The sequence below is a fragment of the Protobothrops mucrosquamatus genome, unplaced genomic scaffold (genome assembly GCF_001527695.2).
Source record: "Protobothrops mucrosquamatus isolate PMUCROS unplaced genomic scaffold, P.Mucros_1.0 scaffold640, whole genome shotgun sequence".
NCBI lineage: Eukaryota > Metazoa > Chordata > Lepidosauria > Squamata > Viperidae > Protobothrops > Protobothrops mucrosquamatus.
The window spans coordinates 214,447-278,518 of NW_015386932.1; the positions used below are offsets into that span (position 1 = coordinate 214,447).

General features: G+C 46.7%; 3 protein-coding genes across 4 annotated transcripts; 1 reads left to right on the forward strand and 2 right to left on the reverse strand.

Moving 5' to 3' along the window:
* Window positions 1–8,601: 8,601 nt before the first annotated feature.
* MED9 (mediator complex subunit 9) lies at window positions 8,602–10,991 on the forward strand. Its single transcript, XM_015817829.1, has 2 exons — window positions 8,602–8,750; window positions 10,341–10,991. The coding sequence occupies exons 1-2, from the start codon at window positions 8,602–8,604 to the stop codon at window positions 10,555–10,557; spliced, it is 366 nt and encodes a 121-aa protein (XP_015673315.1). The 3' UTR covers window positions 10,558–10,991.
* A 3,496-nt stretch (window positions 10,992–14,487) lies between these two features.
* RASD1 (ras related dexamethasone induced 1) lies at window positions 14,488–16,606 on the reverse strand. 2 transcript variants are annotated; one of them, XM_015817840.1, is made up of 2 exons: window positions 16,321–16,606; window positions 14,488–15,038 (listed from the first exon to the last, which is right to left on the reverse strand). In XM_015817840.1, exons 1-2 carry the CDS (start codon window positions 16,604–16,606, stop codon window positions 14,488–14,490), a joined length of 837 nt encoding a protein of 278 aa, XP_015673326.1. The 2 variants fall into 2 exon arrangements, with proteins under 2 accessions (XP_015673326.1, XP_015673327.1); XM_015817841.1 differs by having other exon boundaries at window positions 14,915–14,964.
* Window positions 16,607–33,786: 17,180 nt separating this feature from the next.
* Window positions 33,787–56,705, reverse strand: PEMT (phosphatidylethanolamine N-methyltransferase). Its single transcript, XM_015817843.1, has 7 exons — window positions 56,654–56,705; window positions 55,424–55,531; window positions 48,633–48,748; window positions 46,402–46,547; window positions 41,444–41,555; window positions 35,196–35,270; window positions 33,787–33,990 (listed from the first exon to the last, which is right to left on the reverse strand). Exons 2-7 carry the CDS (start codon window positions 55,514–55,516, stop codon window positions 33,942–33,944), a joined length of 591 nt encoding a protein of 196 aa, XP_015673329.1. The 5' UTR covers window positions 55,517–55,531; window positions 56,654–56,705; the 3' UTR covers window positions 33,787–33,941.
* Window positions 56,706–64,072: the final 7,367 nt, after the last annotated feature.

Below are 64,072 nucleotides of genomic sequence, written 5' to 3' on the forward strand. Positions count from 1 at the left end.
CTCCTCCTCCTCCTCCTCCTCCTCCTCCTCCTCCTCCACACCCCTCACTAGGAAGCTTAGATTGATGGTTGACCTTGGATGGGCTGATCTCATTCTGAGCTCTCAGGGCTGATTGCGCCTCCCCTCTCAGGATACCAATGGCCCTCACTATAACACTGTGTGCCTCTCCACACAATCCCTACAAAACCATCTGCAAACGCAGATGAGCTTTGAACTCATCCCACCGTGTCCTCCAAGGCCTTCTGTAGCCACCTGATCTCTCCATGAAGTGAATCCTGTTCTATCTCCTTTGCCTCTTTTTCCTGTTGGCCCTGTACTGGCTGTTCTTTTCCAGTGACTACGTGGTCCTCTCCCTCTGCTTTAGGCAGCTATATCTTCCTTCGTGATCGCCGCTTGGAATCCTTCAGACCCCGAGGTCTTTGCCAGCAAGGCTTTTCTATTCCCACCAGCAGGAGCTTTTGACCTTTAGAAAGATCAGGCATGTTTCTTCTTGATGCCAAGCTCCGATAACCCGGGGGTGGAGAGGATGGCACAAGCCAGGCTTTCTTGCAAACTCAGCCAACTCTTTGGAGAGGTTGAAAAACAAAGAGTCGTGTCCTGCAGAGAGAGGAATGAAAATGCATCATGGTCTCTGGTGGACCCCAAAAGCAAACCCGGGTAATTTGATTCACCAAAGTTAGCATGACAATACAGTGGAGAGCACCAGAAGTTGTGGGGTTTTTTTCCCTTGAAATGACCAACATGGGTTCCCGTTCTTTTGGAAAACATGTTCAAATCACCACACTTTTATAAAGGAGAGGGTGGAATGTGTGAGGTCCACTCCAAACAGTGTGAACATTGGCCATGTTGTTGTAAGAGAAATAAGACACTGTAGTCATCTAGAAAGCATCCGTTGCTTAATATTCCTTCTTGCATTTTTTTTTTAAAAAAAACAGAAAGCAATTTGATGCCACATTCAGCCAAATATGTATCTGTGTCCAGAGACATTTCAATGAAAAATTGTTGGAACTGTTAATGTTGGGTATGTGCAGTGGCAGCTATTGTGATGTAGTGAAGGAATTGTCTCCCATGCATTGGATGGATGGATGGATGGATGGATGGATGGATGGATGGATGGATGAATGAATGGATGGATGGATGAAAAGGAGATGTTTCTCAGGTTCTGTAAAGTGTTCTCATGTGGATGAGTTCTTGGGCCAGTGTGGGATCTGTCAGATTCCAAATTGGAATCCATCCTCTCTTGCATTCAGTCAGATCTAGGTCCTCAGAACATCCAATGCAACAGTCCAAATTCCAAGTATTTCCTTCTCCTCAGAGCTGACCAAAAAAAGAAAACCGCGAACCCAGAGGGAAGAATGCTTAGCGTGACTTAAAACAGTGGCAGTGTGGATCCAGCCCTCCTGTCCTGCCCCTCGCTTCTTCAACCAAGTTCTCCAGAAGCTGAGCAATTGCCCTCAGGCTCTCTCCCATCCAAGAAGCAGCTGAGCTGGCATCAAGAGCCGAAAGGCAAATCCCCAACAGATTTGAATCACAAAGAGAACATGGACTAATTGCTTTTCAGTAGAGCTGAACAAGTCATCCCCCCCTCCCCTTTCTATGCACAAGGAGCCGTGCATGAGAGCGCACCAAAAAGCATGATATCTTTGCCATGGGATTCAGAATGTTCTCAGCAGAGCCCGGTAGGACTCTTCGTGTCCTCCCAGCATGTCAAAATCCACTCTGTAGATTTCGTGTTCGAGATCTCTCTGCACTGATTAAAGATGATGCCCACAAGCTGAGGATGGCGTGATAATGCCCGCCTCGCCTCCTTTCCTGAGTCAGGATGGGAGCCAGGAGGGCTTCAGAAGGGCCAAAGTCATCATGTTCTCAGAATCGGGAAGTCTTCTCTGTTTCAAAGTGGACTGACATTCTGCCCTCTCCTTCCCAAAGACTCCTCATGCTCTGTAAACTGGAGAGGGCCAAAATGCCAAAGATAGCAATAGCAAAAGCATTTAGGCTTATATACCACCCCATAGTCCTCTGCAGCATTCTCTGGGTGGTTTGCAACATCAGTCTCTTGCCCCCAACAATCTAGGCCCTCATTTTACAACCTTGGAAGGATGGAAGGCTGAGACAACCTCAAGCCCCATCAAGATTGAACTCTAGGCTGTGGGCAGAGCTTGCCTGCAATACTGCACGTTAATCACTGCGCCACCAGGGCTCCTCAAATGGGGAAAGGGGTCACCAGGAAAGGCAGAACGGGCCCCCATCTCCATCCCAATTCAGCCCCGATGCTTGGTGAGCCAAGACCAGCCTTGAACTGGCACACAGTCAGGCTTAAACAACCAGATCCACATGTGCAGAGTTCAAGCTAACTACTTTATTATTTTCTGCCTATAATACAAGAATCTCCCCAGTCTGGGGGCCAACTCCCGGGAGTAATTAAATAAAGCTCCAAGGAACTTATGAGGGGTCTCTCCTAGCCCTTTTGCAATTCTGCAGTGACTCCAGTCTAACTTTGCATCAAGCTCTCCTCCTTCCTGGGTGCTTCCCAACAGAATCGTTGAGCATTGGGGCTGAATTGGGATCGGTGCCTGTTCTGCCTTTCCTGATGGCCTCCTCTCCCCACCCTTGGCTGTTTCTGCTCCTTCTAGCTTATAGATGACAATGGTCTTTTTTTGGAAAAGCACCGTCCACCTTGAAACGTAGTTCTCGAATCGAAGAACACGGGGAATGAAGTCCTCCTGGTTGAAAGTTAGGCAGGTGGGCTCTCATCCTATGACGCTCATCGAAAGATTGGGGCTTGCTTGCTTGGCATGGCTGCTGCCCCCTCCCCAAAGGAAAGTGCCCTGCCTCTTTTCTCTTCACTGCAACCTGAACGGGATTAGGGCCGAAGGGAACACTCCTTCCGTTTAAGGCCCCTTCTGTTCTCAAACAGGCGGGCCTCAAATCTCCTCTTGTTTTCCAAGTATCAAATCTGCTCCCACTCTCCCGTCAGAAGCCGAGAGAGACAAAGATCACCCTGTTCCCCGCTTCCTAGGCCACGTCGCACTCATCCTGTGCTTTTTTTTTTTTTTTGGCTAATCAAGTCAAATCCCCGCGGCTGCCCTGGCTTCCAATTTCACGATGGGAGATCTTCAGTTACGTCCTGTCCAGCGACGTTATCTCTTTTCCCGAACGAGGCTTTCATTTTTCCACACCGGGGGCCATCGCTTGATGCAATCGATCTGCTGGCCTTGCAGGGCAGAAGAAAAGGGTTGGGGGGGTCTCTGGGTCCCTGATGGAGGAAGACCCTCCCCCTTCATCTCCAGCTGGGTTGGCAAGGAAAACCAGCCCAGGAAGTTTCTCCCTCAAGAAGTGGGGTTTTAAAGGAAAAGGCCACCGAGGTCTCCCATGTCACCTTGGAAAGTGGACATCTGTACGGTCAAGAAAGGCAAGATGGCAGCCAGAATGCAATGGAAGCTCCGCCTACTTTTTAAGGGCTTCATACCTTAAAAACAGAATGGAGTTTCAATGGCCTTAGGAGTTTTTCTAAGAACCTTCCTGTACGCTTCTGGGTCTAGTTCCTTGTTTCTCAAACTTGGCAACTTTAAGACTTGTGGATTTGCTTAATGACAGCATCATTTGACAACTAAGCCTTGCTTAGTCATGGAAATTCTGGTCCCGGTGGTGCTCGTAAGCCAAGGACTTCCCTGTACACGTATTTAAAGTGAATGACTTAAATGTAAAGGAATGTAAATTTAACACAGGTTTTGGCCACCCGGGGCTTTTCAGAAGCAGCTGGAATGTGTGCCAAAAGTAGCACATCTCAGATTTTTGGCTCTCGGTGCTGGTTGTTCAGTGCAAACCTCTAAGGCAGTGTTTCTCAACCTTGACAATTTTAAGGCATGTGGACTTCAACTCCCAGAATTCCACAGCCAGCAATGCTGGCTGTGGAATTCTGGGAGTTGAAGTCCACATGCCTTAAAATTGTCAAGGTTGAGAAACACTGCTCTAAGGTGTGGCCGGGTCACGTTGCACACTTGTTTTACAGCTGTTGTTGAGGTGATCTTTGCACACAGTTGCATGGTGCAAAACCAGTTCACTTTACACGTTGTGTAGAGCCAAGAGGAAAAGAGACTGTGGTCAGACAAATAAGGCAACTTCACATGTTCCTTTGTTTCACTGTTTTCCAGTTTCCTGTTTGCAGCATTGTGTGAAGGTCTCAACAGCCAACAATACACCCTGGAAGTTGGTTTGGCTGGTCTTAATGCCTCTTCTCTTCTCTTCTCTTCTCTTCTCTTCTCTTCTCTTCTCTTCTCTTCTCTTCTCCTCTCCTCTCCTCTCCTCTCCTATTCTATTCTATTCTATTCTATTCTATTCTATTCTATTCTATTCTATTCTACTTCTTCTATCCTCTCCTCTCTTCTTTTCTTCTTTTCTTTTCTTCTTTTCATGTCAAACAAGGCTACTTTATCCTCATGGGATAAGGGTATAATTAGATAAATCCGGCTTCTGGAAGCATGTCTCAGAATCAGTTTATTCCTTGCATACCCTTTTTTAGCTCTTGCAGCAATTGCTACCTGCATTGGGGGTTTTTTTTTTAGCTTTGCTTTTTCAGCAGGACTCCCTCCCTCCCTCCCTCCCCTCTCTCTTTCCCCTCCCCCTCCCCTTTGATCTCATGTCCTTGCATTTCATTGCCTTCCCTTGTCGGCCGGTTGGCTTTATAACAAAGTGTTCTCGCCCCCCTGAAGAACAGTTTGTGACAGGGCAACTAATAAATTGAACGCTCAAGCAAACACACACACACACACACACACCTCTCCCTGGGTCGGTTGTCATGCCACTTTCTCCAGAGGCTCCTGGCAAGAACGAAAAGGTGGCCAAGTCGGAGAGGAACCGTGGTCGGCCGCGGTTTCTGAGCTTCCAAAGCAGGCTGGGAAATACGTCATCTCAGCTCGGAAGGCCAGGGAGGCTGACCTGATGGACGGAGGAGCCACATTCCTCGCCCCCGGGAGGCTCAAGACGCGGAGGGCAGAGTTAAACAGAGCCACAGGCGTTCTCCAGAAGTGCCTTTCCTGGCTGATTCATTCCCCAGAGCTGACATAAAGGGACATTTGTCCTCAGTTTTCCCACAGAGACCAGGAGGCAGAGAAAAATGTAGAGGAAATGGTGAATTCTGGCGCAGTCTGGAGACGATTGAGTCTCCTGTGCCAGATCTAAAGGCCAGCACGGAGGAGGACCTTCCCCAAAGGTCCAGCAGACCTACCACTTTCCTTATACAGGCAGTCCTCGACTTACAACCACAACGGAGCCCAAATGTTATGTTGCTAAGTGAGACATTTGTTAAGTGAATATTGCACCATTTTACGGCCTCTCTAAGTGCATCCTTGCCGTTGTTATTAACACGGCTATTAAGTGAGCCTGGATTTTGCTTGTCAGAAGGCGGCCGAATGGCGACGCTGCGACCGTCATAAATACAAGCCAGTTTGCCAAGTGTGCAAATTTTGATCCCGTGATACGAGGATGCTGCCAATGGTCGTAAGTGTGAAATACATCGTAAGTCACCTTTTTCATTGCCATTGTAACTTCAAACAGTCACTAAACGAATGGTTGTTAAGTGCAGGACTAGCTGTATACATAAACATAAGACCAGAACTACGTTTCGAGGCCATTTGTGGGAACAATCAACCAGTGGAACAGCTTGCCACCAGAAGTTGTGGGAACAATCAACCAGTGGAACAGCTTGCCACCAGAAACCTCACTGGAGGTTTTTGAAAAAAGACTGGACAGCCACTTGTCTCAAATGACACAGGGTCTCCTGCTTGAGAAAGAGACTAGAAGACCCCCAAGGTCCCTTCCAGCTCTATTCTGTTCAAACTCTCCATGTGTCAGATAATCCCAAAGGACAATTCAGAAAATGCTTTCCCCCCCCCCCACGGTTTCTGTCTTAAACAAAAAGAGTTAAACAGAAAACCACACACGGAGCCTGCAAGGAGGCGGAAGACATCCAAATAATCAACTCTGTTCCTATTAATTCTGATGGTTTTCATTTGGGAAGCCATAAATAGATGCTTTTATGACATGGAAAATCTTTCCAAGTGTCTTGGCTTCAGAGGAAAGATTCTGCAAATACCCTGTTTGTGGTTTTTTTTGACGACGTGCCAACTTGGGTCACCCAGGAACCTAAAAGAGCAATTTTAGCACGTCCACCAGTGCTGGTTCTGAGCAAGCTGCAGGTTCTTCACCCAGAAGGAACCGTAAGATTTCACCCTTGGCTAATCCAGCTGAGCCCAGATCAGCATATTTTCTCTGTTTTGCTTGAGCAATTTCCCTCCTCAAGAGGCGGCCTTAGGCCAGCACAATCTTCTCCCCCAGGGAGGGCCAAGTGGACGGGTGGCAGAGCAGAGACAAAACCTTTTNTTTCCAAGGGGCCAGTGAGTTTATGGCCCAAGTCCAAACCCTCCTGTTTAAGTGAAGCGCACATGTCAACAGTGAGGCAGTGAAAACACGTTGCTAGGAACTCAACGAAAAATCAAAACACAACCACATTTTCCCAGGCTGACCGATGAAAGGGAGGTGAAGGGCAATTAACCCGCTACATTAATTTATTTCTGAAGAAATGCTATTTGAAAAGATGTGGGAAGCCAGGCAATCGGTCCAGTTCAATGGAAGGGCTGCACATTAGTCCGACGTGACTCGTTGTTTAGATGAAACTGAAGAATGGAAGGAACTTCTTGGATGAGAAGCGAAACATTTTCAAGGGAAAAAAACAAACAGACAAGAAAGTCCAGTTGCCTTTTGGAAGAGCATCTTTGAGACAACCATGACCTGGATGACGGAGAATCTCCATTTAGGTGAAAATGCAGTGATCCAACTTTCAAGGTTTAAAGCCACAAATGGTTTTATGTTTCTCATCGCTATTGACCTCCTATGGTTTATTGAGTGTTTTTTTAAAATATATATATATACTGCCAATCTATTTTTGCAAAAATCACCTTTGCAGAGGAGAGGATGCTTTATGAACCAAGTGGCTGGTTTTTACTTTTGATGCACGAGTATTTTAGCAGGAGGCAAGTCCACCTGTCTTTCTTTGCCAACTTTGAAAAACACCTCTCCAACTTATCTAGCTATTCAACAAACCAACAATAAATGCTGAGAGTTGCCAGTTATCGGATTCATTGGTGATGAAGAAGCAATTCAGGGAAGAGACATTAAAAAAAACACCCGGCCCCTCGCTTATTTTACTGCAGCTGGGAAATATAATTACTTAAAAGATGGATCCTGATTTTTACTCTTCCACAGTCTGAACGAGAAAGGCTTCTCTGTTAATTTAATGCATTAGATCACTTTTGTTCCAGCATCTGGAAGGACATATGGTAAAAAAGCAGTCACACTTTTTAAAGATGCATCACTGCTCTGTCGCCAGCCTGCTACTAACGCAAAGAAAAACACCTCTGGGCCTGAAGTAGGGGGAAAGAAAGATCTTTGAATGCTACCTAAGTGTACCAATTAACAGTTTTTATTTCTAATACGGCTGAATAAACCTTTAAGTGTTCATGCCCTTCCTCCCCTCCTCCATGTCCAACTCAAAAGCTGTTGTTGCCTAAACACCTGTTGTTGGCTAAACACACAAGCACAAAAGAAGTCCAGCCTCGGGCAAACTAAAACTAAAATAATTGTTTGATACTAGGCTAAAACCTCCTGATGTGTGTTTGTGTTTGGCCCAGCACGATGACCGTTGCCAATTTGGGTTTTTCCAATAAGCTTACAGATAAGTCCCTGACTTACGACTGTTTGTTTCATGACTGTTTGAAGTTACAGCAGACTGGGGGTCTTGTTTGTGTAAGTAGCGAGCTTGCCAGAGTCGAGAAAAACAGGATTCTTTTGCGCTCCCCTGTCCACTCTCTGGCCTTATTAACCTACGGATCTGCAGGGTCTCTCCATTGCTCCCCCTTCCCGTGTCTTCACCTCTTCCACCAAAGGCTGTTCAAATTTGCAGAGGGATCCCAAGGCAGGCTCAGCAGAGCAAAGTTTAACTGGAGTCAAGGCTGCGTCTCCAGATTCTGCAGTTGGGAAATCAGCCTTGGGAGCCTCAATTCCTGAGCATGCTCAGAAGGCCCCCAATTAGCAGCCTGTTTGGAGCAGAACAGGGGTCCCCGAAGATGGCCACTTTAAGACTCTGGACTTCAACTCCCAGAAGTCATGTTGAAGTCCACTTCTCTTAAAGTTGGCAAGTTGGAGAAACGTTGCTTTAAGGGAACACAGTTTCCAATAGTCCACAAGGGTGAACCACTTCATCCTTTAGTTCCTTAGCCCGCTCTGCTCCACCCTTGTCTACTTGCATAATGGCACACATGTGGCATTTAACTATTAGGGGGAAAACCCAGCCAGAACGGACTAAGGAACTAAAGGATGAAGAAGTCCACCCTTGTGGATGATTGGGAACTATGTTCCCTTGAAGCAACGTTTGTCAAACTTTAAGACAAGGAGAGAAGGGTGGACCAGAGCGGGCTAAGGAACTAAAGGATGAAGAGGTCCACCCTTGTGGACTATTGGAAACTATGTTCCCTTAAAGCAACGTTTGTCAAACTTTAAGACAAGGAGAGAAGGGTGGACCAGAGCGGGCTAAGGAACTAAAGGATGAAGAGGTCCACCCTNCCCCAGTCTTGCGCGGCGCCCGACTCCAAGTTCCTGCCGCCCCAGGCGCAGCCCGCGCCCCCCGCCGCCCCGCCCGGCCCGGGCCTGGAGAACTATTCGTTCCTGCCCCTGGTGCACGACATTATCAAATGGTAAATGCCCCGCCGAGCCTCCGGGGACAGGGGCAGTCTACCTTGGAGGGCAGGGATGGAGGAAAGGCCGAGTTCCAGGCTAGGAGGTCTCCCGCGCATCCCCGGGTTTCAGACTGGAGATGAGGATCTCCAGCGAGATTGGTGCTTTTCCCCCTTAGATTTCTACCCCTTCAGGATTTGAATCCGATGCTCCCCAAATTTGGTATCTCTGGCCCAGCTGATGGGGAGCATCCTGGTGCACAGCTGGCGGGGGCCCACCTCTTGCCACATCTGGGCAACTAGAGGGAGGAAGGGGGTCCAGAGCTAAACTTAGCCCTGTTCTGAGCTTGCAAAAGCTTGCCCTCGCCATCTTTTCTTGTTTTCATTATTACATTTATAATAATGTTTTTATATGCCATCTATGCACACACGATCCATGCTGGCTGGGGAATTCTGGGAGTCGAAGTCTGCCCATCTTCAAAGGGCTGAGGTTGAGCAACTCAGCTGTGGTCCACAGTCTGAGCCAACCGAGGTCGAACATCTCAGTAACCGAAAACATCCCAAACTGTAAATCAGGACATCAGAATGAGGCTAACGCAAGGCTGAAATAATGAGATGGACAGGGGGGGGGCGGGGGGGGCACTGAATAGCTCCAGGGCCCAAAGCTAGGATGATTTTGAGGTTGTTCCTAAATGCTGGTGGGAGGGAGGGCCGTTGCACATCTGGATGAGGAGGGTCCCTTTGGCGAAGGCCTGTTTTGATCCTCACAGCTGCCCTCAACAAAAGGAATCTGGAGCTGTTTCCTTCCTGAGACGCAGAATATTGGGGTTTTCTGCTGCTTGCTTTGCAAAAGCCTATTTATTAGTCTATCTTTGGTTGTCAGCCAGCCACTAATGGAAAATCCCAAATAGAATGTTTTCTTCCAACTATGTGGGAGTTGCTTTCAGGGCAGGAACACAATTCTCTGTTTTCAAAACATGAGATTTATTTCTGCAATTAGCCACTCTTTCTCTCTCCCTCTCTCTCTGCCTTCCTCCCCAAGGTTCGTTTGTTTATTTATATCTCATACTTCTTAACCTCCCATCTCTCCATGATTTCTTGGGCCATCAGCACAGGGGTGGGGAGGGAGGGGTTTGAGGGGTTGAGTAGGAATAATGGGCTACCTTAATTCAGAGAACTTTTTTTGGGAAGGTGGGAACCTGCTGGAATTTCTAAACATACCCATTTGGAAAATGATTAAAATGAGGTTTTTCAATGGAAGTCATATTACAGAGAGCACCAAGGATAGCAAAGTCTGCCTTGCAGCAAAATGGGCAGCAAACCAATTTAATCAATGAATAATCAATAATTAAGTCCTGTTCGAAGTGACTTGCAAGGAATAAAAGGGAAATCAAAGCGAACGAGAATTAAAATCCAGGATGCTATTTATTTTTTAAAAATATAAGCGTGCAGACAAGAGCTCACTTCTTAAAAAAAAAAATCAGAAAAGACATTTTAAAAACCATTAAAAATTATTTTCCAAAGATCGGAGCGCTTCCTTGCTTATATATAAATAACGGCTGTTAACAGAAGGAATTTATTTTTATTCTCTTTCCCGTTACTTTGTTTTAGCATGGATAAAGACAGCCAGGATGTCCACCAGCTGCTGAACGAGCTGAGAACTAAATTTGGGGAGACCCACAAACTGATCAAAAGCATGCAGGGCATCAGCCGGAGCCCCGAACAGCAGCACCAGCAGCTGCAGCACCTCCGAGAACAAGTGAAAACCAAGAACAAACTCCTGCAGAAATATAAAACTCTGTGCATGTTTGAAGTCCCCAAGGAGTAAAGGAGATACCGCTCCGCAGACAGGACACTTCCTCTGAAGCTAATTGTGCTAATGTAAATGGACCTGGTGTGCGATTTGTGAGCCCAATAGGGTGTGATTGTGCAAAACTCATTTGGGGTGTGTGGGGGGGGGTGATGTCCGTGGGCCGTTTTCTGTGCACCTGGGTGGTAAAGCTATGCGAGAGTGTACCACTTCATCAGAAGGGTGGGTGGATTCATCTTGCCTATTCCTGGAATTAAAAGTGAGAAAAATTAAAATCCTAGATGTTGCAAAGCCTGGGATGAATTTTCAGGTTAGCTTTCTACTTGCTAATAGGTTAATTAATTGTGGATTTATTTCCTTGTCTTCCTGGCTGGGCTTTTCACCCCTTCAGCCCCCCCTCCTGTGGGATGAAGTGGTACACTCCAGGTGGAATTGTGCCACACGGTCCTCATGTATGGTTGATCTCAGAATTTTTAAAGGGGAAGGGACCACTTTGTTGAGTGGTAGGGACTATCTTTGAATCCCGTTTTTCAGCCCCCAGGAAATAATTTTTCTTATGCAGCGAAGCAGCAAGGGAGAAAATGGAAGCAGCATTTAAAATCTTCAGCAAATTAAAAAAAAATAGCTTCATGACTTATGTCTGAATTTTATTACATTTATGTGACGTCTGTCATCAGTTTCCATGGAAGATGTCATTCATAGAGAAAGTCTCCATTTATCCATGTGTGGATGTTGTTTCGATTATTTTTAGCTTGCTTGTTGGGAGCAAATACTCCTCACTTCCTTAATAGCTTTGCTAAAAAAATAATTTGGGAGGGGGGAGAGATGGTGGTGGATTATATTAATATTCTGGGGTTGCCTGTGCATCCCCCTCCCCCACTGACGTGGCCTGTAATGCTTAACACTCTTGATTTATTTTACTTACGTCGTTCTTTGTCAGATTTGCCAGCTGTGTATCCTTTTCGCTTCAAAAATAGCCCTCTTTAAACCTGCAGCATGGATATGTGTGTGGTTTTTTTTTTCACAAAATCACTGCATCATCACTGCTTCATCTCAACTTTGATAGGATGAAAAGATAAAAATCTGATCTCTCTTCTGTTTAAGGCTGATCTGGGATTATCTTAATCTTCTTGCTCACCATCCTTTCAATCCTGATCCTTAACCATGTCATTTTTTGTTTTTTTCTTCTTGTTTTTTTAAATCATGTTAAAAAAAATTCTTTGTTTTTCTTCTTCCTTTATTTTGTGTAAGAATGTTGATTCTCTCCCTCCTGGTACATTAGGACAGTTACTATTAATTAAAGCGACACTGAGTGACGTTATTGCTTCTGTAATTAAAGTTATTTCTGGTCTGTGAAAGTCAATAATAAAATAACTTGCAATTTCAAAGAATTGAACACAGTTTGGGCATTATGTGTTTTTGAAACTTGGCGACTTTAAGATGGGCAAACTTCAATTCTGGGAATTTAAGTCCATTCAACTTAAATTTCCCCCACATGCTGGCCAGGGAATATCCTTCCTTCCTTCCTTCCTTCTTTCCTTCCTTCTTTCTTTTCTTTTCTTTTCTTTTCTTTTCTTTTCTTTTCTTTTCTTTTCTTCCTTCCTTCCTTCCTTCCTTCCCAGTTCTTTCTTTCTTCCTTCCTTCCTTTCTCTCTCTTTTTTTCTTTCTTTCTTTTTTTCTTTCTTTCTTTTCTTTCCCGCCCATCTCTCTCTATCCAAAGACACTCTTTGGAGGGGAATCTTTGCAACTGCCCTCAAAAAGCAATTCTTGAGAGAGGCCAAAGGTGGCGTCTCTGGAGCTGCTGCTTTTCCAGCTTCAGGTGTGTGAATCAGCATCTTGGCCTCATTCCAGCATCCCGTGAGATGAAAGTTTATTGTTTTTTTTCTACTCCAAACCACGAGTGCGATAAAGGCAATTATGGGGAGGGTTGGGCTGAGCACATCCAAGGGGTCAACAAGGTCTGGATTTCTGCCATTCATCCTCGGTATAGTTAATGCTCCCTGGCACAGTAGGGCAGCCTTGTTGACTCTGCAATGCCTGGAAAATTTCCACTGGGCACATCAATGCCCTTGGTATTTTCCGCCGTGTGGAAGACTGATGCCAGAGGAGACGCATGGAAACTGGGAAGGGGATAATTATCTCACCCCCTTTTCATTTAACTTCATGCCATTTTTCCATTCTTCCAATGACTTCATCTCCTTTCTCTGTCTTCATCAGTTATTTTAAGAGGCCACCAACCTCTACCTTATTATTATTAATAGTTGTAGTAATAGTTATAGTTACTGCAAATCATCTCCAATGCCCCTATTAGAAATACAGAGGTTTGTTTATCCCATCAGCATTCACAGCTTGGGAAGCTGAGGTCAGGCACCCGGAGGGCAGTTATAATGTCTGGGTTTATAGGGCATCTTTTCTCAAGAGCTCAACTGGTCCCTCTGCTATTTTCTCCCATCGCAAGAGTCTGGGGAGGAAGGCAAGTCTTAAGATAGAAGGGGGATTTGAACCCTGGTCTCCTGGAAGCTACTTTTGCAGGGAGTCTTAGTTCTTGAGAAGCAGGATCTGAAAGTGATTTGGATGGGGACCAGGATGGGAAAAGAGGACACTGTCCATCAAACCCGGCAGGGATATTGAAAACTCAAATGGAATCAGTCAAGTTTCTCAAGTCTTTTGAGAAGGAAGAACTGTGATCTGCTTGGAAAGTGGGTCATTTGTTGAGAAGACTACTCCTGTGTGGAGAAACACGGAGAAATCTTTTCATGTGATTCATGCTGGCTGGAAATTCTGTGAGTTGAAGTCCACACCACGTCAGGTTGTCAAATTTGGATGTCTTTCAAGAGGTCTTCCTTGGCTTCTGTGAGGACTTCCTTTTACCTCAACTACAACTTAGTAAGGTTGGCCAGGCTGAATAAAAGGCTGGCCCATAGTCCGCCAGGGGTCTCCAAGGCTAAGGGTGGCTTTGGACAGGGGTCTCCACAATCCTAGTTCAGCACTCCTTCTTAACATCTCCAGCTTCAATCAGGCATCTTCAAGACACCAGGCACAGTTGCTGGTGGGACCTCAGGAAACCTGCTGCGTAGACCTGTCACCCAACCCCAAAAACTCAACACTGTCCAACAGATACTTGTGCCAATATGCTCCCCCCCCCCGTTTCCCTCACCCCATCAAAGAAGTCAATACCAAAGTTGTTGTATTTTTCAAAAGTTTTATTTCATAGAAAAAACCTCACCCAAATATAACAAAGAACCAGTGTCAAACATCGTAAAAACAAGTTGCCAATCTTGACAATCAACCCGATAATTCTACATATGTATATAAAGTGCCTGTTGGCTTTAATGCAATGCGGTTGTAGGTTGTAGGTTGGTTTGCTCGTTTGTCAACAAACGTCCATGAAAAAGGAGGAGGGCTGTAAACAGGATCACTTTTCCAACAGCTTCCCCACCAGTCTCCCCTCCTTCTGTGCTCCCACACAATGGGGGTGAAGGGGGAGAAGGGGACAAGCCATGGACAATTGTCAGCAGCAGTAGCAGCAAATTAAAACTTTTCAACATGCTCAGAGGCAACACACCGAAAGCATCACAGACACAGCCATGAGAAAGTCGTGGAGTTCAGCTAGCGGCTGCCTCCCAGGCAACCAAATCCCCCCTCCCGTTTCCCCCCCAGTCTTTTGACCACAAACGTAGTCAGAGGGTCTTCACAGAAGGCCTCCTTCCCACCACTGAGTCTTCAATGTCTTTTCTCAAGTTCCGGGTCCTAGCTGGACGGTCCAGCCTCGCCTCCAACCCCTGCTAAAAGGAAAACAGTCAAGGGTTCCCCGTGAAGAGTGAGGAGGCCCCATGTTCCACAGCCCGAGGCTTGCGTGCCTCCCAGACGGGCTGGCAGAGTTTGGCTACCAAAGAGCTTCTTGGTCCCCCTTGGTCAGGGAAGTCCGAAGACCAGAGAGAAGAGCCTTTAGCTGATCACGCAGCGTTCTTTGTCCTTAGCCTGTCCGCCTCGGATGGCCTTCTCCCGGATGTACATGAGGTCGCTGTGGACGCTGGGCCTGCGAGCGAAGGGGGCCACGATGCCGTAGGCATCCCCGGCCCCTTCCCCAGAGCTGTCCTTCAGGAGCTTTTTGCCCTTGAGGGTCTTCTTGTGCAACAGGTCACAGTACTGCACAGAGACTTTGCGATGCAAATCTGGGCTCATTTCGTTGGGCAGTTTGGCCATGGTGAAGAGCGCCTGGAACATCTCATCCAAACTGCTGTTCTTCTTGGCAGAGATCTCAAAATAAGGACACTTTTTGGAGTCCTGGCCCAACAGTTGCTCAATTTCTCGGGGTTCCACCTCCCGGTAGAAGTCCCGGTCGCCTTTGTTCCCGCAAATAACCAGAGGAACCTCAATGTTCTCCTTGGTCTTGTTTTTCAGGCAAGACTTGGTTTCCAGAATCTGCTGCTTCAGACGCTGGACTTCCTCGAAGGAGTCCCGGTTGTCCAGACTGAAGACGAGGATGAAAACGTCTCCTGCAGGAGAAGGAGCAGAGAGGAAGAAGGTTAGGAACTAAGGTTCAAAATTTCACTACTGGATGCATGCAGTGCTAGACAAAGAACAGCAATAAACGAGAGGAATACAATACATATTCCAGAACTATATATATATATTCTGCCTATATAAATATATATTAAAAATTAAATCCTAACCTCAATTAGCCAAAAAAGTTCACTACAGGTCATAAATGCAGCACCCTGTCTATATTGCTGCAGTTGCCATAAAAATGCATGTTGTAGCATCCCAGAGGCCTTATTTAGAAGAGACGGGATGGGCATCCATAAAGAGGCCACTCCTTTTCTTATCAGCTTCGGCTTTCTGCAAAAAGTGTCCTTTGTTTTCCTTTTCTTTTCAACTCCAGAATTATCAGATTGCCAAAGGCGCTTCAATGAAGCTCCTTATCAATAGGCTGTAAAGCCGAGACTGAAAGCTCAGATTTATAAAGTCTCAACTTGCAAGGACTGTGGGAGCGGCGATCTCGACTTTTCTCTCCCCCATTAAACTTGCCAGGGGGTGTGGGGGTTCCAGCTGCAGCCGTTTCAAAGAGAGACGGAGCACAGAACAGAACCGGGGAAATATCGAGTGAATTAATCGACGTTGGGGGAATAATCTTTTCTTTTTATCTGCAGGGTATAGATTTTCCTTTCTCTACTTCCCCTCTTCCCGTCCCTGGCTCCAACCAGGCGGGTTCCGAAGCCAGGCAGAACTTGCGAACCGCGCAAAGTGGCAGAGAGGGGCACGGGGGCGCCCGCTTGCAAATGACGAAGAGTTGAGGAGCTACCAGGGGCGGGAAGGGGGGACTCCGGGAGGGATACTCCAGACAAACAATTCCTCCTACAAGTTTTGTAAGAAGTGCGCGTGGCCAAACACCACAATTCTGAGAATTGAAGTCCACCTATCTTAAAGTTGAGAAACGTTGATCTCTTTTCTCTCTTTCCATCTCTTTCCATCTCTTTCTCTTTTTCTCTCCATCTCTTTCTCTCTCTCTCTCTCCATTTCTCTCTCTTTCTCTTTTCATCTTTCTCTCTTTCCATCTCTTTCTATCTCTCTTTCCATCTCTCTCTCTCTTTCTATCTCTTTCTCTCTCCTCTCTGTATTTCTCTCTCTCTTTCTCTCTCTCGCAGTCCCATTCAGACTGCTTGGGGGGGGAGCAGAGCCCAAAGGACAGCGCCTTCCCCGGACTGCCTCCGAGCCCTATCCCGGGCTCCGGGCCCTTGATCCCCGCGCAGACACAGAGCCGCGCGCCCGCCGTCTCACCTGTGAGGATGGAGAGGCGCCGCATGGCCGGGAAGGGGTGGTTGCCGGACGTGTCCAGGATGTCCAGCTGGTAGACCTCCCCGCGGATGCTGTAGACCTTGCGGTGGAAGTCCTCGATGGTGGGCGTGTACTGGTCCTCGAAGCGGCCGCTGAGGAAGCGCGAGACGATGGCCGTCTTGCCCACCTTGGACGAGCCCAGCACCACCATCCGGTAGCAGTTCTTGGCCGGGATGTTGAACTCCACCTCGCCGGGGCCCATCTTCTTGATCATCTCCGCCAGGCGCATTGGAAGGATCGGCGCAACAGCGGAGGCGTAAAGGCGCGCTAAGAGCTGGCTGGGAGGAGGCTGCGGAGGAGATGCGCGCAAGCTAGATGGGTCGGCTCGACTCTGCCCGTCCGAGGCGCCGCGCCCGCCTTTATAGCGGCCGCAGAGCCGCCGCCCCCTCGGAGGCGGCGCAAAACAGCCAGCGGGGGCCGGCTTGCGCCGCTTGCCTGCCTGCCCAGTTCGGAGCGCAGAGCTGGCCGGCCAGACGCTCCTTGTGCGCTCGCCGGCGTTGAGGTCTCCGGGTACGGGCAGGGGCGCAGGCGGCCGCGGGTGCCGACCCAGCCCGATCCGTTGGGACACTTTGTGGGGAGCTGGGCCGGCTGCGAGCGCCTCAAAAGTGTGCCATTTTTGGGCGACTTGGTTTGCGCGGTGCCCCAGAGCGCGCGATCTTTTGGCCCTGCGGAGGGGCGGCGAAGGGAGCCGCTCAATAAGGCAGCCTCCTCTGCCTCACTCGCCCACCCTCCATGGCCCACAGGCGGCGAATGGGAGTTGTAGTCCCGCTGTTGGGAGGGCGCCAAGTTGGGGGAAAAGCTGCTTGGAGAGAAACGGAGTGAGCCTCCGCGGTCTGAATGGAGCGCAGGAGGGGGCTTGGGCAGGGGGGAGGCGAGTGGCTCTCCTCTTCCGAAGAAGCGCCTTTTGGCCCTCACTCACTCATCCGAATTCTTGGTCGAGGTGAGAAGGACTCGATCCACCGCGCGCTTTCCAGCCAGGAGAGGCATGGAAACAACAAGAAAGACCACGGAAGAAAGGGGACTATAGGAGGGTCTTCACTCCGAACTGGGTGGGGGGTCTTCCATTTAAAGGTGGGGGTGCAGAATAGAGAAAATGAGACAGTGAGGCAAGCAAATCTTGTTCTGAAAGTCGGGTGATTTGCAGGAAACCCCTCTAAGGTCACTTTCTCCCGAAGAAATTCTCCAAGTTCCAAGCCATTTGGGTTCCTTGGAGGTGGGAGGACGACTCTCCAGAAGGAAAAAAATAGAGGGGGGGGGGTCTTATCAGGAGAAACTTCTGTCCCTGCAGGAGAAATGTGGTTTTTCTCTCTCTGCAGGAGCCGCAACAGATCCAAGGTTTTATTACCAAGGAATGTTGGCTTCCATCTCCGCAGGATAATAGCTTTGGGGACTCTTGGCATCTAGAAAGTTCTATTGGGATTTCTTTCCTGGGTTTGGGGGGAGAGGGGGAAGGCTGGTCTTGCCACACTCAGAAGAAAAGCAAAGGGTCTCCAGGGCATGCCTGGAGTGTATTGCTCCCACTCTCTGAGAGTTTCTGATTTTGAATCCCCAGGAATAGATCTGAGGTGGGTGGACATTTTTAGGGTTCAAATTGCTCCCCCGTCTTGGATGATCTTGGGCAAACCATTGTCTCAGGGAAAGTAAGTCCCAATCTGTAAAATGGGTACAGAGGATGATCAGTAGACTGTTTATTATAAACTGTCTGCATCATTGCGCAGATAAAATGAAAGCCAGTTTGGTTTAGTGGTCAAGGCACAGGCAGGAGATTAGGAGTTCTAGTTCTGCAATGAAAGCCGGCTGGGTGACTTTGGGCCAGTCCCTCTCTCTCAGCCGAACCCACCTCACAGGGATGTTGTGGAGAAAATAGGAAGGGGAAGGAGCATTAGGTATGTTAGCCACTTTGAGTTACTTACAAAAATAATAAATTATTTTTTAAAAAATCTTCTAAAAAAATACGTGATTGAATCCTGGTCTTTGTCATTTACAGTTAAAGGCACTATTTACAAATGTGTTCACTGAATTCTTAGCAAATCTGTCATGCAAATGTCTTTACTCTTATTCCCTGCCAGCTGTTGCTCAATTATCTTATTTTTGCAAGATAAAGACACCCACATAGTGCTCCCTGCAAAGGCATCACGTGGTCCATTCATTTCCAAATGCACACACTGACACAACCTTCTGGGGTTCCCTTCCTCGTCTCCCCATTGTTTGTGAGCAAGAACTGGCACCCAAAAACAGCTCAGACTCTCATGTCTTGGCAAGTTCCAAAAAGCCAGGGTGCCTTGGCACAGTCCTCCTCCTTGCCATAGCAATAAACGGAGTTTCTTGCCCTGTTTCTTGCCTTTGAAGAAGGGAAACAGTGAGCCAAACCTCTGAATTGGCAGCAGTGGAGAATAAAGTTAATTTTTAAGCCGTGATGGAGAGGATCTCTTCCATGCCGCCCTATGAAATGGGATTGCATCAGGAGAGAGCTGGCAGGAGAGAGATACAGAAACGGGGGGTTTCTTTAAAGCAGGAGTGTCCAGCCTTGGTAACTTTAAGCCCTAACCCTAACCTCCAAAGACCCTCCCAATTCGGTTATTCTGTTCTGCTGCATACTTGTCTGTCTATGTGACTCAAGATTCAAAACTTAAAAATCATTTTTATACTCATGCAAACAAAAGGCTTGAGAAGCAGTGGTCCAGTATTTGAGGGGCTGCCACAAAGAAGAGGGGGGGGGGGTCAACCTATTTTCTGAAGCGCCTAAAGGCAGGACAAGAAGCAACGGATCAAAGAGAGAATCAATCTAGAACTAAGGAGGAATTTCCTGACAGTGAGAACAATTAATCCGTGGAACTGCTTCCCTTCAGAAGTCGTGGGTGGAGGTCTTCAAGAAGAGGTTGGACATACATTTTTCCAGAATGGTATAGAGTCTCCTGCTTAAGTAGGGGGTTGGACTAGAAGACCTCCAAGGTCCCTTCCCACTCTGTTATTCTGCTAAACCAGATGGCATCACGGCAGTGACTCCTCCAGCCATTTCCCTCTCCTGCCACTACGGGGCGCCAGAACGCCCTGCAGGCTTTCTCCAGAAGCTTTGTAAACTTTTTTTGCAAGTTTTTGGGAGCAAGGAAGTTTTCTGCAGCCCTTTCAGGACCCTTCCCCAGCGGGAGGTGATTTTACGCATCCCTTGTTGGCCCCAAAGTCTTGTGTTTGCATGCATCTGGGAGAGAAAGAGGACTGAAAACAGCAACACCCTTATCCGGAGAGAAAGAGAGGTGTTGACACGCACCCCGTCCAGCAAATAAGACACACACGGCAGTGTGGGAAATAGGCAGCTGTCTTTGGAACAGCAAAGGCCGGAATGGAGGAACACAGCAAGGCGCAGAAATAACAGGGGCCCTTTGACCTCGGGTGAGAACTGATGGAAAATTAATTCTCTCCAGCCAGAATTTTAGACTCAGGAGCTTTGTTTTCTTCAGGCAATTCAAACAGGGAAGGTGGTTTAAGAGCTAATTGTAAAAGCCACCCAGAGGATACCCCCCCTGCCCAATCCATAAACATCTTGTGAGTAGCAATAGTTAGCAACCACAACCACAGAGAACTGTTATTCCTTTGGGCACAAATTAAGCCATTGATTACTATCCTATCCTTAAATGACCTGGACTGTTGATATATCGCTGTGTTGGTGTGCATGTCTGTGTTTTCGTGCATTTGTGTGTGTTAAAAATAACCAGCTCCTCTGAGCATAGCTGGCATCTGGCAACATTTGTTCTCGTCCGTGAGATTGCTCCATCAATAGACGGAGAAGATTGGGGGGGGGCTCTGACAAGCTTTGGGGTGCTGAATAAGCAGAAGGGAAGCAGGAGCCACAGAAGGTTCTGGAAGAATCCAGAACAAGCCTTCAAAGAACCTCATGCCCGTAATTATCCATTAAATTCACCCTGGGGACCCTGCAGGGGGTTGTGTTTGGCACGCTCAAGGTCAGGAGTCCCCAAGAAAAGAAGCTCAAGCAGTGGAGATGGAGATGGATCGGGTCCATGGGTCTTCCGAGGCCCATCCTTGAGGGCTACCTTCTGTGTCGTCTCCCCTGGACTGATGGGTTAACTTTGCCCCTTGATTACTTGACATGAATCCCAGACCCTCTGAAGATGCAGTCTCCGATTGACTTTCCATAACTCAAACCAATTGTTTTTCAAAATTTGACTCTCAGGTGGCCAGATGGAGTCTTAGAAAACCATCTATAGCAATGGTTCTCAACCTTTTTAATGCCGCGACCCCAACCGGTCGTAAGTCGAGGACTAAACCGGTCGTAAGTCGAGGACTAAACCGGTCATAAGTCGAGGACTAAACCGGTCATAAGTCAAGGACTACCCAACCGGTCGTAAGTCGAGGACTTTCCCTGCCCGGGAGCGCTGCGCATGCGTGGTTCCGCCCCCTGTGCCGGCCGAGGCATAGCTGGCAAGCGGCAGAGACGGAGCAGGCCGACCACCAGCTGGCCCAGCCGAAGGGAGGTAAGGCACCTGCCGGAAAAGGGGGAAAAATGGCGGACAAAAAAATGGCGGACAGCCTTGCTTGGCGACCCCCGTGAAATGGTCGATCGACCCCAAATGAGGTCCCGACCCACAGGTTGAGAACCACTGATCTATAGGCTTTCTTAAAAAAAAACTTGACAGCTGCCATAGGGTCACGTTGTGCTGTCCATGGTCCTGAAGTCCATCCACTTCTCTCCCTCTAGATCAGAGTTTTCCAAGTCTGGCAACTTTAAGACTTGTGGACTTCAATTCCCAGAATTTTGCTAACTGGGGAATTCTGGGAGTTGAAGTCCACAGGTCTTAAAGCCTGGACACCTTTGCTCTAGTCTAGATGACCCTGTGCACTTCTAAAATTCAGTTTCCCAGGCACCCCCTCCCTCCGGAAGGCAGCGTGTTTTCAAATATTGACTTTTTCTAACTACCTGGGAAAGTCATCCTTTTTTCTCAACAGGAGAGAAAGCAATACTTTTCTCATATAGGCCAGAGACTATTACTTCTGAAGACAATTATCACTTTTCTTGGCTCTGGGGTTTTTAGGAGATTATTCTTTATTGGGTCTCTTCCCACCCAGATCTCCCCCCCCGCCCCCCCTTGCCCGACTTTCTTGTTTCTCCACACCTGCCATGGGAGCCTCTGATTCATTCAGTCCACAATATTTCCATTTCCATTTCCATTTAGCATGTTCAGAATTATGAGAACCTTAGATAGATTGGCACAGAGAATAAAAAGCCTTTCCAGTCAGCTGAGCCCTGGGGGGTCTGCTTTTGTACAAATCAACAATGTATCCTATACTATTTTCTGATGCTCCTGGTGGCGCTTTGTCCTTTCGGCACCATCAAGGATTTGCCACAACAAGAAAACAAGCATTTTCTGGCAGTTCAGAAGACATCTTTCTCAGAAATTATCTGGCCGGTTTTCCTGTCTAACTGAAAGATGTTTGTCATTTCTTCCTTTTAAGAAGAGCCCGAAGCGCAGAAATCCAACAGGTCATGTTCTCCCTGGCAATTTCATTTCCAATCCAGTCTGGAATAAAAAGGTATAAATCGGATATAATCTGGTCCCTTGGCTAAACAAAGAAGAGAGATTCTAAGAATTGATAAAACAGGTGTTGTTATTTGGCGTGTTTCGTTCGGAAAATGTGCTTCTCAGAAAGTTAAAAAAATAAAATATATATATTAAAAAAAGAAAACGTGTTTCTCTGTCTTTTACAGGTTGTGTTCACGCAACACAATTAACCAGGTTGGTGAAAGACCTAACAGCTAGACTTGCAAAATAAACTAAGGTGGGAAATCACTACTAATCTTGCTTTTGATTTCTTTTTTTTTTTTCTAGCCTAGCATGTTGTGGCAATCCAGCTCACTGGTTAGGCTGTGACTCGGCATTGTACAAACCGAGAGAGTGATTAAATCCACATCGAAAGTGTTGAATGAACAAAGTCCACACCTTAGAATTATGTTTTCCCCTGCTGAATTAAATATGTGGTAGCAATCAAAGAAGAGAATGGGATTTCTTTTTGCAGCATCAAGTTAAATTAAGGAATTTGGTGCCATCCTGGCCAGCAGTTTTGAAGGAAACTGGACAAAATCAGTGATGCTGTTCCTGATGGTTTTTGGAGTCCATATCTGGGGAGAATGTTGGTTTATGATGCTCCACATCCATGGCATTGAGAATGTCAATGGGTTTCAATCTTGTTGGGAAGTCTGTGTTGTCTCTTATGTAGCTGGGAGTGCTGAGGATACAAGATCTGTAGGTTATTCGTCCCTCTTAAAGTCTATATGAATGAACATTTCTCAATGAGATTGAATTTACTCAGGTATTTAGCAGACCCATTGAAGATTAATCTTCAATGGCCATTGAAGATTACGAGGATGTTGAGCATTGAAGCTTGTATCTTCTCATTCCTCCCAGGGATATGACTTTCCAGACTGTTTTCTTTTTGATAAGAATATCTAGAAAAGAATGACCCTCTTCCATCTCATTGTCCACAAATGGGGCCAGCCCACCTATCAAAGCATCTTGACTTTGGCCTCAAGGGGACTTCAGATCAAATGACCGGTGGTAGCAAATGAATACAGTACAAAGTCAACACAACCACTTTGCTAACGCTTCAGATCTAATTCTGGATCAATTGTACAGCCTGCGAATTCCTGAACTTCAATAGCATTCCTTTCTTTCTTTCTTTCTTTCTTTCTTTCTTTCTTTCTTTCTTTCTTTCTTTCTTTCTTTCTTTCTTTTTCTTTCTTTCTTTTTTTCTTTTCTTTCTCTCTCTTCTTTCTTTCTTTCTCTCTCTCTCTCTCTTTCTTTCTCTCTCTTTCTTTCTTTCTCTTTCTTTCTTTCTTTCTTTTTTCTCTTTCTTTCTTTCTTTTCTCTCTCTCTCTCTTTCTCTCTCTCTTTCTTTCTTTCTTTCTTTCTCTCTCTCTCTTTCTCTCTCTTTCTTTTTCTTTCTTTCCTCTTTCTTTCTCTTTCTTTCTTTCTTTCCTCTTTCTTTCTTTCTTTCTTTCTCTCTCTTTTTTTCTTTCTTTCTTTCCTCTTTCTTTCTCTCCTCCTCTTGATGAAGTACCATTGTAGCCTCCTGCCGCTGAAGCCAAGGAGGACTGAGAACAGAGAGGAAACTTGACTTGTAAATATTTCTCCTTCACAAGACACACACAAAGGCAGCCTTGTCAAATGCTTGCTGACGTTTGCACGGAGCCAGTTGCTATGAGCTAAGGAGTTCACAGCTTCTTCTGAAATATGAGTTATTCCTTTGAGGTAGTCAACAAAGTGGAGCAAAACAATGGCACCCCTGCCTTGAAGCTTCCCTTTGGCTCTTTGACACAAGCACTCTAATGCAGGGGTCTCCGAGCTTGGCAAGTTTAAGTCTCATGGACAAGTTGAAGTCCACAAGGTTTGAGACTCCTACTTTAATGGAAGGACAACCAGCTCCACGAGTCATTGTAACCCACTGGGTTGGGCAAGAAGAGCAGGGATCATGCAAAAGAGGCAGCATTAGTGTTTCATAGAATGGGCAACCAGCTGGATGAAAATGAGTTTTCTTCTCTGGGCACTTTCTATTTTATTTTTGCATTCCTCTGAACTGGCATTCAGAGGTAGATTGCCTCTAGATATGGAGGATTCATACAGCCCGAACAGTGCTAGCGGTAGGTAAATTTATTGTGCCGTTGCCCTGTTCTGCACAAAGAATTTCACACGGTTCCAGAGTCCATAGCATTCTCTCGCTTTCTCCTGGGGTTTACCCACAAGCATTCTCTTCCAACTATTTTTTTTTCTTTTACAAATATGGAGACTGGGAGAGCCCTTGGGAGCCTCTCAGAAAGGGTGGGGTTTGCATTTGGCCAAGAAAAGAGCTGAAGAGACCTTCCAAAAGGCAGACAACACCCGATGGGTTTTTTTTCGTATTTTAACTGCCCAATGAAATTAGCGTCAATTCTTTCCTCATTAGCGGAGCCACTATGATCACCTCTACGCCCGCTCAATCTGCAGAGTTTGGGCGTGTCACATGGGCAGCAATCAATAGCCTTGAGTTTTTCATTTCCTTGCCAAGAAAAGTAAACAGGATGAGGGCCCCTCATTAACACCTGCTGAGCAGGAAGACTGGCAAACAGTTCAACGTCGTCCTCTTAAACCCGTTGAGAAGGCCAAACTAGGACACGGGTGTTTCTCTAACTCGGTCCCTTGAAGATAGGTGGACTTCAACTCCCAGAATTCCCCAGCTGCCAACAGGTAGTCCTCATCTAGCAGCTGCCTCATTTAGCGACTGTTAACACTGCAACCAGTTCTCACACTTATGACCTCAGCAGGTCTGCAAAGCAAAGGAAAGCCGAAGGAAGATTGTAAGCACAACCGTGGCTTCACTTAGTGGCCGCTTTGCTTGATGGCAGAATTGCCGCTCCCAGGGGCAGTCACTAAATGAAGACTGCCTGCAAAAAAAACAACAGCCAAGAAAAAGGCAGCGTGACCAAATGGGTGCCTTTTCTCCCATCTATTCCCGTAATAAATTAATTAAAGTGCACTAATTTATCTGCTTGCTTCCAGAAGGTGCGGTTGCTCCATGACTGGAGGTTTTGAAGAAGAGATTGGACAGCCTTTTGTCTCAAATGGTATACTACTTGAGCAGGGGGTTGGACTAGAAGACCTCCAAGGTGCCTTCCAACCCTGTTATTCTGTTCATCTCCTGCTCTTTTTAATCCTTTCCCTGCAAGAAAAGTGACTTTTTTGGAGCCCTGAGAAGCAACGGTCTCTTTGCTTGCAAATGGCTTGCTGAGAGGCACCTCCTTCGCCAAAGGGGGACCCCCCACACAAACACCGTTCTCCCCCCAGGTGTGCACTGCTGGGGAGTGACTCATTGCTTTTGACCTGCCAAAAGCCTTGGGGAAAAGCCGGGGAGAGCTTCCCCGGTCAGGGCAACATGTGGGAACCACCATGTCAAAGAGCTTTGGTGTTCACTTCAGGGCAGCTGTTCGTGTCATCCCGTTTCCCCTCCTGGGTTCGGAGCATCCTGCTCAGATCAGGCCATCGCAGCAGGGCCGAGGGAAGCATCTCCTCCACCCATGTTTGCTTTCCAGGGGCGAAGGTATCCAACGTCAAAATTCAAAGCCGGTGGTGTTGATAAACATTGGCTGTTGATCTCCTAGTGGGAAAACTCCCACACCGACCTTGAAAAGCACACCGTGTTTCTAGATAAGGCGAAAGGCGCTCAGTTTCCAAGTTAGTGCGCAGAACAGGAACGGTAACAACCTGCGTTGACTATCTAAGAATCTCCCGGCTGTAAAAAATGCATATTTTGAACAAGGTGGAAAGTCTTCTGACATGGGTCATGAGAGTTGAACTCGGGCTGAGTTCACCCATCACACTTAGCCAGGCTTTGATCACTTTTGAGTGGGAGACACAACACACTAAGTCATCAATCACGATTTACAGGTGGTTCTTGACTTATGACTGCAATTGGGATCAGAATTTCCCTTTCCAAGTGGTTATTAAGTGAGTCACACTCAATTCTATGACCTTTTTTTCCCACGGAGAAGGGAAGCATGTGGTCGTTAAGCGGATCTTGGCTTTGCTTGTCGTGAGCCAGCTTGGAAAGTCGGGATTGGCGATCACATGACCCTAGGATGCTGCAGCCACCATAAATGTAGACCAGTTGCCAAATGCCCAAATTCTGACCCTACGTGGCCATGGAGGCAGTCGTAAATGCAAGCAGTGGCTGCAACTCGTTTTTTTCAGTGCTGTTGCAACTTTGAAAGATCGCTAAACGAACGGTTGTATATCGTGGCCCACCAGTACATGCCACAAAGTGCTGGTTGCATGCAGTGTGCAAGCAGACACACACAAACCATGTTATGGCCCAATTAAGGTAAAAGTGAGCGAGTCAGATGAACGAAGAGAAATATTTCATTGCATCGCAAATAATGAAGGAATGAAATGAGCTTCCTCAAGGCCTCAAATCAGCTTATCTTGGAAGGTGACAGGGACAAAATGGTTTTGCAGACGTTTTCAGATGGTAGGAAGAACAACAAGCAAGGTTTGACTTGTTAGGAGACCAAGGGATTGGGATGCAGTGTATGTGAGGTTAGCAGCTCAGTGCAAGAAAGCCCTCCAGGCTGAAAAGTGATGTGGGTCCTTGGGGTCCCAGTGGCCATGGGGCTGGATGAACCCCTTCCTCTTTTGACTGTGTTTATAGCCCCCTCCCCCCATGTCACCCTCTTGTTCATCCTCTCTTCTCTGCTTGGTTACAGGGGCAACGCACTCGATGTTCCAGGCTGATCCTCGCTTGAAATTATCACCCCCTGGTTAGCTGGCAGAGATGCCAGTTCTTCGGAACACGGTGTTTAGAAACAGGAGCCCGCTGTGTTTCAAAATCCTGGGGGGAGAAAAGCAGGGCTGGGGGGTTTTTTCTCCGGCGGTGGAGACCGAAGCGTTAGCATGCTGTGCAGCTGTACCCAGAAAGCGAGGGCCATTCTAACACCTCCGGCTAGCTTTAAAAGAGAGCAGGATTAGGAGGAAGATGTCAGCGGTAACTAGAGACAGTCTGAACTCTGCACACATTGCTGTGAAATATAGGCCATGGGGAACAGGGAGCCCAGCTGTTGAGCTCCACAACACCAAAGCAGATGTTCTTGTCTCAGCGTTGGCTTGGTCTTCTTCTTGTTGTTGTTGAGGACACCACACAAGATGTTCTTCTGCAAGACATTTTGGGTGCTCCATCACTGAATGGTTTCAGGAAGAGGTTAGACAACCATTTGTTCCGAATCATATTGGGTCTCCTGCTTGAGTCCTTCCAACCCTATCATTCTATGTTCTCTGTCCCAAACTCCTTCCCTTCCGGAAGACTCTTAGAAGGAGACACTCCCCAGAAAATTCTAATTTGTGGACATATCTGGAGAATTGTTCCTTGCAGTGTCTTCTAAGATCATATGGTGGCTTGGCTGAAAATTATCCAGCCCTTTTCACCCTTCATGGTAAACCTTAGCGTGCATAAACCACCATGGTTTATGGTGCAACCAATTTGCTGGTCACCCAAGGTACCAAGACATCAACACTGTTTACCTATCCTAAGGCCTAACAAACCATGTTATGACTGATGCATGAATCCAAGCATAAAAGATAACACCAACTGTTGAGATCCTGGGAATGTGGATAGGTTTCACACACACCCCCACAAGAGGGATTATAAACCCCAGCAGAACTCCATTTAGCAGCAAAGTTTTTATTTTGGTTTTAAACCCCAACGGGAGCTCCTTCAAATCATTCTCAGCCTAAGAGAAGGAATTCACACTTTGCAAGAAATGGCACTTTGTTTAGAAAATGAGTGAAGCCAAATTGTTTGCTACCTTTTCTAAAGAGTGGCTTCAACAATCAGATGGGTAGCACATAAATTTAATAATTTTTTTTTTTTAAAAAAGCACCAAGTTGGATTTTGTTGCAAAGGAAGATCTAACTAAACCAACCCAAAATGTCTGCAAGAAAATCACCAAGCTCAGAGAACATCAAAGACCCCACAGTCCTCCTCCTCCTCCTCCTCCTCCTCCTCCTCCTCTCTCTTCTAGCACTGATGATGTAACCTAGTTGGGTCATGAAACGTCTGCAAGAAAACCACCAAGCTCAGAGGGCACCGAGGACCCCTCATTTCAACCCTGAGCTACAGACATTCTCCTTTATTGAAACCAAATCGCAATTTAGCCTGGGGAGCGGATCCAACGTTCACCGATTCGGATCGGAACCTGTTTCCTCGTCTTTCCAGGCACTTCGCTATTTATTTATTTCTTGTGAGGTGGATCGCACCCACTCTCCCCACATGGATTCGTTTATTTGTTTTGCGTGAGGAATGTTTGCTCACCCTGAACTGAAACAGACATGCGGGGGGCGGGGGGGGGGCGGGAAGGCCTCCGAAGGGCGAGCATTTCCAGGTAACTCTTAGTTTATATGGAAAAGCAAACACGGCCCAGTTCTGAAAGGGCCAGGCAAATATTAACGCTGATTGGACCAGATGGAAAGAGGGGGGGGAAAAGAGACAAAAAGAGAGATGGGGGGACCAGAGGCATTTCTGCCAATGGCAGGAGCTGCTGTAACGTCTGCAAAACAGGAAGAAAACACTGACTAGCAAAACACTTAGCGATGTCACAGGCAGGAAGCAGCGTGGGGCGGAAAAGGGTTTTATTCTGTAAACAAATGAGGCGATCCAGTCTCTGTGAGCAATACAGACAGTCCTTGACCTACAACAGTCCTTGTTTAGTGACTACTCAAAGTTACAGTGGCACTGAAAAAGGGACTTATGACTGCTGTTCACAGTTACAACCCTTGCAGCCTCCCCCGTCATCAAAATTCGGACGCTTGGCAATCGATTCGTATTTATGACGGTCTCAGCCTCCCCCTTTGGCGACCTTCTGACAAGCCAAGTCCATGGGGGAGCCAGATCCACTTAACAACCGTGTTACTGAACAACTGCAGTGGTTCACTTAAAAAAGTGTGGCAAGGAAGGCTGTAAAATGGGGCAAAATTCACTTAACTGTCTCGCTTAGCAACAGAACTTTTGGGCTCAATTGTGGTCGTAAGTCGAGAACTACCTGTATTTACAAGGGTGTCTGGCCAATTCACAAGCCTTATCCACAATCGGTGTGGAGGGGGCCTTCCTTCCTTTTGGCCACAGGTGTGTTCTTCCAGCTCACCGCTTCACATTCTCCCCAGCCCACAATTCTCCTGAAGCAGCCATGAATCCTGGTCCAGGGCCTGCAGCTCCGAACGAATCAGGGAAAAACCAACCTCTCCATCTGCCGATTAGCCAAAGCAGGTCGGATCTGACACCTGCCTACCTGGCCCCCAATTAATCGACATCCCACCGGGCAGAAATTCAAACACAGCCATCTCTTAAATCAACAGCAAACAGGGCTCAACCCGGCTTTTGCTCCAGGGCTTTTAGCCTGCTGCTCTTCCCTCCCGCCGAGCCTTCATTCATAAATGTCATCAGGCTGCTTAATTAAGTCCCCGGAGAATTTTATGTTGTTACACACTCTCTCTCTCTCTTTTTTTTTTTAAAAAAGGGGGGGTATTTGCAAGGGACACGCTCTGGAAAAAGACATGCATTGAGGAGATCACAGAAGGGGCAACGGGGGGGGGGACCAGAAGTTGGGGGCAGAGGCAGAAACCTGTAAGATGTTTTAATGGAAAGAGGGCACCCCCTGCGTTGGGTCGAGTCAGAGCATGCATATTCGATTCAGCCAGCAAACAGGTTGCAACCGATGCTTTACAGGCCAGGGCCAAAAGTTCAGTTTCTAGCCCTGAGCATCCCAGAAAGTGTGTGGGGGGGGTTGCATTTCCAAGTTCTGGGGGCTTGCAATTGTTATCTGCCTTCCCTCTTGTTTTGGTTTGTGTGTGTGTGTAAAACAACAACAACCCACAAATACTGTACCTGCCTTAAGACTAATGGCCCTCTTTTATTGACCTACAAAAAACAGGCAGAAAAAGACACTGGCATTATATATGCTGCAAAGGCTGGCAATGCCATCTCGGGGGTCTCTGGAAGCTGTTGAAAAAAAGGGGCCTGGGGAATGCTCTGGGTCCAGCTTGCTCAACCCCCTACTTTACAAAACACAGGTAAGCCAAGAATTAATAGACTTTACAGCAGTCAATCTCAACCAAAACAATCAAGTAAACAATACCCCAATCATGAAACTGCCCAAGAAGTCAACAAAGCCCAACCAAAGAATCTCTAAGACACACACACACCCCCGACACACACACACACCCCAACACTTACAGGGCATGCCACTGGAATATAAACTGAGACAAACCCCAGTCCTCAGGGGGTTACATTTTCTGCCAAGGAGCACAAAACAATATGCTGAAGCTCTGGAGAGAAGGCTGAGCATGAGTTTACAGCAAAGAGTAGGTTTGGCCAAGAGTGATGTGGTTGAATCTAGTCTTGTCTGCTTCGGTTGGTAGAGCAATTATCAACCAATTATTTTTTTTAGCACCTAGGCAACATTAAGCAAACTTTAGACAAGATTCTAGCCTCTTCTGGCTATGCAGGTCGCTGTGAACAGCCTGAAACTGATGTTAATTAGAGACTTTATGGCTTATCTCCTCCACCTTTGTTTATCCTGCCCTCCAGAAGACCGCCTGCATTGAGTCATAGCTACTCTATGCAAAACTATTAACTGAGTAGAGCTGTTCACACATTATACTTCTCCCTGATAACCAGGTTTATTCCATTAACCCAGTGCTATGGGTTCACACAGTACAGTGAACTGAAGAAGCCAGATTTCTAGAACATTTCTGTACTAATCTACCCTAAGATAGTCTGTCCTGTGCTTTACCAAGTGCCAGTTAGCATCTGTAATTCTTAGAAACAGATTCTGGTTTGTGCCGAAGCAACGGCAGTCACAATTCCATCATGTTAATATGCCCTATTTGTTCAATTTTAGGCTTCGGCATATCCAGACTCCAAGCATTAAAACTGGCACAGCCGACAGTACAATGGGATGATATAACCAATAAAATACCCCTGCCATCCATATTTAGAGGAAAGGATTGCATTATTTGGAAACAATCCTCTTGAAAACTAATTAGGACAGCTGGTGCTATGTCTTTTTCCTAGAAAAAAGGAGAAAAACCTCTCTCCTTGGCTTCTGGCAACCTTCCTCTATTCAAAACATGCAGCCACACGATTGGTTTTGGAGAGGTGGTTTTATGTTTTCAGGTAGGAGGGGATTGGCTGGGGCAGATCAGCTGATTAGAGCTCCAGGTGACCCAAATGAAAGGTGACTCTGCTCGACTTACCTGTCTCGGGTTTATGAAATGGAGAGAGGAGGGGACGAGTCCATTTTAGCCATCACTTAGATCGGGAGTCTCCAACCTTGGCAACTTTCAACACTTCTGGACTTCAACTCCCAGAATTCCTCAGCATGTCTTATAATTGCCAAGGCTGGAGACCCCTGGTTGAGACAGACATTTGAGCTGCACCCTATTTTTGATGGAGACAAGTGGACGTGAAACTCTGCAAAAGTTCGTCCCGAATTTTACTGTATTTTATACATGAATGGAGAGGAATCGGGTCATTTTCGTTTCATTGAAATGCGCAGGACATCTCTTTTAATTTTCTTTTAATTGCAGAATGGGCCACGTTAGCAAGGTAGAAACTGGGTGTTCTCCAATGGAGCCAAAATAGGATTTATTTGTGGTTTAAAGTTGAGCATACCATGGTAGGGTTGAGAATTGTTCTTCATCCATCCCAAACAGCTGAACTGCATCAGATTAGGGATGGCTTTCATTTATAAAACAGAGTTTATAAAGTTTCCCCATTTTGTAATACTAGTGGGTTGGCATTTATATCAGACATGGGCAATATACTTTGTTCTGGGCACCAGGCTGCCTTTTGCCTGTGGCAGGAGGAAAATTATGAGAGATGTCATGCGCATGTAAATGAAATGAAAACAATGAGATTCCTCTCCATTCATGTATAAAATGCAGTATAATTCGGGGTCAACTTTTGAAGAGTTTCAAGTGCACTCTGAAATTGCAAATTGCTAGTTTACAAGCTGCAGACCGAAGAAATAGGTTAGATTGTACAATTGGGGGCTACAAAGACCAAGGACAATGTTTTAAAATGGAGCAGCCGTTCTTGCAAACAAATGCGAATTGTGTTTCTTTTAAAGCAGAGGTGAAGACAGATAAAGCAGGGGAAAAAAATAGAGAAAAAACTCAGAAAACTGGGACTGTCTTTGTAGACAGTTCAAGAAAGATAACAGGTTTTTTTTTTTTCCTTCCAGAAAATTCCTCTTCATGGTAAAAAAAAGAAATTTAAACATGTTACTATAGCTCAGATTTACAGTCTGGTAACGGTCGCCTGAATAATGCAGTGTATTTCTGCTTGTTCGGTTGTTATGGGTACAGCATACACGAGAAGTGGCCACAGAAAAGGTCTCTCAATATAAATATTCCTTCGCAAGAAAGATTGTTATGACTAATAGGCATCAAAAAGGAAGACAAGGCAGCAGACAATATGTAACCAGCCGAAAGAAGGAATGCATACCAATAAACTTTCTTTGAGATTTTTGTGCTTCTTTTTTAAAATTTATTTTGAAATGGTATTTGGTCTGCAGGCACTTCAATTGCAACTGTTATGGACACAGTGAAAAATAAAGACATAAATTCCGTACAACGTATCACCCAAACGTATTTTGTCTCGTAGCAAGTCTGAAGATAATGGCTAAACCATTTCTTCTTGAGCTCCTGTTGGGTCAGATAAATCAAGCTTAGGAAGGACAGGGCATAAGGGCTGTGTATGAGAGGGGGATAGGGAAGGAATTTATGTAATTCTCAGAAGCTGGTATCTGGAGATTGTTTGGAAAAAATGGAAAACAATGGGAGGTGAAAGGAACTTACAATGTTCTCATGGTAGCTGGGAGAAGCAAAAAGTGATAGTAACAAAGAACAAAGAGGGAGAAGAAAGAGAAAGGAACTTATGGCACCTTAGCTCACAAAAAGAAAACTTTATGAAAATGCTTAGTTCACCTGACAACTTTCCATTCTTTGATCTTCAAAGGATTTCAGAGTTGTCACCAGTTTCTCAAATGAAGGTACAAGGTCTTTAGAGCAACCCAAATGGGTGAAGAATCCAGGCCACCATGGAAGTGACCTACATCTCTCAGAATCCACACATGAGATGGTCCCTTCTTTGAAGAACAACTGTCTTTGGAGCCTCAGGAGAAGTTTGGGAAGATGAAAATCAGGGTGAAAAATCTGTGACAAAACTCTTGCACTATTCAAGCGATGGAAAAACACAGGTGGTCCTCAACTTCCAACAGTTCATTTAGTGGCCGTTCAAAGTTACGACGGCACTGAAAAAAAGTGACTGATGACTTTTTCATACTTACGACCTTTGCAGCATCCCCACAGAGTCACATGATCCAAATTCAGATGCTCATGTTCAGTTCCAAGGCTATGTGTGTTGTGTGAATATATAGATGCTGCATGTTCACAGGTAGTCCGTCATGCCTCCCCGCTGAAGCATCCAATCCCTTTTCTCCACAAATACTGGCAAGCAACATTAGCACACGTGCAGCCTTGTGGCTTTGTTCTCCTGTCAAGGAATGTGTACACTCTGTGCTTTTTCATTGTTTAAATCTCTTTGTACGTGTCCTGCACATGGTTCCAGTTATGTAAACTTCTCAGGTTCCTTCCAGGGCCACTTTTCTGATGCTCTCCAGCCTATAATCAAAACATTCAGAATTACGTAGCTAATGGAAACGACTGAAAGCCGGGGCGAAGCAAAAATTGGCATTCAAAAGCACCCTTGCTGTGCCTGGCTTGGCCTAGGTGTTTGTGAAGACTTTCCTTTCGGAATTAAGCGTTCCCGCAAAACACACACACACAAAAAAATGGGGCCTGTGTACGTGTGTTTGTGTGTTCATTGAGGAGTTGGAGGAACGCAACAGAAGTCAGGCTGAAGTTCTCTCATCCTATCCAATTGTCCCATCTTGGAGTCACAAGCAGGCCAGCTCTCTGTGTCCAAACAATGCCAACGTTGGGGAGATCTTTGCAACTGATATTGTGGCCTTATTTACATTTCAGTGCTTTGTTGCGGTAGATTTCTTCGGTGAAGGGCCTAGGAGAGGGAAATGGGAGATGGGGTGAGGGAATAGGCATCAGGGTTTGGTGGGGAGGGAAACAAGAAAAGAGTGGTGAATATTCAGAGGTCCCACTGCCATGGCCGTGTCTCTCTCATCCCAACTAGATCAATGTTCTCAAACCTTAGCAACTTTAAGCTGCGTGCACTTCAACTCCCAGAATTCCCAGTTGAAATCCAGATAGCTTAAAGTTGCTGAAGTTGAATAGGGTTGAACATCATCTATAGCATCCTAGTACACAGTAAATGACACAATTGACATAGCCCTTGAAGATGCTTGTTCCCCTCTTCAGGTTGATTGGTAATTAGCCAGCACACAAGGAAACGCACAGAGTGTGGCCATCTCAAGGCCCTGCATGTGCCTCAGAAGAACCCAAGGTAAACCTCCCCTTCCTTTTGTGAATCCCTTTAGAATGAATGACCTGGAAATATTCATAACTGCTAACATACGATTAACACAGCTGGAGAGGCTTAATTCTAGGTATGTGTGGGTACTGGAAAATTCATCAACACGTCAATGAAACTTGCAAAACACAAGGTTTCTTGGAAAAGTTGGACCCCACATTGTTCTGTACGTTATATATGTTCTCGGTGGCGGGTTGTTCCCATCAGGAGTTTCAACTGACCAAATGAAACATCAGCCCCAGGTTGGTCCAACCCAGGTCCACCTGTTGGTCCAACTCTGGAAAAAACAACCTCAGGTGTAAGCATTGGAATGGCCTTGATTCTCCAAACGTCTAGAATTCCTCAGTCTCGTTGACCCAAAACAAATTTATCATTTCAGGGGAGAAATATACTGAGTTGGAGGGTCTGAAATGGCAAATTAAAAATGACTTTCTTCTCAGCTAGGTTCTGAAAGCAAAAGGTGACCATCTCTTTTCTAAGTAAGATGTTCCCCACTACAATTTGTATCAACCCCAACCTGCATGTCCAAGGCTGAATATTATGGAAAAATGCCAGTAAAAACATCTGGAGAACAATGCTAGATTTGATGACCAGGGTAGACAATACCAAACCGCCGCTCTGAATCACAGCCCATATTAACTCTGCTGGGAAAACACAGCAAGTAGGTTAACTGAAGGCAGGGAGGAGGGGAAAAAAAACACAATCCCCTTTCTCAACACAATTCCCTGAAATGAAATCATGCCTCATTATTTTTTTCATCCTGCACAGAGGCAACTCACCCTTCGTAGAACAGAGCAATTGTGTAGCACAGAGCCACCACCACGGTCAGGACGAGACCCACTGGGCTGGCGTTCCTGATTTGAAAAGGCAGAAGAAGAGAACAAAAGTTGGGAAGACAAGAGAAGGCTGAGTCAGCAAAAGAGAAACTGAGGTCCCCCTCCCCCCAATACTTGGGAACTTGCCCGTCCACAGGCAAACTAGGCTACCTGGTCAAATGTTGCTGGCTTTTTTGAACGAAAGAAGAACAACAAAAAAATTATGCTGACCTAATTGAGTCATAGCTCCATCAGGTCTTGGAGGATGGGTGGGTATCGGCTGCTTTGGCTGTATTGAATAATGTGATTTGGCTCACTGAAGATGGTGCTACAAGGATAAGATGGGAGATTATGTCAGCTCCTTAAGATGTTGGTTATATAAGATGGGGAGGGGGCAGAGAGCAGCTACAACTGAGCAGAAATCTCCCCAAATCCAGGGCAAAAATGTATGCCAAGGTTGGAACAGGCATGAGAAACTACCAAAAGCTCAACAGGTTGAGATGGGTCTCTGAATGAAGACCACAGCCCAATGGAATGGGTCTAAACTAGGGTCAACAGATTTTTTTGTTCATAATAATTAGCCCTACTGGCAACATTCTGCCAAGGCTGTTTTATAATCCAGCTTCTGAAGCTTTATAGACCTCTGTCCCTCTATGATGGAAAATGGTGAAAAGATGACAATCAGTGTGTGGAATGGTGGGTTGACTGATCATTTAGCAAAGACCAGTAGAACAGAATATTTGTAGCTCAAGGTTGAACTGTGGGGTGCCTGGTGTTCTCTGAGCTTGCCTGCTTTCTTGCAGTCATTTCATGACCCAACTAGGTAGCATCATCAGTACTAAAAGGGAGTGGGATCTGCAGAGCGGAGGAGGAGGAAGACCGTGGGGTTCTTGGTGCTCCCTAAGCTTGGTTGCTTTCTTGCAGATGTGAAACATTTTCTTGCAGACGTGAAATCTCTGCAAGAGAACAACCAAGCTCAGAGAGCACCAAAGACCCCACATTTAGGAGATAATTGGATGGTCTTCCTGATGTTGCTTGACTGAATCTCTGGCAGTGCTGAGACAATCCAGACAGTGGTGAAGGACTTCTAGACTAGAGGACCACCACATCCTCCAGATTCAACTTTAAATGTGTAAACTGCTCAGGTCTGGCTTTCAAATTATATAATCCTTGCCATAATATGAGCTGGCAGGGGCCTGGCCTCCTTCCCTTCTCTTCAGGTCTCCTTTCCAAGCTTAGACTGGTCCCAGCTCACTTAGCAATTTGGAAGAAGAGCAGACACATCTCTTCAATTTGGCCTTCTAAATGCCCAGCAATGATTTTTTTTCCCATCCAATATTTAATGGGTAGCATTGATTTAATTATTTATGCTTTAAAGGACTGCATTGCTATTTTGGAACTCTTCTACATGGCCTTGGTGTTTTTCAGAAAGTTGGCCCCAAAATATCTTAAGTTAGGTTACTGTTGTCCGTGCAAAGGCCAAATCTCAAGTGAAAGCTTTTGAACCAACTCTAGGACAATGGCCGATGGATCAAAAGTAAATACATTCAATCCATCTAACCTCCAAAGGGATCATTGCTCAGAGACAGGGCACCCAACAAATCCCTTCATCTTTAATTCCCAAAATTGCTACTTATGTAGGATTTGTAGAACCTTGTGGGAAAGTGGTGCAGGTTTGTGAGGCATTCTTACCCAATCTGACACCCTAGAGTAAGCAGTTAAAAGTCTAACTAGGCATCAACCGGTTTCCCAAGACAATCTTTTGACAATTTTGGCATAATCTGCCCCTTTTTCAGCCAAGACTAACTCATGATGCTGTTTCTGCCTTAATCCCTTCGAGAGATGGGAAGATCAGATGGCCTAACCCTACTGAGTGAAAACAGAGTCAGTCAACAACTCATCTAAACAAAGTCTGGTTCAAAATACAAGGCTGGGGATTAAAGATCCATTTCCTGTCTCATCTGTCAATTTAGCCAAGGGGATCCATCTCTCCCAAGAAGCCACCTGATAACTGAGACTTTTAAAAATTCTTGAGCCACAAAATGGATAGGGGACTCAAAGATGGCCTCATTCAACTGCCAAGTTATGAAAACAGCCCAAAAGAAAAGGGGGCCACCTAACATCTATTGGGGAACCTGTAATGGAGACGATGCCCCAGCTGTGAGACTTTCATAAATGTTGGAGATGAATAGCAGGACAGTAAACCTGAGTACTACAAAAACAAAGGACAGGTGGAAAACAGAGGTCCCCTGTAAGACAGGTGGGCCATCCTCTGCACTGGGTGGGGAAGGGAAAAAGTGCAAAAATACGGATTCCATAAAGACATCCTTCTCTTGAAACACCCAGAAATCTTTGGAATTCTTTTATTATGGCTTCTTAACGCTCTTCAATAAATAGGGTAGATCAGGATTTCTTCTAGCCTTGAGTTTGCCTCATTCATGGCAATCCTGCCTGCAGGTTTAAGCTCCAGCCAAGCTTTGAAAAAGCATTGAGGCTAAACTGTTGTGGGTGCTCCATCACCGGAGATTTTTTAAGAAGAGTCCATTGTTGTCTGAAATGGTCTAGAGTCTCCTGCTTGAGCAGGGGGCTGGACTAGAAGACCTCCAAAGTCCCTTCCAACTCTGTTATTCTGTCAAACATGGAGTCATAGCCAGTTTTTGTTTCCCCAACACCTACTGTCTCTCGCACACGACAAAGAACTTCTAGCAAGCCTTGGTGGAACCTCAGACTGACCTCATCTCTGCATGGAGCTGAAAGTACCTCAATCTTCTGGTGGAATTATTGAGTTTGACTCCAGGGAGATGATATAAGGAGGACTTAAAGAGCCAGTCTTCTCTCCTTCTAAACAGATTGCTTTTGGAGTGCAGCCTAAACCGATTCTGGGGACCTTATGGAGCTAACATCTTGAGGGGGAAGGTGGAAGGAAAGCAAGGGGAAGAGAGATTAAAATAGCCTCAATTAAAGTTCTGGAATACGGCTCTGCAATAGATTTGAGTCATTAGCCCTTAATCACGCTTCTCCCCATATGCGAGCTCATGTTCAGACCCCTTAATAAACATGGATTTTCTTCTTCAAGGGCAAAGAATTAGCTGTCAACAGGAAGGCCGCGTAAAAGAGGACACTCAGACTTTCCTATGAGGCTAAGAAAAAGAACTCAAAGCTTCTCCATTTTTCTTGCTCCAGTTTTTTTCTCCTCCTCCTCCTCCTCCTCCTCCTCCTCCTCCTCCTCCTCCTCCTCCTGTTGCAGCAAACTTTCGTACAACCAGCAAATAAACAAAATGCAGAAGGGGGTCAACCATGACCAATGGAACGTCCAGCACCTGGAGATTGGACCGGGCCTGAAGGCTGGGGGCCTCTACAATTTTTGGAGGTCCTTGGCTCGGTCTACCCCATCCGTAGGTCTTTCAGATATATGATCCAGATTTCTGCCGGTTGTATAGTGACCCTGTAGGGAGCTCTAATCCCACCCCAACCCATCTGGGGTCCCCAGTCTGGAGGAGCAACCTGGCCACCAATCTACGGAGAGTGCCACCAGGTCTTGTTTGGAGAGATGGAATTACAGAAGTCCAGTTAGTTTTTTATTACTCCAATCTAAAACTCACTCAGTGCAACATTTGCATATAATATTTCCATATCTTCATCTGTTCCAATCCACATGAAAATCTAAGCATTTTGGAACCCACTTTTCCTCAATTCACTTCTTTTGGGATTTTTCTTGTAGGACTTCTTTTGTCTGCAGTTTTCTTTTTCTGCACTTTTTCATTGCAGAACTTTTAACTTGACTTTTAAAAAATTACATTTGGATTTGCAGATTTATTTGGCCAATGGAAATTAGAATGCCAGCCAAATAAGTCTATGCATCTTATCCTCAGTTTCCAGGATCTACAGTTAAAATGCTGTTTATTTAGGGACGTTTGACCAGGAACAAACAAATTTTAAAATATTTCTTTGACTATATTTTCCTAAAACATGCAGGTGGATTCAGAAAACGGCTGCTGTTTTCTAAGTTTTAAATTTTTCCTGATCTCATGCATTGTTCTGTGTAACAGCCCCTAAAATAGCACACAACCAGTAGCCATTAAACCCCTCCCCCAAAAGTGTTGTGTTTCTTAAATGCATTTATTTTTTCGCCGTGCTAGAGCTATTTCAAACTGGAAAACATTTGATGCAAATAATCCCATTGTCAGTTCTAGTTCAGTCCTAAGTTTGCAACATTTATGAAGGCGAAAATGTTTATTGCTGGGCTTTTTAATATTAGCCCCAGTGTGTTTAGGTTAAGGCCAGGAAATTTGATCTGTTCCCTCGGTCCCTTTCATGAGGTCATAGCAAAAAATGTTCTCGTGAAGTGGAAGGAAATAGCCTTGGTGTTCGGATGTCATGGAGACAGCGATGAGGTAGCCACTCAGAGCAGAGTGTGGCTCGACAGCCCTCTTTTATAACACAATCACAGCACTTCGCTCGCTCTGAATCAGCAGAGGGATGGAGAGCCATCCGTCTAGCTGCTATCAAAATGTGAACTGCTTTAATTTCATTATTATTATTTTTTTGCAAACAATGCACACACCAGGCTTAAGTATGCTACGAAAACTCCACAAGTTCTCCAGACATGACGGTCTTCGTCTTTTTCATCGGAGAAAGAAGCAGCTCACAAGAAGCCTGATCGAAAGGGCACAGCACTGGGAAAATGCACAAAAATGTCACAGGCTGTGGGAAAACATTTGCAAAGACTGACGGAGCCTTTAGGGTGATAGCTTAATGGGGGGGGTGTCTAATCCTGAGAAAGATTAAACACGGGTGTCGGCTCATGTGTCCCGCGTGACACGAGGGTGAGCTTTTCTGCAGGAAGAGGGAAAAATCTGGTTCCAGAAATATATTTTGCCCTTTCTAAGTCTGGATTGAAACCAAGATATGCTACTGCAGAGTTGATTGGAAGCTGGCAATGCCACAGAGATTTTGCCTAATGGTGCTGGAATAACAGGGTTCACATCTCTTCTGAGGCCCCTTCAAGTCTGCCCTACTGTGTGTTTGTGTATATTTGTGTATGCGTGTGTGAGAGAGAGAGAGAGAGAGAGAGAGAGAGAGAGAGAGAGAACGAACATATTTACATCTGCAAGAGGGTTGGGGGAACTGAGAGGAAACTGAATGCCTTCACTCTAGCAGTTCCTCCACAAGACCATTTCATCTCCCCAAAATTCCCTGAAAAGCTCTCTCAAAAATTTGGGGGGCGGGGGCGGGAGGGTGGTGGAGTGGCCTGCTCACTTTTCCACCCCTCCATCCATGCCAAGCCTGATGGGCACCTTGAGGTGCCAGGATTTGCAGACTCCTCTCCTAGCAGCCTAGCGTACTTGTGCATGTGCACAGTTGCCTTTTTTTAATTGGAAGAACCATCTTGGAACAGGGACGATTGTCCTTCAAATGGCCACCTAAGGACAGGTAGGAGAATGCCGTTGCCATAGAACAAGGGTCAGACCAGGAAAAAGAAAAAGATGAGCCTGAAGAACTGGATGCCATAAGGATGCTACACCAGTTCCTTAGGAGACCTGCCAGCTTGCAGACCGTGCTGTTGTCCTCTTAGACCATTTATGGCCCTCGTTCAACTTCTGAAGTGGCTGTTAAGAGCGCCTTTTGCATCATCGCATAAATGCCTCTCCTTGAGGAGCTGAGAGAGCTCTCTCTCTTCCTCTCTGATGCTCAAGGATTGTTTTTCATCCCCACTTTATGGAGAGCCATTCAGCAGCCTTGCCAGCTCATCGCCGCACTCACTTAGTGGCTAATTAAAACGGCAGAGATGTGTCTGAGCAAAAGTCAGTGCGTCATTCAGGCTGGAGCTTTGAAGCTCCGCCACTATCCTGATTTACTCTCTCCGAGACCTCCGAGGAACACACGGCCTCACCCAAGCCTGGCTTGACAAGGGGTGTGGACCCACACTCCACTGAAGTCAGGCTAATCTCTAGTGAGTCCCTACCAGGTCTAAGAGCACATCCTATCAGTGCACAGATTCCAAGTTCATATGTAGCCGAGTTACTCCTTCGAAGGACGGGTGGCTTCGTGCTCATGTCCATCCAGGGGACAAAGCTTGGGTGTTAGGGAAGGAGAAAGGGGTAATAGAAGGATAACAGAGGAAAGGAAAAATGACTCCTTTCCACCAGGCTGCAAAACTCTCACCTGGTGAAGAAGCAGGAGAAGAAGAAGAAGAAGAAGACAGGACTTACATGAGGGACCATCCGAAATAGATGAAGGTGCTACCCCAGTACATAGGATTATCGATGACATTGAAGGGGAAGGAGGTCACCTTCGCCTCCATGAGGATGCCAAAATAGTCACCTGGAAAGGAAAGACGACAAGCGGTTGAGTCAATCAAGGAATCGCTTTGCTGGATCAGATTAGAGGCCTTTTCCTGCAGCAACCAGCTGGGTTGGCATTGACGATTTCCACAAGCCCAAAGATCTGGAGAAGGTTGACCACGGAAGTCTACCAATGCAGGGAAACTGCAGAAGTCCTTTCCCATCCCTGCTGTTTGTAGGTTGTTCACAACCAAGACTGCTGTCTATAGATGAGGAATGGTAAAGGAAGCTGCTTAGAAGTAACATGGCATGTCTCCCTTGTTTGTTTGTGGTTGGTGGGGTTTTTTTTGGACTCTTAACACAAACCTACAAGTCCCAAAGGTGCTTTTTCAGGAGGCGACTGGACTTCCTTTGTTTTTCTTTGAAGACATTTCGCTTCTCATCCAAGAAGCTTCTTCAGCTCTGAAGAAGCTTCAGAGTGAAACATCTTCAAAGAAAAACAAGGTAGTCCATTTGCCTCATGAAAAAGCCCCTTTGGGACAACCATGACTGGAGGACTGAGAATCTCCATGCACAAACCACACAAAGCTCAGAGTGACTCAACCGGCTGCAGAAATTGTCAGGAAAACTTTTTTGGCCCTCTCATTATCCCACTAAGCTGCCTCTGGCAATCATCCGGAGGGCGGGAGAGGAGGAAAAAAAGAAAAAAATATACCAGGTGGGGTATTTTCATTCCTGAGAGCTCCAGAATGGCTTTTTCACATGGTAGGAAGTTGTGGAAATTGCCGAAATGACCCAGGTACCGATTAATAATAAATTTTTGCACTCTGCTCACTGCTGCTTGAAACATGTCATTACTGCCAATTAGGGGCCCGGTTTTGTAAAGAAGTGTCAATTGTAGTTCAAGGAGGGGGCCAGGAGTGAAATAAATTGGGTTGTATTTGATATGACTTACGGCCAAGAGCCATAACTTTAAAAAAAAAACATTCTCCCCGTCCCCATTTTAAAAAAAAAGCAATTTAGAAGCTGTAAAGCTCACTTTGTCCTGAAAAGTAATTCAGTTGCATTTCTGTATACTTATTTTGCTCAAAAGGCGAGGAATGTTTTTCAGGGCCCCAGATTTCTGGAAAAGATGGATTGACAGGACTCCTGGACTCTCTTCTCCCCCTTCCCTGCCGGCCCCCAAAAAGGGATCAGGAGCTCCTTCATCTCCCAAATCAAGGTGGGAGGAAACAAAACTAGGTCCTAATGCTTGCTAGTGCAGGAAGTCCTCAACTTACAACAGTTCATTTAGTGACCGTTCAATTGTTACAACAACACTGAAAAAAGAGACTTAGGACCGTTTTTCACACTTAATGACCGTTGCTGGTCACATGACCAAAATTCAGATGCCTGGCAACTGGCTCTGTAATAAATCGCAGCTGAGGGACATGGATTCTCTCTCTTCTGTTTCCTATGCTGTGTTGGATGACAGAGGATCTGTGAACTCATGATCCCGGCATGAACCGTTATACTTTGGCTGGTTTCTTAAAAGGGTTGGATCAATTCATGAAGTCCTGGAGATCAACGGCCGTTGGCTCTGAGGGCCACAGAGGTGGCCTCTGAAGGCCCTCTGCTGAGACTGGTGGGCTTCCTTGAGCAGTTGGTTGGTCAACTGTTGGATAAAGGTCTACTGGACTGGTGGTTCTCAGTGGTGCTGGCTACCAGCTTGGCTGGCTTCAAAAGAAGAGTTGGACCAATTCATGGAGGTCCCGGGGATCAACCGGGCTTAGCCTTGATGAGAGAAAGATCGCTCATGAAGACCATCTGCCGAGAGTTGGGTGGGCTTCTTAGGCAGCTAGTTGACCTTTGTGAGAATGGGCTGCTGGGCAAGATGGGCCAGACGTCCAATCCAGCAGGGCACTGCTTACATTCTTCTATTTTCAGCATGACATCCAACTGAGGAGACATCTTCAGGTCTTCTTCCTCCAAAATTAGAATCCTTCTGGACAGAAGAATTGAGACAGTGGACTGAGGCAGAAGACAAATCTCCTTCCCAGCTGGACTCCCCTTCACAAAGCCATGCTGGGTCATGCTGTAAAAGGGGGGTGGAATTTGTGTTGTTTTTTTTTCCTGAATGGAATCGATTGAAGTCTCCAGCCGTTTCAAACTAGTCCTAAAGAATTTTGGAAGATCATCTGGTCTGAATGGTGGGAAACAAAACAGCGAGCGTCATCTTTTTTTTTTTTTTTAGTGTAATAGGAACTTTCTAGTTTCTGAAGGGTTGCAATCCACTGAGCCAAAGGCAATTTGCTCTCCAGGGAGACAACATCATTCCTCTTTATCATGAGAAAATGGTTCACTTCTCCCTACAATATTATGACTTTCTGCACAAACATGCTTTGGGAATGGCTTCCTCACCCCAACAAACTGTAAATTTTTCATCTCTCCTTTCCTCCTCCCAATCCCAGTGAAATCTAGCAATAGATGGCTCTTTCGAAGTTATATTGAGGAATGCAAAAAGCCAAGAAAATAAAGCTAGTGTGGATTTGTGTTTGTGTGTATGTGCCGGGGTTGTTCTTTTGTAGCTCTGTTCTCTCTGCTCCCCCCTTCCCTCAATTCCAAATTGCACACAGCTGTGTTGGTCCATCTGGAGGAAGAGACAGATGGAAAATTACTTTCCCCTTTTATGGGAGGGCAAATTAAAAAGCCGCAGAGGAAGCTGGTGAATTTGTCGAAATTCATCGCCAATCGACAAGATAAAACGGGGGAGAGGTAGAGATATCTGGGTGGGATAAAAAAAGGGGGAGATCCTTGCAAACGCCAAGTGAGAGGACATGGCAGAGAGAGAAGAATGAAGAGAGAAAAGGTTTCTGCTGCGGAAAATAATTTTATGTCCCACCACTAGGATGTCGGTATGGGGCCATTTCACCCCCTAGGAGTTTTGGTCAACAGTAAATTCATACCAAATAACAGGTTGATCCCTTCTTGGTGGTGAGATCCTGATCCAGAATGCACCAATGAAGGTCCAGGGTTGGGAAAGAGAAGCAGTGGTTGACAATTCTGAGGCACACAGTTAGATGGCCTCAAGTGTTCTCAAGTAAGCATTGCCACACTGGAACTTCCTGCCACGGAATGTCATGGTGGACATCACTTGGATGCCTTAGCAGAAGACAAGCCAGATGCAGAACAGTTGGCCCTTAATGGACAATCCTGAAATAAGATAGGATCTTCTGGGTCCAAGAGGTTTTGGTCTGGTCCAGGTCAAGGTATCCTAGAGCAGAGGTCCCCAACCTTGGTAACTTTAAGACTTGTGGACTTCAACTCCCAGAATTCCTCAGCCAGCCAAGCTGGCTGAGGAATTCTGGGAATTGAAGTCCACAAGTCTTAAAGTTACCAAGACTGGAGACCCTTGTCCTAGAGACCTTGCTGGTGGGACCAGAACAGTGGCTCTGCTAGGCCAGTGTTTTTCAAAGTTGGCAACTTTAAGAGCTATGGACGTCAACTCCCAGAATTCCCCAGCTAGCATGTATGGGCCTCAACTCCTCAGTCGACATGCATGGACCAAGTCTCCAGCTGTCTGGGAATTCTGGGAGTTGAAGTTCATGCATGCTGGCTGAGGAACTCTGGGAATTGAAGCCCACACAACTTAAAGTTGCCAAGGTTGAGAAACCCTGAAATCGACCATAGTCTGAGGCAGCCATTCCGGTCCCTCAAGAGGAAATGTGGGGCATTGTACAAAGCAGTCTCCTCCTCTGCTCAATCCCCTCCAGGGGACGAGCCTTCTCTTCCCTCTCTAACTGATACCGGAAGTTAGTTAAGTCACTGTGACATAAACCTTACTGGACTGAATTCATAAGAGACGAAGAACAACACAACTGGAAGAGAACTGCATTCGCACAAGAGACATCTTCCTTTCTCACCACGTCAAAGAATACAACCCCATGGGAAATAAAAAAAGCAACTGTCTCTCCCCCAAAAAGTGAGGCGCTGAACACTAGGGTTCGAGGGATGGCTATACCCCCCTGTCCACTATGGCCTGGATTTTGGGTTAAAATGTCGGTCAAGCAGTCCTCTGGCTGCTTACATGTTCACAAGCACCGACACAAAGGAAGTAAATGGGCCAGCCAAGTATGAGTCCTCAACTGTGGAGAAACTGCCCCCTACTGTGCAGGAAATGGGAAGGACACCGAGAGCCGTTGTTTATCAAGCGTGAATCACTCTAACCCTGTAGCCTACATTGGAGACGCCAGGAAAATAACCATCTGATTATTTAAACACAGAGATTATTTAAACATACCATCCCGAATTGCAGAATTAAACAGAGCCATCTCTTTGTCCAGCAATTGCAAAGCAAAATGGGGACAGGGGGACTTGTGTGGCCGGAGTGTGGTGTATTCCCCACCTGCAGAGCACTAAACAGACCTGGGTGGATTCTGAAAAGCTAAGCAATAGCACTTAAGATACTTATATACCGCTTCACAGTGCTTTACAGCCCTCTCTGAGCAGTTTTCAGAGTCATCATCTTGCCCCCCCAACCATCTGGGTCCTCATTTCACCGACCTCGGAAGGATGGAAGGCTGAGTCAACCTTGAACCGATCAGGATCGAACTGCTGGCCATGAGCAGAATTAGGCTGCAATACGGCCTTCTAACCACTGTGACATATATTGCAGCAGAAACAGGAATAAGAAAGAGGGGGAAATTGTGGTGTATCCAACCTATGGGCACACAGCCATCCGGGATGAAGGAGCTGCCATTTTGATACCTTGGACCTGCCCTGTAGAGGCCCCCATTGTTAACCAGCTTTAACTTGGGGGCAACCTGGAGAATATTGCCCGTCTGTAACCATCTAGGAGAACCGTGTTGGAGAAAGTTGGCATCAAGCTATGATCAAGTTGACCTTACCTAAAAACGTCCCGATAAACCCCAGGGCGAGGAAGCTGGAGATCACCAAGAGGACGCCCACTGCCATGAGAATGACACTGGCACAGTACACCAAAAGACAATCCAGCAGTGGTAGCTTGGGCTGACCCTTCATCGCTTCTCCAAAGCTGCAAGAGGTGAAAAAGAAAGATTGTTGAGGTGATGAAGCCTTCCTAAGGTGATGCAGGCCGAAGGAAAGGAGACTTTGCTAATTACAAACACTTTACATGCCTAAAGTTTTTATTGAAAGACTTTTTAACAAGATAAAAACAATAGAAATATTAGAAAGGAAACAAAGAAAGTAAGTTAGAAGAGTGAATAAGTAAGAAAGGAAATAGAACTAAAAGAAAGAAAGAAAGAAAGAAAGAAAGAAAGAAAGAAAGAAAGAAAGAAAGAAAGAAAGAAAGAAAGAAAGAAAAAGGGAGGGAGGGAGGGAGGGAGGCTTCCAATCTTTTTGATAATGGTTATAAAGGCACTCAAATGTTACCCTTTCTAAGCTTACATCGTCATTTCCAGCTTTCCATAAGCAGTCCCATAAATTGTTCATTTTTCTCTTTTTTTCAGCAAAAAGTCCAGAAGAAGCTTTTTTTAGAAGGAGCATCTTTACTCTGGCAAACAGAAAACTCAATTTCCTGCCCTGCTTTAGTTTGCTGAGGTGCAAATGGCCTGTTTTCTTTCTGTCTCTCCCTCTCCAAATGCAACAGACTGGCACTAACACCAAACTCAGGTGTTCGCGCTGGAAGGAAAACAAATATTGGATGAAAGAACACGTGAGGTGGGTTTTTTGTGGCTTGGGGATGAGAAGCAAACAGCCCCAAACCCACCCCAAGAAACAGGTAGAAACTGCCTCTGTGGTTTCCCACTGTGAAAAACTTCCAGTCCAGGAAGAAANGAAAGCTTTCGGAAAGTCAACCCGTCTGCTTAGGTTACCTTCCTTGCAATGAGAACATCTAAGGACACATTATCATAATGTACAGTACATCATTCATACTGGATTACGGAGCAGATCTGAGTAGGGAGAGAGAGCATTATCGTGCCTTATCCGAGATAAGAGAGTTGAAATGACCTGAGAGTTAAATGCACAGATAATCTGCGGGGCTTCTGTAAACATGAAGATTCGCTAACCTTGAAAACGAAACTAGGCAGCCACAGTGTTTTCATTCCCTTCTTTAAAATGGGGGAAAGATGCTGGACTGAGACAGCCTGGTGCCATTCTGTTGGGTTTGATTACAATCCCGTGGTGATTGGGAGAGCATCAAGTTGAGGATGCTGCCTCAAATGAGACCAGAGCCAGAAACGAGTCTTAATCCAACTGACATTTGGAGACCTCCTTCAACAGATGAAGGTGGACTAGAATGGTGATTTTTAGCTGGAGATGGTTTCTGATTGATTCTTCAAGAGGAGGACCTCCAGCATCATCCATCTCCCCACCTTTGTGGTCATCAAAAGCTGTAAAGCCAAGTGAGGACCAATCTACTCATGCCCATTGGTAGAAAGGCACTAACCCAGTGGGCTTCAGTTCCTACAGATACAACATGACTCTATGTTGGTGTTAGCCTAGGAGAGACCAGGTTAAAATCCACCCTCAGTCATGGAAGCTCACTGCGGGACTTGGGGCAGATCACATTCAATCCAACCTACATCACAAGCCTGGAGATGGGGCAAACTGGAGGATGGATGTTTTGTAGGCACTTTGAGCTTCAGGAGTAAAAGTAGAATATAAATCTAGTCAAAACTGAAGGTAGACGACAGGATATTTTTCTTGGAACTGTCCAAGGTCCTGCTGACATTTGCCTTGACTTTTATATGGATTTTGAACTTTTTACTTGAGTTATTTGGTCTTTCTTCCTTAGATGAACTTCTCTTCCTAGAGTTGGACTCCATCAGACACTACAGTTTTCCCCTTCAGGCCTAAATCCCAGATCATGCGCAAACTTCTTACAGTCATCTTGACAAGGAGCTCCACACAGCTCAGGAAAGGCTATTCTTCTCCTCCAGCAAAGAGGTTAAGCAACTGGCTTGAAGAAACATCTGCCTTAAACCACCTCACCTTCTCTGTCGCTTTCCAGACAGACTTCTGCACATGAGCATGGAACTCTCCTTCAATCTTTACAGGTTTTCGGGAGGAAGCCACACAGCCATTTGAAGGAGATGCTTTGACACCCCCAACTTTTGCCAAAGGCCCATCAAACACCCCCAAAGGTGAGACTCACCAGTGACTCCGCAGAAAGTTGAGCAGGATAATGACAACTCCCAGGAAGTAGCAGGCTGTGTAAGGAGAACGGAAGACGCGTGTGAGTGACCGGGTTCTGTGCTCCCATCTTCCAACCTGAACAGACAAAATTTTAAAAAAGGTCAAAGAACCAACCTGGCCAGATGACCACGTAACGAAGCCCTTTTGCAGCATCCAAGTTCTGAAAGGAAAGAGATGCTGGGAAATTACTAATGTCATCTTCTGACAGGAAATAACAGCCTCATCGGTGGATTAGTAATGCTGTTAATCAATAGTATCTCTCTTTGGCCTCGAGTTTAATTTTGATTGATAGACCTTCCTTCAACTGACTCTAAACGCTGATTCAGAATTTCCACAGCCTTTCCCAAAGATGCTGGACAAGAGACGAACAACTGCGTACTGTTAGATGACAAACATCGGCAGATCGGTTTGTCTCCTTAATTTCATAAAGATGTTGAAAAAAAAGAGGCAGGAAATCAAGTTCAGTGGGATGCAGGTAGACCTTGACTTACAATCGTTCATTTAGTGACCGTTTGAAGTTACAACAGTACTGAAAAAGCGACTTAGGACCGTTTTTCACACTTAGGACCGTTGCAGCATCCCTGTGATCAGAATTCAGACGCTTGGCAACTGACTCACGTTTATGACGGTCGCAGTGTCCCCTGGGGAGTCATGCTCTTCCCCTTTTGCGCCCTTCTGACAGGTAAAGTCAATGGGGAAGCCAGATTCACTTAACAACTGTGTGACTAGCTTAACAGCTGCAGGGATTCATTTTTACTGAACTGCCTGGCTTAGCAACAGAAATGTTGGACTCATCTGTGGTCGTAAGTCAAGGGCTGTACTGGCCAGAGGACAGGGTCAAGCCTTGTCCCTTTGACCTGTCATGGGCTGTTCTCATTTTTAATAGTGCCAGGACTCCAATGCGTTTCTGCTCAGCCAAACCATGATGCTCCCCCCTGCCGTTCTTGGCTAATCTGCCCACTGGTATCATTTTGAACAGGCTGGAGATGGCACCCACCAGCCTGGCCATTCATCCATATGGAGTATTTGTTCCCAGGCAGAGATATACGGTTTCTGCTCATCCAGCTGGACGGATTTTTTTGAAAGGCGTTGCATTTTAATGGGGACCAACCTCAGTTCTGAAACCCTGCTTCGCTTCTATTTTACGCTGTTCCATTTTTATCTCCAGCTTACCGCAAATATACAGCAGGGAGGAGGGTATTTCTTTCTGATAAAGAGTCCTCAGGTGCCCCCGGGTACCACTTCTATCGGGGACAATGTGATCCTAGCAAGCGTGATGCTTCTGTAGATGCTTGCATATGATTTCCTGATGGCTGAGTCCAGAAAAAGGAAGGAAGGAAGGAAGGAAGGAAGGAAGGAAGGAAGGAAGGAAGGAAGGAAGGAAAGAAGGAAGGAAGGAAGGAAGGAAGGAAGGAAGGAAGGAAGGAAGGAAGGAAGGAAGGAAGGAAGGAAGGAAGGAAGGAAGGAAGAAAATGAATGAAAGAGAAAGACAGAAAGAAAGACAAAGAGACAGAAAAAAATAAAATGAACAAAAGAGAAAAAAGAAAGAAAGGAAGAAAGAAAGAAAGAAAGAAAGAAAGAAAGAAAGAAAGGAAGGAAGGAAGGAAGAAAGAAAGAAAGAAAATGAATAAAAAGACAGAAAGACAAAAAGACAAGAAAGAGACTAGAAAAAATGAAATGAACGAAAGAGAAAGAAAGAAAGGAAGGAAGAAAGAAAGAAAGAAAGAAAGAAAGAAAGGAGAGAGAAGGGAAAGAAGAGAAGGGGGAAAAAGGAGGTGGAGAGATGAGTTTAATCCTAGCGGAACCTGCGAGGGAGGGTAGAGAAGGACGGCAGAAGCAGCGCAAAGCAGGAGAACAGAACAAAAGGGAGGGGAGGGAGAAAACCCTGCTAATTACTTTGCACAAGCCAGCAATTAAGAGAAGCCTATTTGCATGCAAAATCTAATGAGCGTCTTTAGGAGCTGCCCTACGTGTGGCTGGATGGCGCTGGAACATTCAAGGTTTCTCCACAGTGAGGGAACGCTGGGCGATTGTCCATGAAACACACACACACCCCAATTAGCCCCACATTAATGAGGCGGCTTAAACAAGATTCAGACTTGCTGCTAACTGCTAGCCAAGTTCACGCCATGACTTGCTGCGTGGCGTGAACTTACTCTGGGGAGAAAGTGCAGCTGTCGGAGTTTTCTCCAGCGTACAATTTTCTCCTTTTGCTAGAATTATCCCCAAAAAAGATGCTGCAGGATTGGCAAAGGGGCGTTTTGGGTCTTGTGAAGACGACGATGCTTCCCAAAAGAGCAGCTCCCAAGGGCAGCACAGAGGCAGGATTCTGCTTCCAAACAGTATCAAGGTTTTAACTTTAAAAAAAAAAAGAAAAGAAAAGAAAAAAATCCTTGCTCTTTTTGGTACGGATTTATACTTGAGGCTTCTTAAACTTTGCACGACTCCTGGAAACTCACCGAAACAGCTTATCCCTGGGCGCAGGGTGAGGGGCTGACACCCAGAGGGTTCCCTGTCCTTAAGGCAGCAGGTATGAAATACTTTTTAAAAAAAAATAAATAAAACAGAGCTGAAATTGTGTACTTTAAGAGAAAAACCAGGCTTGATTTTCATCCATTCAGCCAGCTGAACGAAACTCTCAGTTGGAGGGGATAGGCTGTGCCTTATTTGATCATGGCTTGCAGAATCAACCACAAATGGCTGTGTTTCCTACATTGTTAGATTGTCTGCATGTGCATCAGGACGTAGAGAAGGGTTCCTGCCCCTTCAGATGAGATTTTTTCATTTCTTGAGCAGAAAAGGACCGCAAGGCCTTCCTTCAAGGCTTAAATGAGCTTTTATTTTCCTAGTAGTTTCGAAATCTGATAAACAGAAATAAAAAAAAATAGTTCTCATTTGACGGTTCAAAGGGACAAGGAGGATGAAAATGTCATCTTGCAAGCAGTCCTTGCACAGGTGCTCTTTATAAAGCAAAAGAAAGTTGAAGGAAGATGATAAGCACCGTCAAAGTTCCATTTAACTTTGCTTAACGACCAGGTCCCCATTGTGGTCGCTAAACAGGGACTGTCCGTAATGTCTGTTGTGCAGAGGAGGTTAGACGCCCAAGGCTCTTCCTAGATTAAAAAAAAAACGAAAATAAACAAAGACTGGATAGCGAGATGGGATTTCTGCCAAGTCAGGTCAACGCTATTAAAGAGATGAATTCCTTATCGAGAGATTTGATCGGGCGAGGCTTTAAAACAGGAGACATAATCTTCAGAGCCAGGTGGAAGGGCAAAAGGCAGCAAGAAGCCCCTCCGCCCCTCATGAAACCCAGGACGATGTATTGACTGCAGGATTTAAACTCTCCTTTCCTCCATAATAAGGAAGCAATTTCACCTAATTGGTTTCCCCTGGCAGAGGAAGGTGTTATGAATTTGGAAGCTGATAAGGTAAGCACCTCAGCTGCCAAAGAGACCTGGGTTGCAGCTGGGCCAGGCAAGGAAGGGGGAGGCCCAAGGTGACCCCTGATCTCACCAGAGTCACTTCCATCTCTCTCTGCCCCCGCAAGCCCACTCCCCAACGCTGGTTCATAAACCTGTGGAGATTCTCCACCATCCAGGTCTTGGCTGTCCCAAAGGCGCTTTTCTTGGGTATTTTTTTTTTCCTTGAAGATGCTTCGCTTCTCATCCAAGAAGCTTCTTCAGTTCTGCACCTTGATTACCCGATCCAAGCAGAACTGAAGAAGCTTCTTGGATGAGAAGCCAAATGTTTTCAAAGACAATAACCAAGAAAATTCAGCTGCCTTTTGGAAAAAAAGCATCTTCGGATGTCCTCTGGATGGTTAAACCAGGAATTGAGGTTCTACCTCTTTTGAGATTCCCTTCTTGGAAGAGGTTCTCAAGCAAAAGGGATTTTGTGGCAAAGGCCGGGATCTTCCCAAGAGGGAAGAGATTATTTTCTTCAAAGTCCTTTGCAAAACTCATCCCTTGCCGGCAGAAACCCGCCAGGAAGGTGCTGGATCTCTGGCTGTGCTAAGTTCCAAATGCTTATTTCTGAGAGATAAATCAGAGGGATAGAAACGCAAGCAAGGAGAGAGGATGGGTTTTGCTTCCCATCAATGGCGCCTCTTCTTCCTCTGTATTCATCCCGATCCACAGAGATGCCACCCTGGGCTTCGTGATTGGACTACCGCGACCATCGTTCCCTGCCTGGCCATTAAGGGATATGGGCTGGGATGGATGAATGGACTCTGGCTGGGTGCCATGCAGAGGAATTACCTTGCTCCTTTAGCGCCCCCTGCTGAGGATTTGTAGAAAGGAGAGACCAACAACGGTGGTGACCAGACAGGAAGGGAAGGAGAGAAGACAATTTTTGATGGATTGAACCGAAAGTCCACTGAAACCGGCATCTTTTCTCCAAGGAGGTCCACCAATCGCATGCCTACCAGGAATCCACCAGAAATGCCCAAAGCTAACCTCTCTCTCACATGTTCTCCTGGTACAGGGAATAGAATAGAATAGAATAGAATAGAATAGAATAGAATAGAATAGAATAGAAGAGAAGAGAAGAGAAGAGAAGAGAAGAGAAGAGAAGAGAAGAGAAGAGAGTAGAATAGAGAATAGAAGAGAAGAGAATAGAGAATAGAGTAGAATAGAGAATGGAATGGAATGGAATGGAATGGAATAGAATAGAATAGAATAGAAGAGAAGAGAAGAGAAGAGAGTAGAATAGAGAATAGAATAGAATAGAATAGAAGAGAAGAGAGTAGAATAGAGAATAGAATAGAATAGAATAGAAGAGAAGAGAAGAGAAGAGAAGAGAAGAGAAGAGAAGCAAGGGGATGTCTGAATGTAAATCACGTGATCTTGGGGATGCTGCAAGGGCCACAAGTGTGAAAAACAGTCACGTCACTTTTTTTCAGTGCCACTGTAACTTCGAACAATTACTAAACAAACTGTTGTAAGTCGAGGACTAATTGTATTCAGAGATACAGGGACAGCCAGTGGAAGATTAAAAAGATTTTTTAAAAAAAGTTTGGGGTCGAGTGCCTATTTCCAACTGATGTCAGAGGGGCGGCCCCTTTTTTGCTTGTTATCAAGGTTTTACCATCTTTAAGGCTGAGGGATCGTTTTTCAACTGTCCTCCTTTTTCTCCAAAATGCTCTGGAAACAATCAGAGATCCACAGTGGGAAACTGGGTCAGGGGCAAGAGAGGAAGATTAAAAACAAATAAACAAAACAAAACGGGGGCTGCACAATTGCACAGAGCAGAAGCAGAAACCCCTCCCTGAGTAGAACTTGCAAATATTTCCTCCATGTTGAAATCAAACAATGAATTCTTGCATGTGTACGCATCTACACACACACACACACACACACACACACACCCAATTAACTCCTTGCAAATAGGACACCAAATCTGGGAGGGGGTGTTTCCGCTGAGCCCCCCAAATGACGCATTGTTTCTGGTGCAGCCACACATAAGGTTCTCTGACCCAGTTCCCGGCGCCTTTATGCAACACAGTCCCAGGGAGTCGTTAGATACCTAATTTTAGCCATTCCTACCGCTTTGCCAGGTGTGTGAACTTCTGTCAGTCCACTCACCCCCTTTGTCACTTTGCAGCCGGCCAGACAGCCCAGCATGGACCATCAATGCTTTCTGGCCTCGAAAGGAAAATCTCCATGACCACCGTTCCCCTCGCCCTGTTTCGATCCTCGATTCTGCTCGGTCGATGGTCATTAAAAGCAACATTTAGAGAAAACCATCACGGATGACAAAGACTCAACAAACCAGGCTCAGTGTGGTGGACAGTGCCTAAAGCAGAAGAAGGTATTGTCTGAACAAGGGACGATCCTAAATGGTCTCGCAGCACACAAAGACAGAACGAGGGAACAATGGTTATCTAAGAGAAAGGAGAAGGAAGAAGGCCCCCGCCCCAAACTCAGAAGAAAGCCAGGAGGAAGAAAGACACAGGTCCGAGATACAGTTACACACTTTTTTTTAACACTGGAGAATGTACCCACAATGGAGGAAATAAATCTAACAAAATGGGGGCTGCATCCTTTTCTCTCCTGTCTTTTAGGTACAGAGTCAAAATCTAGTTCATCTCTTTGCCTGGTTCCACCAGACTTAACCGAGAGTCTGGTTTAATGAAAAGAAGGACTAGGGGTGATATGAAAGCAGTCTTCCAATATTTGAGGGGCTCCCACAGAGAGGAGGGGGTCAACCTGTTCCCCAAAGCACCTGAAGGCAGGAGAAGAAGCAACAGACGGAGACTAATCAAGGAGAGAAGCAACCTAGAACAAAGGGTTGACGTGACCACGGGGGCGCTGCAATGGTCATAAGTGTGAAAAACGGTCATAAGTCATCTTTTTCAGGGCCGTTGTAACTTTGAATGGTCACTAAAGGAATGGTAGTAGGTCAAGGGCTACCTGTATACTGAACACGAAGGATTGAGGACAATGCAGGTTCACGGTTGCCTGAAATGTTGGCCAAACAACTGCCAGCTTTTTGACTTTGGGGAATGTCTGGCTCCTGAGGGAGCTTTCCGTGGTCCTGAAAGTTGCCTTAACCACTTGGGCAGCATCAGCTCGGAAGCACCCCTCAACCTGCTGCCCCCCAGATGGGCAGGAATTGTCCCTTTTTTGACCCACCTGAGAGGAGACAGGTGGATTCCCAAAAATGTAAGACCCATATTTCTATTGGAAGGCCATTCTAAAGTCTGACTTGGGTTTTGTAGGTTGAAAACTACAGGGGTTTGGTACCTACCAGATTCCAGAACAACGGGTTGAAAGCGATGCAGAGGACAGCCACGATGAAGTTGGGATCAGTCACATCCACGTAGTCAGAAAGTAGACTCATAGCCGAGAGGTCAACCTGTGAGAGACACTGAGTGTGAGTTGGCTCTCAGCCAGGAGAAGAAGCCCCCTCAATTGGGCTGGGGGTCCAAAGGAGATTCCAAATCAACGTTTGCATTCGCAGCACTTGGAATCCTAAATCCCGATCTGCATTCAGACATGCATGTAGCCGTGCTTTGTGCAGTTCTCTCTTAAGATGTCGTAAACATCTTAAACTTCAAGCAAGGAACAGCCATGGGGGTTTTAAAATAATTTTAAATTACTTAGGCCAATTGTTAATATTTGTCTTTTAATTATGTTTTAACTGTAGTATTTGGTATTTTGTAGTTGTTTTATCTGGCTGTTAGCCGCCCTGAGTCCGCAAGGAGAAGGGCGGGATATAAATATAATAAACAACAACAACATAAACAACTTTTAACCTGGGTTAGTAACTCCAGAGGCTGATTCTGCACTGCAAATCTACCTGCAAGATTTGTTTCGGATTGCCCAGTTCATGCTAATAATTAAGCATATCGCTTGCATGCATTTTACCCGGCCAGTTCTAAACTGATCCAGACTATTTAACAAATAACAAGAACCGCCCCAAAAAACAAACAAACCCCACATGGTCATTTGATCCTGGTCAGAGATTCTGTAATGTCACTGAATGTTTNTCTTGCAGGGGGGGGGGAGGAGGAGATTTTTTTTCTTGGGTCCCAAAATTCTTGGGAATTTTGAACGTCAGCGAGCCGAGGGAGGCCTACCTTCCTCGCCCAGCCACGGGGGGGGGGAGTAACCGAAGAAGGGGGGGGCTCCGAGGCTCAGGAAGAGCTTTTACATTGTTGCAAGGAAAGAATAACAGGGTTTCCAGAAAATCGGATAAACAAAGGCCGGGCAGTGCAAGTGGAGTCATTGCCTCCGTCCCGCTCTTCGCTTTGCAGTCATCATCCCAGCCCCCCAGGAAAAAGGGCCCCCCCGGCCTCGCTTCCGCTCCACAGACCCCTTGCTCATCCTGGGAGTAGCGCAAGCGCAAGCGCAAGGCTGGCCTTCCTTAAGGCTCGGCTTGGGCTCTGCCCCGCTCCCGGGCTTGCAAGGCAGGGACCCCCAACCCCCCCCCCCGCCCGGTCTTTCGTCTTTGCGGAGGTGGGAAGCCTGTCTCTACCTTGCTATAATCCACATTATTGAGTCCTCCGCAGCAGTCCAAGGAGAAGGGCATGCAACCCCCTTAGGATCCGGCTTAGCAAGGCCTGGTTCCTCTGGGGTCCCTACCCGCCCCAGACCAGCACCGCCCCCCTCCCTCCACCCCCTGGAAGCAATGCCCCTCCACCAAAAGCTGCTCTAACTTCCGGACTGCTCAGCTGGCCGAAAGAAAAAAATGTCCCGCAAAGAAGGCTGGGAAATTGAGTCCGTATCACCCCCCCCCCATTGAAGCGTTGCGCTCGGTGCGGAGTTTAGCAGGAACTACAACCCCCAGAAGGCTGCGCGAGGCAGGCTGTCCGAACCCGGGGGCGGGGAGCACTCCCTTCTCGAAGCACCCCCTCCACTTGAAGGTTTGGAGTCGTTTTGCTTCCATTCCAGCTTCCTACACGCGTGAAAGAGGCTTCACACGTTGCTCTGGGGCCGAAGCGTGAAGCCCTGCGCCCCAGCCCGGTTTGCCTGTACTGTATAAGCTGAAGTAGTTGCTGGAAAACCCCTTGCAATCAGATTTTCTCTGGTTATTTTTCACGCTTAGCTCTTCAGCCACGCTCAACTAGTGCTGTTTCACAAGGTCACCCGCCTGACACGTGTATCTGGTAACTTGCAGGTACCGTTTCCTGTATCCACTCGGTTACAGCCGAAAACAGCGTCTGACCTGCACCACCCAGACATGTCCAGCTTACTGAAAAGCCGAATGGCTGCATTCATACAACCTTGATTGGCTAAAATGTTTGCTTGGTATTTTCAGGGTTTAGCATGTTGTACAAATCCAGACCTTTTGAACCCTAGTTTCTGATTGCAGGTAATCCTGACCCAGAAGATGAGTTAGTAACCTAGTTAAGGGGCAAACAGTGTCAAGGACTTGATGAATATCAGAGGGTGAAGCCCTTCCAGCTGTTTGAGAAAGCTTGAAAGGATCCCTGGGTCCATACATTCTGTTAAACCACTGCTTTAATTGGCTGAGCACCAACCCTGGTTTGCAAACATGCAGCTCGTGACATGTGGAAGCTCCAACCCCAGGGCAACATGGGATTCTTCATTAAATGCGTGAATCAGGTGGGAGAGACACATCCATGGCAATGTGGCAACCGTAAAACTTCCATTCCTGAATTCACCCACGTTTCTGCCTTTCCACAAAATTCTGAGCCAGATTCCTCCAACTAAGCCACTTTTCTCCCCCTTCCTCAAAACCCAAAGTTAAAATTAACGACGATTAGCTCTGAGACACCACAGAGGAGAGAGACAAGAAAAACTGGCAAGGTGAACCGTGAACCGCCTCGGTTTCTATAATGTGGAAGAGCAAAGAAACAGAGTTGCTACGAAAAAAAAACCGCTGGAGAAGTTAAGCCCCCCCAAAAGGGTGTGAAGGAAAACAGAAACGGCAGCAGAAGAAAAGCGAGGAGGGGGGCAAAGGAAATCTCACTGCTGGCACTGACCTTCCTAGGATTATTCCGTCGTGGGGATGTGGCAGCCAGGAGGGAGAGGAAGGCCAGAGATTCAGTCCAGCTACTTCAAAGGCAGGATTGGACTTTGCCCCACAGACTTCCAAAGTGGGGAAACAGGCTGGTGTCTGGCACCTTTGCAGAGCTGGCCAACTTGTCCTTACCAGGCACTGGAGGGGCTGTGCCAGTGGACGGCCTGGGGAAGAATGAGGGGGGGGGCTTCACTTGGGAGCTTGGCAGTTGCTAAAAAGGGAGCCGGGTGGACCTGTCAGCTTTCCGCTGGACGTTCCTAGATCAATTGCATTCTCTTGGCCAGGCTTAGCTCACCAGACAGTTGCAAAGATACATTGAAGGACGGTCCTGGCTTTTGTTCCCTGGGGTGGGGTGGGGTGGGGGGAAGTGGACATGTTGCAAAAGCATTGAAATGCTGCACAATGAAGCAGCATAACAGACTGGCTCTTGCAGGTATCTTGTGTAGACCAAACCTGTTTCCCCCCCCCAAAAAAAGCTTACCCAAAGTTCAAAATGGACCTGCACAGGTCTACATAGGGATGTGCAGAGAATAGAATAGAATAGAATAGAATAGAATAGAATAGAAGAATAGAGTAGAGTAGAGTAGAGTAGAGTAGAGTGGAGTGGAGTGGAGTGGAGTGGAGTGGAGTGGAATGGAATGGAATGGAATAAGGAATAGAATAGAATAGAATAGAATAGAATAGAATAGAATAGAATAGAATAGAATAATAGAATAGAATAGAATGGAATGGAATGGAATGGAATAAGGAGTAGAGTAGAGTAGAGTAGAGTAGAGTAGAGTAGAGTAGAGTAGAGTAGAGTAGAGTAGAGTAGAGCTGGAAGGGACCTTGGAGGTCTTCTAATCCAACCTACTGCTCAAGAGGAAACCCTAGACCATTTCAGACAAATATCAACAAAGCAAGTCTGGAAGAGAGGCACCAACAAGCAGGAGACCACCTTCTTCGGTTACAACCCTGGGATTAGTACCCAAGAGGACCCAGAAAATTGGGTTGCTGGGAAGCACCTCGGTTCAGCTAGCTGTGGCTCACTTCTGGGTGTGCCCGGTCTGTGCCAGCACCAGAGCTTCTCCAGTCGGTGGGCCGCAAGCTTGGGTGCGCGAGAGGCTTATTTTTAGCCTGCACCTGTTCCTCCATACAGACAGACGCTCGTTTAAAAATAGCCTCATTGATGCAGGCGGGAAGCTGCGCCGACAGTCTCCAGACAGCGCCCGGTGCCTTCGGGCGCCCGGTTTAATTTATGCGCCATAAATCTACTCTGGACAGAACGGTGCTTTTGGCCACAGCTGCTGAATCAGGCAAGATGGAGGCTCCTACTTGAAAGGGCAGCAGTTGGGGGGTGGGGGAGAAAGAGAGGGGAGGATGTTTCAGCCTGGCTACCTGACCAAGGTGGAGGGAGGAGTAAGGAGGAGAGATTGTGCAAAGTGTCTTTAGTCCGGTAAGGAGAAGGGCGGGATATAAATCGAATAAATAAAATAAATAAAAAATAAATAGTCTGATTTCACGCCACTTCGGTGGGAGGGGTGAGCTCGGCCAGCAGGACTGGCCCGGCAAGGTTTATAGCTGGAGCAAGAATCCAGCCGATTTCAGGCTTACTCAACAAACCACAGTTCAAGCAATCCAGGGTTGATAGGGTGCATGAACCCAGAACGTGTGATTGTACGGACAGTTCTTGATTTACCACCACAATTGAGACCAGAATGTTGATCGCTAGGCAATGTGGTCATAAAATGAGTCATTACATGACCGGACCCGATTTTACAACCCTTTTTTATCACAGTTGTTAAGTGAATCACACACACACACACACCCCTAGATGATATGCACATGCCCATCAAATCCAATCTCTGCTTCTTTGCCTTAATCATTCAGGAAGCAGCTTCGATCCTCTGCATGGCCTCTTCTGGCCAGCTCTGGAAGGAGGGCCTGCCTGGTTTTTGCCTCTGACTGGGGCCCTTTCCCTCCTCTCCTTTCCTGTCCTTTGGGGCGAAGGCCTCTGGACGCCCAGCCCCCTTTTTTCCTCTGCTCCCCCCCCTCCCGCCCTCGGATTCTGCTCCAAAGCCTAACCTCGGCTGCCCTCTAGCGCTCCACGAATATATTCCAGTCCAGAGCCTGAAGCACACCAAGGCAGGAATAACAGGATAACAGAATTGGAAGGGGCCTTGGAGGTCTTCTAGTCCAACCCCCTGCTCAAGCAGGAGACATTATCCCATTCTGCACAAATGGCTGCCCGGCCTCTTCTTGAAAACCTCCACTGATGGAGCAGCCACGACTTCTGGAGGCAAGTCGTTCCACCGATTAATAGTTCTCACTGTCAGGAAATTTCTCCTTAGTTCTAGGTTGCTTCTCTCTTTGGTTAGTTTCCATCTGTTGCTTCTTGTCCTGCCTTCAGGCGCTTTGGAGAATAAGTTGACTGCCTCTTCTTTGTGGCAGCCCCTGAGATACTGGAAGGCCGCTATCATGTCACCCCTCGTCCTTCTCTTCATTAAACTAGACATCCCCAATTCCAGCAACCGTTCTTTATATATTTTAGCCTCCAGCTCTAGGTTTGACTTCACTACTTCATATTGAGTCATTTGTGGTGAGACCAGCCCATCTATTAATGCAGCTGTGGGTCATCTTCGAACTGCTGAGACTATAACTCCCAGCACCCCCAAACTGCAAGGGCACCAGACTGGCAAAGCCAGGCTAAAGTTCTGCTGACCCATTAACAGTTAACTCGGCAGCCTGCTTGCCTTCCTCCCCTCCCCCTCTAATCCATTAAGGTTCTTAAGTGACGGGCTAATAAAATGTAATTGTGCTTTAAAATAATTCAATACATTACACTAATTTATCCCAATTAAGCTGCAGCAACTTGGTGCAGATCGACTTAATGCAGGAGTGGGCGACTCTCTGGGTTTGATTGCTCCCCCTATTTTTTTCCAAATGATGACAGAGGGAGGGAGAAAGGGCCACCACCCCCTTTTAATGCCCCCCTTAGCTATTATTCTTAAAGGAATCTAGGAGGGCAGAAGGTCAACTGAGGAATCCAGAAATGAGATCTTTAGCTCTGGCCAAGAGCTGCTGCTCTGTTGGCTGGGGAATTCTGGGAGTTGACATCCACCAGTCTTAAAGTTGCCAAGGCTGGACACCCCTGTCCTAAAGGCAGGCTGTGGATGGGCTCATGTAGGGCCTCGTCCCTGGCAGATTGGAGAAAGATCTCACCGGCTGGCTGGACGTGGGCTATCTGTGACGGCATAAAGCCCGCGGCTTTGTGTGTTGCATGAATGTGAAACTTCATGGTGGTTCCTGTTCGGAGTAATGACCTCCTGTTCTCATTTCTTGCTCAGCAGATCTGATCCACGGCCTTTGGTGGAGAAAGTGTGGCGACACTGGCCCACACAGGGCTCCGGGGGCCACGAAGCAGCCTCCAAGCACCTTCCCGGGTCCCAGCGTAGTGGCGTCCTGAGCATTCTTAAGCGGATGCAGCCCAAGGGATGCCCCTGCCTGTCCGGTTCTGAGGCCCCTCCATACACACAGCCTCTTTCTCAGCCCCGTGGCCGGCTTTGGGGGGGCCCCCCAGCTGCAGAGATGGGAGAGGAGATCCAGAAGAGACGTCGGCCTCTGCGGCTTGGCGCAAGAGGAGCCCTCCCTTTTTCCTTGCTTCACTTATCAGCCGTGGCTTAGCCGACCGACAGCATGGGGCGGAAAGTGTTTTATCTCCTTGGCCAAGCCACAGCATCCCTAAAGCGGTTCTGATTTGCTGTTACTATGGCAACACGGCTGGGTTTATCAGGGCTGCATTTGTAGCTGTTTAAGTGCTGAGCAAAAGGGATGTGGGAGGGACCGGCTCCCAGCAGTTACCGGGGAAAGAAAGCCAGCCAGCTTCTCTCACAACGCCCTGCGCTGGGCCTTGGCCCCAAAGGATGCCTGGAAAGCCCCCCCCCCCCAGTTGCAGCACAGCACCCAGTCCCCAAAAGAAGAACAAAGGGGGCCAGGAATGGGGGCGCTTCAGAGCATCTGAGGGCTGCAGGTTTCCCCCCCCTCAATTGCAACTGAAAGGGTTGTTCTCCAAGGAGGTTGGGCACAGCAGAGGCCCCAATATCTGGGCGAGGAGGATCAGATTAGGAAAGGCTGTACTAATGAGATACTCCAGCCCCAGGATACTTTGCCCAACTGGCAAAGGGAAGCTCAGGACCACGCTGGTTGAAAACAGGCGGAAGACGCCTTCGTTCTGCAATGGACAGACAATGGCTAGGATGATGGCGATGATGATATATATCACAAAACTCAGAAAAATCTCTCGAGGCAGTTTTCAATTGGCTGAGCGAGGGTGACGTCACATAATGTTAGGGGAAACAAAACTGCGGCAGCCAAAGTGAAATAGTTTACTATTCTTCCTTCAACAGAGCTCTTTTTCTGCTATTAAAATCTGCTGGAAAAGTTTATCTGCCTTCCCCTCCAGCCTCTTGCAGGGAGGCTGGGGCATTGTCGTCTCCACAGAATTTGGCAGCCGATCAAATTCCCACAAAAGCTGCTAAACTTGCAGAAAGTGGGCCAGTGAGAGTGTCGTAAATTTCTCCTCCTCCTCCTCCCAGGAACATCTGGCTCGGAGAATCAGGATGACCTCTGGAATCGGCCAATAAATATGTGCTTGGCCTTTGCAAAGGCCAGCAAGGCAGAGAGTATCGATACTGATATACGATTCATCTCAGCAGGAGAGTTACTGCCTTCAACAGACTAAAACAGAAAAGTCGAGGAGTTTGGAATGTGGTAGAAAGAAAACGAAAATAAAACTTGGGCAGTTCAAGGTACTTTTTCTCATTTCATTCTGATGGGAAAAGAGCAGAGATCTGGAAAGTGGAAGGAGGGGCCCTTGGTGCTGTCTGGACTTGGTTGTTTTCTTCAGATGTTTCATGACCCAACGAGGTAACATCATCAGTGCTAGAAGGGAGAGGGGTTTGTGGAGAGGAGGAGGAGGAAGAGGAGGAAGGAAGAAGAGAAAGGAAGAGGAGGGGGGAGGACTGTGGGGTCCTTGGTGTTCTCTCAACTTGGCTGTTTTCTTGCAGACGTTTCATGACCCAACTAGGTAATGTCATGAGTGCTAGAAGGGAGAGGGGTTTGTGGAGAGGAGGAGGAGAAGGAGGAGGAAGAGGAGGACTGGGACCCTTGGTGCTCTCTGAACTTAGTTGTTTTCTTACAGACGTTTCATTATCCAAGTAGGTAACATCATCTGTGCTAGGGCAGTGAAGGAATTCCCATTGTCCCACCATCATATCATCGGTGTGGCGTTTGCACAGATGTGACTTTGAGGGCCTTGCCATAAGCCAGAGAACTCACCCCGGAGACACCTTTAGGTAGAACTTCAAGGACACCAGAGAAACAAGTCTTCTAGTACCTTTAAAGTTCATGGTGCCTGGCATGGAGATCTGCGTGCCCAGCAAGTCTGAAACTACACTTACCTTGGTGCCCTCCTTTCTCAACTTCCTCCCCCAATTCACACGGCCAGGAGACCCAGACGCTGCCACTCGCGGGTGCCAGACACACCAGGGGATGCGGCAGGTGTGTTCCGGCCCCCTTCCCTGAAGGGCAGGTGAAGCAGAGAGGCAGCGGCTCAGCCGAGGCAGCAGCTGCAGCGGGGAAGGGGCGCCGCCGGGGCTCGGGGGGGCTGGGGGGCAGCGGATTCCCTCTCTCCCACCCCTCTCCACGCCGCGGGGGCAGCTCCCGACCCAGCCCCTTTTCTCTAGCCTGCCCGGCTGGGGGCGCCCCCCCCCGTCCTGGGCTGGGCTGGGGAGGGGGGGGTGATCCGCGGGGCGGCGCCCCCGTAAGAGCCGCTCCGAGGCGGGGTCTGGAAGAGCGGGGCGGAGGGAGGCGCCCAGTCCCCACCTCCTCGGGTCGGGGGGGGGGAAGTAGACCCCCCACCCCGCCCCCACC

Bases quoted from the DNA above. Each gene is read 5' to 3' on its own strand.
- PEMT (XM_015817843.1), bottom strand. From the start codon at position 55,516: ATGAGTCTACTTTCTGACTACGTGGATGTGACTGATCCCAACTTCATC. The intron at 46,548-48,632 runs GTGAGTCTCACC...CACCTCTTGCAG, and splicing joins AACTTTCTGCGGAGTCACTG to CTTTGGAGAAGCGATGAAGG. The intron at 41,556-46,401 runs GTAAGGTCAACT...TTTCCTTTCCAG, and splicing joins GTTTATCGGGACGTTTTTAG to GTGACTATTTTGGCATCCTC.
- RASD1 (XM_015817840.1), bottom strand. From the start codon at position 16,606: ATGCGCCTGGCGGAGATGATCAAGAAGATGGGCCCCGGCGAGGTGGAG. The intron at 15,039-16,320 runs GTGAGACGGCGG...CTTCTCCTGCAG, and splicing joins GCGCCTCTCCATCCTCACAG to GAGACGTTTTCATCCTCGTC.